Consider the following 72,089-nt stretch of genomic DNA (forward strand, 5'->3'; position numbering starts at 1 on the left):
CCTACCATACTACAGATCATCAGAGATCTGGGTGCATTCGCTAGGGTTTCTCATGAAATGCAAAGCACACGAAAGAAAAAGAATTCACCGATGATTACAATACTCCCCAACGCGAAATTTGAGTGCCTCTCTATACGTGTTTTCATTTCGCGATATATTGGCTGGCACGGACAATGTCTCGTGCCACACATTACAAACGGAGCCAAGTGTGGCACAACTGACTCGCTAATTGGGAGATTGTGAGAGGCAGCATGTGGGTAACGAGTGGGCGCAATTCACAGCAGCCGCTGGAGATAGACCTCCTCTCATGCAGCGCTTTTGTTTCGTTATATGGTATCGGTGGGCGCGCTTGCCGCATGCAATCTGTGAACAGACGGTGCGCTACTCTGGCACATCTCGTAGCGGTCGTCGCCACAGAGGCTGTCTTGCAAGGAACTAGGCTTTTTTTTTTCTCACGCTTTCGCCATACCCTACTTCTCTAGAGAGCCTCATGCTTCCGCTGCACCCTTCTCCTCGCACTCTCTTTGCTATCGCCGTCTTTTATTACCCCGCTGCAGCCCGCGTACGCTCTTTCATTTATTGCTACGTTCGTTTGCTCGGTTAGGCCGAGGGATGCCACTGACACTCGCAGGAACGGCCACCTAGGAGCTGCACTCTAAAAAAAAGCAGGGCTTGTGACGTAATTGTGAAGCAGGCTCTCTGGTCCGACGTGGAAGAAGATGGGACGAATGATTATTGTGGGTGCTGGTCAAGGCAGAGAGCTTTTGCTACAGAGAGGGTAGCTCGCTTCCTTGAACCATCACCTTGCAACACTTCACTTCTTTCCAACGCTGCTGCTATTAAACGTTTTTGAAAAATTCTTTCAGCAGAATGCAACCAAGATAAAGCAGTCACACAGCTTGGACAAGCGTCTGCAGCGACGGCCATTTAGACAACCACTGGAACAATGCCTAAATTGTACAGCAGCGCTGCTTTACAGCATATTTCTAATGGATGCGGTTGTCACTTGCAGTGATGCACCGAGTGAATGCACCTCTCTATAAGCAAAAACCGAGTCCAAAACTGACTGCAAGAATTGTGTTGTGTGACAGCACTGCAATGCAGTCTGGTTGCTGAAGTAGCTGGTTTTGAAAATTGAACAATGCATTCGTTTTGCAAATCGATACACTTCCTACACCATTCAACTGCTCCACTATAAATTATCAGCTATAGTCGATGACAAGGGTGATGGAAACGTACCTGCTCCTAGCCATAGGCGATGTCTTCAGCAAAGGTCTTCACCATCTCAGGCACAAATTCACAGAAAACATTGACAAGGCTGTCAAAGCAGAAGAGATCCACAGTCAGGAGTGGCTTGCAGAGGTTCAAATAGTCAGCAACTTCGGTGATGTCTCTTAACCACCTCCTGCAAGGTGCAATGTAGACGACTCTCCACTTGCTTTTGTTGCTCTGCTTCACAATGTGCCTGTGACAGAAAAAATTAATATATATTAATAGCCATGCCATCAAGACAGATGATGGCATAAGAGGCCATCTATAGCCCTAGCTTTTCCTAACCCCTTCAGGGATCCGGATGACCTCAGCTGATCACAAGCGACTGCCACTTTTTGGGTTACGACAAGCTCACCTTGTCATGGGTATTTCACTACTTGCTGAACGGCACTTCACGAAAAGAGGCTGTCGAAGGGTATTTTTCCTACTGCTGCTTTATCGAGCACTTTTACTGAAAAGGGTTTTTCACACTCAGTGGCAGCTATACTCCATCTCACAAGTTGTTTGCATAGCTTCTGAAGGTACGAGGCGCACACAGGCAATACCCTTGCACAGCAGAATATAGTTTGGGGCCCAACCGTCCGATTACTGGTGAGATTAGGGAGTTATGATTTAGCTTAGTGATTGATACGTTACAGCGATACGCCACATGTTAGGACCTTTGCACATGCACATCGCATGCCACAAATTCAGCAACCGCTGAGGAGACGGCGTCGCGCGAATGAAGACATCTCAGCTCGATAAGCATTCGGCCTTTTTATTGGCTAAGGAATGCTGCAGCTTCCACAGCGCTGCTAACGACTAATGAGATGGAGTACAGTGACCTAATTATTGTGTCTACTATGTATAAAAGGAAAAGAAATAGGAAGAACATTTGAAAGAAAATCAGAATATGCTGTAGGTGATGTGAGAAAGCCCCATGGAGAGTGGCCTGTTTTGAGAGCTCTAAAACAGCTGGTCATATAGCATCAGTGAACCAAAAACACTTATTCTTCTCCATACAAGGTTTCCAGAGATCTTTGCGCTTAAAAAACATGTTTTTGAAGCGTTTCGTACTATTAAAAATGAAAAAATGGCAATATCATTTTTCAAAAAAAATTATGGGCCCACGATATGTTCATGTCATTATTTGAGGAGCCAGTGCCACATCTGTCATGAGTAAGACGCCGGCGGCGCCATAAAAGAAGACAAGGACGATGTGAGCGGAGCGTTCTGAACGGCGCGAGCGCGCGAGGCGCGTGACCCGAGGCGTGATCGAAGGAGAAACGGCGTTGTCTGAGCATTATCGACGTGGTTCCGGGCCAGGAAGGTCGCATCGCCAGCACCGCACTGGCGACGGGAGACTTGGGGGTCTGGCCGAGTCCGTGACGTTGGCCGTCCATGGTGTGGCCGTCGACCTCGGCAAGTTCGGGCGAGGCTCCTGGACGAGCTGCAGCTTCTCACGGCAGGACCAGGCACCCCAGAGAGGCTCCCCCTTCTACGGCAGACCGGCACGCTCGATGATCCCCGGAACGCCACGTCGGCTCTCGGGAAAGGAGCGAGACGGAAGCAGCGGCCGAGGACGTCGCTAGGCCTTACCCGTCACCTCTCCCGGCCACGTCAGCAACAGCGACCGGGTTACCCAGGCTTCCGAGACGAGCCAGTTGAAGGACAGACTTCTATGCAGCAACGTTGATGCGAAGATCGGCGAAACGGCCACATGGAAAAGGATGCTACGAGATTCCGGCTGGAAAGATACGAGCAACCCCATCGACGAACTTTGTAAGAACGACTTTCTTGTATCGTCACTACAGTAGGCCAGTGATGCCAGACTTTGGTGTAAGAAAGGCCTAGGACTAACGTAGGCAAAGTTAAGGGCATGAACGTGGATAGACTTGGTCGGTTGTATATTTTTGTTAACATTTATTTATGTATTGTGTTCTAGTTCAGGGTGTGTTTGAATTTTTGGTTTGAGGTTTTTGGTTTTGTGTGAGATTAAAATATGCTTGCTGTGTGGCCATGCGTCTTCCCTCTCCATCTCTCATAACACCCGCACGCCCCCGAGATCAGCGACAACAAAAAACATCACAATTGGCGAGCTTGCCAGGATCCGTTCCCGGATTTTATCCAGCCCAGTCACTGATTCTCGGAAGTTGCAAAGATGGATTGGGAGGCGATATCGGCCACTATTCGCAAGCAGAAGCTCAGCAAGGAGCAGGGCCTCAAACTAATTGAGGATGAAAGGAAACGCGTAGAGGCCGCTCGATTATCAGAACTTGCCGCAGTTACTAAAGCTTACGAGGAAAGAAAGCAGCTCCAGGAGAGAGAGATCCAAGTGCTGCGAGACCAGTTACAGGCATTAAAAAGGAAAGAGAGTGACGCCGAGTTAAACATAGAGAGTAGGCCCACTAGCGTAGTTGAACAGCCTAACGTCAGAAAGATGCCAGAGGAAGTTGGCACAATAGAGCAGCCTGAAAGCAGAGGGACGTCAGAAGACGCAGAAAGAGTAGATAGCACCCGTGATGGCGTAGAGGAAAGGCTCTTGACTAGAGAACCCTTGAGTAAGAAGGACTATGACATGAGGATGGGCGACATCCCGACCGAGGTTTGTGTAACCAAGGAGCCGAGGGTTGTAGAGGAAGAAGTAGCTTCAACCCAGAACGACAGGGGGTTGGCAATGAAAAATGATTCCAAGGATAGCCAAGCATCAGAATCGATAAGTCAGCAAACCTCAGAGGGAAATGAGAAGGATGATAGACGCCCTAGCCACCTAAAAAACGCAATGCGTAAGGGTAGAGGGATTCCTAGGAGGTTGAAGACACGGCGGCGTAAGAAACCGCGTGTGCATGAGAAGAGGAGCGGGTCGAGGAGAAAGAAAAAGAGTAAAGCTGGTAGATACCCTAATCGTCCTAGACGTGTAACACGTACGGGTAGGAAGAAGAGTCAAAGGAGATGTAAAGGAAAGCAGCGTAAGAAAACGCGTGCGCTTGAGATATGTGCGTCAATGAGAAAGTTGATGAAGAAGCCACAGTTAAGGCAGAACCACTCCAAGCTGCACGAGAAATGTGCCAGAGCAAGAAAGCGAAGGAGACAGGTGGGACGTAGAGAAGCGTGGGAGTTCCGAAAAAGGCGGAAAAAATAGAGCAGTATAACCGGTAGGATACGAAAGGAATACCGTTTAGGAATGGCATACGGAAGATTTCAGTGTTCAGAAATGCGGATTGAGAGAAAGCATTGAAACAGTACCTATGCATATTGTGTTTGGAGTACTGTAAAATATGTGTAGATAGCAAGTTTATTCATGTAGAGTGTTTTGAAACAATGAACATTGCGAACAATTCAGTGCAATGTAGTGTGGAGTGAAATGTGAATGGTGCGCGTAAATGTGGTGGTGACAAGCGAGCCGCGAGCACACGTGAAGTCCGCAAGTCTCAGAAGAGTCCAGCAGGAAAATTAAGGACAAGAGAAAGCAGTTTTTTGGAAAAAAAACTCTTAAAAAGGGAGCCATGTCATGAGTAAGACGCCGGCGGCGCCATAAAAGAAGACAAGGACGATGTGAGCGGAGCGTTCTGAACGGCGCGAGCGCGCGAGGCGCGTGACCCGAGGCGTGATCGAAGGAGAAACGGCGTTGTCTGAGCATTATCGACGTGGTTCCGGGCCAGGAAGGTCGCATCGCCAGCACCGCACTGGCGACGGGAGACTTGGGGGTCTGGCCGAGTCCGTGACGTTGGCCGTCCATGGTGTGGCCGTCGACCTCGGCAAGTTCGGGCGAGGCTCCTGGACGAGCTGCAGCTTCTCACGGCAGGACCAGGCACCCCAGAGAGGCTCCCCCTTCTACGGCAGACCGGCACGCTCGATGATCCCCGGAACGCCACGTCGGCTCTCGGGAAAGGAGCGAGACGGAAGCAGCGGCCGAGGACGTCGCTAGGCCTTACCCGTCACCTCTCCCGGCCACGTCAGCAACAGCGACCGGGTTACCCAGGCTTCCGAGACGAGCCAGTTGAAGGACAGACTTCTATGCAGCAACGTTGATGCGAAGATCGGCGAAACGGCCACATGGAAAAGGATGCTACGAGATTCCGGCTGGAAAGATACGAGCAACCCCATCGACGAACTTTGTAAGAACGACTTTCTTGTATCGTCACTACAGTAGGCCAGTGATGCCAGACTTTGGTGTAAGAAAGGCCTAGGACTAACGTAGGCAAAGTTAAGGGCATGAACGTGGATAGACTTGGTCGGTTGTATATTTTTGTTAACATTTATTTATGTATTGTGTTCTAGTTCAGGGTGTGTTTGAATTTTTGGTTTGAGGTTTTTGGTTTTGTGTGAGATTAAAATATGCTTGCTGTGTGGCCATGCGTCTTCCCTCTCCATCTCTCATAACACCCGCACGCCCCCGAGATCAGCGACAACAAAAAACATCACATTTGAAATATCATTTTTCAAAAAAAATTATGGGCCCACGATATGTTCATGTCATTATTTGAGGAGCCAGTGCCACATCTCTCTAATGTAATCAGCCTAGGCTAAGTATAGTGGACAGGTTTTAATCATTTAGACACTTATTCGCTAGAACTGCCTCGGGCAAGTCCGGCTATATTCTGTTTCACACAAGGTAGGCATCGCTACGACCGCTAGAGAGGCTTTTTTCGCTGCTAGATTTGAGGCCAGAAAATATTGCAGCAGATACGAAAGATATGGGTATGCATCACATGATTCCGTGCAACATTAAGCCTCATACCTTTACGTCACAAAATATTAACTAATTACTACATGGAAGGTGCTGGAGATCTGAACGTGTCTACAACCAATTGAGCAGAGTGGCATGTTTCGGCCACTAGTAGCCACAGCATGCCACTTGCTCTCATGACAAAGACATAGTATACACGGTGTCCCAGCTAAAAATAGCCAACGTTTTAAAAACGACAGAGTGTGCTAGAAGGCTCAAACCAACTCAGTGGTGTTGAGGATCACGTGTCCTAGTCTGTAGTATTTTTTCCGTTTTGCAAGGTCAATTAATTAGCATAAACTAATTGCATCACTTTTTAAATATTGGCTTCACCGAGAAAGTGCCAATACGAAAGTTGTAGAACACATTTAAAAATGGCTGACTGAAGTGTTTGCAATTAAGTACCATTGATGGAACATCTTGTAATTGCCTTTAAAAAAATACCGCGATATGCAAAAACAAGGGGTTGATAGCACCACTATTTCAGCGCTCCCAGGCGACCAATCAAGAAACGAAATCCGCATATCTGTACAGCGGTTCCGGGACAGGCTTGGCGTATTCGGTGACCACAAGGTATGCACCAGCAACTGTCGCTAGTAAGATATGATAGCGAATGAATAGAAGAACATAACAGCATTTTTATTCTCGTTTAAACAGTTCCGCGGTCTACATTTACTCAAGCCCGAGCTTTTTTTTTTTTTCTTGCCTTTTGTGTTCGGGCTTCATTCCACAAGTGGAGCGAATGATATGTTTATGCCACGTCACGTCGAAGCGCAACAGACCGTCATCACTGCCGCTCGCTCGGTGCGCATAATCGCGATAGGGCACGCAAGCGAGTCTCAAAAAAAGGCTTACAAACAATGCCCTTTTCTGATCAGTCGTTTTCTGGTGCTGAAATAGTGGCGCTATCACACGGTTTTTGTATTTTACAGGCTTTCTTTAGAGGCAATTACAAGACACTCCATCAATGGTATTTAATTGCAAACACTTCAGTCAACCATTCTTAAATGTGATCGACAACTTTCGTATTGGCACTTTCTTGGTGAAGCCAATATTTATAAAGTTAGGCATTTAGTTTATGCTAATTAATTGACCTTGCAAAATGAAAAAAATACCGCAGACTACGACACGCGATCCTCTACCCCACTGAGTTGGTTTGAGCCTCCTAGCACACTCAGTCGTTTTAAAAACATTGGCTACTTTTAGCTGGGACACCCTGTATATGTCATATAATGGAAGCAGCAAGGTGAACAAATATGTCATTTGTTGCAACCTTACGTCCATACATTGTAGTTGTAATATATAAAGCAGTTATTCCACAAAAAGGATGACAGATCCAAAACAAGTGCAGTGTGAAACGCACGGAGCGAGATTTCTATGACTGCATTGCATCAGCATAACTTGTGCAGCAGTACCAGCTAAGTATGAGACAGAGTACAGTCTGCACACTCCGCTATTCAGTCAGCAATGAGGCAAACAGTTGTCCATTGTATTTGGCAAGATTACCACAACACTGAGCTCTGTGAAAGTTCTGTGCTAGATAGACCTATGGCTTTTGGCACGTAGTACCCAGATATCAATGGTGCGAGGTGCAAGGTTCTTGTTCGTTACTCTCACAATATTTGTGAACTTAGTAGCTGTACACCATGCATATTTGTATCTGCAATAAATTTCCTTTTGAGCGTGCAATAAAGGAGAATGGCATTTTCTGTTGTTTCCATGACAATACTTTCAACACTGTCACTGGCGTGTCTCCGCAGGCAAGGGCACTTTTGAAAAACGCTTCAAAGCACCCGTTCCGTTCTCTCGGTAACCTCCACTGGCGATGTCTATCAAAATGCCCGACATGGCGAGAAAGTCTCGCCCTAAAATAACAGGCACTGACAGACCGGGAAGATGTACGAGGCGTTGTCGCCTGACGCGTCTCTCCCAACGAATAACTAGCCTAGCTGCACCGCTTGATTGTGCTGTGCCGGAAGCAAGGCGGAAAGTGGTGTCACTATCTCTTAAGCGGATATTGTTCTCGCGGAGATGATGTAACACTTCGTCATCAAATAAAGAAGCACTTGCCCCAGTATCCAATAATGCGGCAAACTTCTTTCGGGCTATCGTTAGCTCGATAAACGGCGCCTGCGAGTCCGCGACATCTCCTACGCGACAAGCCAAAGGCGCAAGTAAATCGAAATCACCGGTTGTGTTTGAGATCGCCGCCCGGGAGCCAAGGTGGATCACCGGCAGCCTCGCCCGTTTCCCAAACCACGTGTTCGACCTTGGCCCGGCGTGCTTGCGCAGTCACTGGCAATATGCCCCATTCCGCCGCACTGGTAGCAACGGCCACCGAAGCCTCGGTGGCGTGGGCGCCGGTCGCTCCAGTCCGGCGGGCCGTAGCTTCCACGCTCGGCGGTCGGCATGTGGCGCTCCTTCGTTCTCGCGAGTTCCTGCCGCAGCGCACTGCGTGCCGCGTTATGCTGTGCTGTTTCCAGTGCGTAGGCGTATGGGTCCAAGGTGCGGTCTGATAATTCCCAACCACGCTGGACCTGCTCGTCGGCGAACGATGCCGACGCGTCGACCCTAGGGGAATGTGAAGCGATCCCGTCGACGTTCCACGCGCAGCGAGGCTCGAGTGACCGCGTGGCATGTGGAGGTGAACGGTATGCTCGTGCCGCGAGGATGTCCCCTTGGATGCGCTTTGCTTCGGCGGCGAGCTCGTCTAGGTCTTTGAACCTACATTACCTGAAGTAGGCCGCGAAAGTCGGGTGCGCTTGCCGTGTGACGCGCTCGACCTTCTCAGCGTCGGTGGCGAGAGGGCTCGCTCGCGAGACGATAAAGTTCGTCCATCGCTCGAACATACTCCAGCAGGGACTCGTCCGGATGCTGGGTACGCAACTCCAACTCTCTCCTCAAACGCCACTCGTAGTTGGCCGGAAGAAATTCCTCACGGAAGTTCACGCGGAACTCTTCTACCGTGCGGGCTCTGTGTCCAGCCAGTCGGAACCAACGAGCCGCCTGTTCAGTCAGTGAAGCAGGGACCACGCACGCGAGAAGTTCGGCGTCTGAAAGCCCTGTTGCTTGCTGATAATACTGCAGACGCTCGAGGTACTCGTTTGCACTAGTGCGATCGTGGTACCCACTATAGGTAGGCATGTCAACCTTAATTAGTGGTCGCTCGCTCTGAGGCGGGGCCTGCATTGTGTTCTGCAGGGCGCCGGCTAAGCTCTGCATGACTTGCAGCGCATTCTGCAGCATTATTTCGCTTGACGGAATACTACCACCCGAAGGTTCGGACGCATCCGCAGCTTGCGTCGAACTATTTAGAGGCATATGTGCCCCTGAGTCCGCGGTACAAAGCGGCGAGCTGTTCGGTGTGTTAGGCCCACTTTCAGGCCTAAACCCTGCCAACGTGGCATTTCCGCAATCCCAACTCTTCCGCGTGAAACACTCAAAATCAAAGCTACCGGTTTGTTCGGAAGCTGCCGCCGCATTAGCACTAGGCCTCTGATTATCTGCCGCGACATCCGACAACATGAACAAATCTGGAAAGTCAGACAAGCCCGTCGCCATTGTTTGCTGTAACTTCAGTAGTCCCAGCTCCAAAAACAGAAAAAGACTCGCCGTGTTGCCGAATTCGAACCACGTTGGTAGCGCCAAATGTGGGGGTCTTCCCCAACCCGTAGCGCGTATAATCGCAGCTACGTAGGGTTCGGGCGAATAAGGCAACAAGCGAGTCAATTCAACGTTAATTGGTGTGGGCAATAAAACACACTTGCAGAGGGAAATCCGCTCTGCTTAATAAGTAATAAATAGGCTTGCCTCGTCGCGTGTGGTAGTCACGCAAACGAGGTCACTCACGGGTTTCAGCGGGTAAATCCGTATGGGCAGGTAGGTCAAGCGAGGCCAGAGAGGCCCGGGGGTCTCTCGGTCGCGCTTTTTTATACCTTTTTACCTTTCCACGAGGGGAGTGTCCTCCTCACCCGCCGGATACTTTCCCTCTTCCCGCACGGGCACGCGCGTTGCGAGAGGCGAGCGAGAACCGGGAGAGGGCAAAGTGCATTTCTCCCATGTCCGCTCGGCTCCCGCTGCGCGCATTGTGCGCGCACTAGATTCCGCCCGGCTACCGCCACGTGCGCTCCGTGCGCAAGCGACGGGTGAGCGCCCGCGGGAGAAGGTGGCAGCGTGTGCTCCCCACAAGTTAGAAAGCGAATGTGTCCAAGTTTATGCAGCCGATAAAACTACTATCCCTACTCCGAATAGCTCTCTACCAATTTGCTATCGCAAGTGATGCTTCGCCTTTCGGGCGAAACTGCGACATTTTTTCTAATCATAGTAATTTATAAAAGCACATAAGAAATCTTCACGCGGTAGCAGCTTTGCAGAATTTGGTACAGGTGGAGGCAAATATACCCAGTAAGAAACGAACCCTCGCATGCGATTTGTGTCCCAACATTTTTGCAACGCTTCGTGACTTGCGGCAGGACCAAGAGAGTGAGCATAACTTCGAAGCGGAAGTGGAGACATTGACGTTTGACACGTAGGAAGGTAAGAAGCCTCGCTCAATTATAGTTGCCATAAGGCATAATGTTTGGCATGTGGTCCTTGCGCCTCTGCACTAACCTGTTTGACACAATGTGCTATTTCTGGAATGACTCGAGCAGGCGCGATTATTGGTTGTGCATGTAGTTCTGTGTAACTTGTCATAAATAAAAAAAGTGCGTACAGAATTTTACGTAGACGTAGCCAGACTGAAACAGTTAACCATCCTTAAAATGTGCGTGACTGAAATAAATTGGCATGTCCACGATGTGCACACAGCTTTTAGGAAAGCTCACACGTGTGGCAGCAATGCTTATTACAGTGTATTTTACGGCCTCGTGTTTTAAAGTCTGGTACCAGCGTACGTAATATGTCAACGTGCTATAAACATTCGATATGTATTCATTTATGCAAGTACCGTGTGAATGAATATGCGGTACTTGCGTATTAATTTCGATGGAGGCGAAATGCGCAAACACCCGTGTACTCATAATAGTTCAGCGGAAATCCGCTAGGTGGAGATAAGTAATTAAAGGGAAACTGAGACATCCACCCAAATGTAGCAATTGCTACAATGGAAACCCAACCGGGTTCCTCGAAAGAAAGCCTCGCAGTTGAAGAAAAATTCGTCCTGGTCTGGGACTCGAACCCAGACCAGGTCGACAAATTCAACTTCGCCCTGCCATCTGCTAGCCGCCTGGTTAGCTCAGATGGTAGAGCGGCTGCCCCGGAAAGGCGGTGGTCCCGGGTTCGAGTCCCGGACCAGGACAAATTTTTCTTCAACTGCGAGGCTTTCTTTCGAGGAACCCGGTTGGGTTTCCATTGTAGCAATTGCTACATTTGGGTGGATGTCTCAGTTTCCATTTAATTACCCGTGTACTCAGATTTAGATGCACGTTAAAGAACCCCACGTGGTCCAAATTATTCCGGAGTCTCCCTCTATGGTGCGCCTCATAATCGATGGTGGTTTTGGCACAAAAAAAAAACATAATTTATTTTTTTGAATCAGTAATGTGTCAGAGAAAAAAAAGTTTGCGGCAACAAATGTCACAACATTTATTTGTCTGCATTTGCTGCCACACACTGTAAGTGTACTAGAAAGGTACTAGCAAGAGTATTGTAACCACATGCTACTCTATATTTTACAAAGAAGTTTTTCATAGGAAAAAAAAAACGAGCTGTTGTGCGTACAACTTTAAGCAATGCAATCGACGCATACATGTTATACCATCAAAGTTTCTGCAATCACTGCAAGCTGCTTGTTTGATGCTTGGATCAGAGTCCTTGGAACGTAGGTTTAAATTTGTACCCTCTGTAACGAATCAGTGGAATGCAATTACAAGATACATGTGTTGATGTTTCTACTGCCTTTATTTCAAATTTCGTGTCCTGGAAAGATAGACAATGCAATGTAACTCTTGAAGTGGGCAGAAAGGCGCGCTCGTAAAGTTCACTGTTACAATACGGCCCCCACTCTCGTGTTGCTTTGATTGTCGACATTTTTCTGAATTTGGTGACGAGAACAGTTTCATTGTTTCTTAACCTGTTCAGTCAAAAATAGTGAGTTGCGACGGCCAGATAATTGCTTGTTTTCGTGGGACAGCGCTGGCCGACAGGCTTGGCGCCCGACGAAAGGACGAGCACTCTACGCTTAAAGCGTCCATCAACCTCCAAGGAAAGTATCTTCTGTGCAGCAATGCGATTTCGACACCCGTACAGCTGATCTTTTCCTGAATCGCTTTCTGCGCTGAAATCTCGAAACGCCTATCAAGTCGAATGGCGGGGCATTTGAATATACAGCTACAATGGCAGACCTATGAAAGCAAGTTTCGCGCCTTTGAGAACAAAATGACGTCACTTCTGTTTTTAAAGGATATGACGTCAAATTATTTTTTCTTCCGCCCGAAGTGTTGCCTCCTCACACAGATGGCGCTAAGCCCCATGAACCGCCGATGAACCGCCATGTTTTGAATGTATGGGCTTCTATGGAAGCTTCACTCCAGGTATATTTACCTTGGACCATATGCGATGCCATTTAGGCAACTAGCCAACACCTTCAACATGCTAGTGGACATAGTTTCTTTTTATTACTGTTATAAAATAAACACTTATTTGTTAGTCTGTCAGATATAAAAAAACTAATATACAAGCACTTCAGGTTGAAAACAGGGATCATTTTAATGTTAGCGAGATTGTTCAACGGACAAAAAATATTTCACAACATTGTGAAAGATACAATTATAATACAGTAGAACCCCGCTGTTACGTTCCCGGGTGCTGCGTTTTCCCGACTGTTACGTCGTTTTCGGCCGGTCCCGGCACAGCTCCCATAGAACCCAATGCATTGTTAACCCCGCTGTTGCGTCAAAACTGTGGGACCGTTCCCGCATCATACATTGCAAACTGCCACCCCGCGCGAGCCTGAGTGGCCATTTTGACTTTTCATGTCGCTTGACTTGGTGGCTTGACGATGGCATTGGCCACCCAAAGTGCCGGGGCGTGTCAACACCTATGCTGTATTTCCGGTTTCCGCCAGCAAATGTATGGCTTTTGAGATCCGTACTTGCTATCTAAAGATGGTGTCCATAACGTGTGGCGGCCCTAAAATTAGTTTTGGCACATAGATGTATAAAGTCCAAGGTTGATAACGCCGTTGCCGCGCGCCGTATGTGTGAGTGAAAGCGTGCGAGGGAAGCCGATGTCACCTTTACTTGGGAGTGCGGAGAGTTGCGAGCATGTGCTACTCTCGATGGAGGAGAGAGACGACTGGCGGCACGGCAAACGAAGATTTAACATATACAGGAGGTAGAAGCACGCAACACACAACACTGAAACTGAAACTCAAAACTAAGGGCACGCCAAACTAAGCACATAACTTCACAAAAATGCTTACTTAATAGAAAATATCAAGCTCTGACTACATGCAAAACTACCAGAAAATATTCGATTTCAGTTTCGGAGACTAGCTCAGCCTTAAAGTCTCTAGGTCAGTCCTAGCCTTTGTTCTTAAAAGTCTGACCACCCTGGCTCCGGCCTAGCTGCGTCGATATCAAAAACGTCTACTCTTACGGGCCGCCGACTTGACGTTCCTCACGTCGGGTCCAAGTGGTGTTCATTCGGGTGTTGTTGCTGCCGTAGATGCTGACGACTCGCATTGTCTCTTTTTCGGCGGTGAGCTCGTCGGTTCGTCGGTGATGAGCTCGTCAGCTCGTCAGCGATGACGCTCGGCGTTGCTTAGGCCCACCTGCCTAGGCCTAGCATCGGGATGCGTCGCAACTTCTTCAGGAGTGCCGACGTGTCATCCCGAGGAGATTAGAACGTGCCGGTCTGCCACAGAAGGGGGATCCTCTCTGGGGTGCCTGGTCCTGCCGTGAGAAGCTGCAGCCCGTCCAGGAGCCTCGCCTGAACTTGCCGAGGTCGACGGCCACACCTTGGACGGCCAGCGTCGCGGACTCAACCAGACCCCCAAGTCTCCCGTCGCGAGAACATAGCTGGAGATGCGACCTTCCTGACCCGGTGCCACGTCGAAACTCAACGGACAGCGCCGTTCATCCCTCGACTATGCCTCGGTTCGTGCGCCTCGCGCGCCGTTCCGAACACCGGGCATCGCGTGCTCCTCTTCTTTTTCGCGCCACAGGCGGCCTTACATGTGACAGCAGACGACCGGGTCTAAATCTCAAGCGCACATGAAAAACAGGGAGGGAGCGAGGGGGGCGGGAGGGATAGAAGGCGGCGTTGTACTCTGGCTAGCCACCCTACTCTGGCATCAACTGTGCACTGCGCGGCGGCGCGCGGGCCATATCTTGAAAGCGATCTGTGTTGGGGGCCGAGTCTAGGCGGTGTAGGTGCGTCGGCGGCTCGTAGCTTTGTGCTTGCTGCATGTTCTCGGCGCTCAGTTTGCGTTGAAGTGATAGACAACAGCACGAAGGTCACTTCGCTAGCTGCTGCAGCGGCACTTCATCACGCCAGCGTTGCACAGTGCGCATCCGCGCTTTTCGAGTGTGATGTGTTCACGTTTGCCTGTGGGCACTGACACCATGCTTGTTAATATAGTTAATAAGCGAATGTTTACAAGTTTATACGGACGATAAAACTACTATCCTTACATTGAAAAGCTGTCTGATGCTTCGACTTTCGGGCGAAACAAGAACTTTTTTTTCACATGTAAGACTTAAAATATTGTGTGCGGTTAAACACTACTCTCATTTCTCAATTTTTCCTATTTCTCGGCACTTGCCTTTAACGGCTCTTACGTTTTTTAAATTTTTTTTTACGGTCCCGTGAAAAACGTATCAGCAGGGTTCTACTGTATTTACAATGATCAGTCGTCAGAGGTCTGATGACCGAACATCATAGGTCTTAAAATCGTGTTTCATTCTTGAAATTTTTCATTGAACGGCTTGATTATTACTTGTCCTTCGCGTAACATTGTGGTGGAGGTGGAATGTTCCCTGTCCTCGCCACGGAGCTCCGAAGCAGCCGCATTGTCTTCTCAGCTATGGCTTTCGATGGAACCACCCATTCGACACTTACACCTACGGCCCTAACCACAACGTAGATTACAGTTCCCAGTCTCCGTGACTCTGGGACATTCTCCCCGCAAAATGGCACTGACGTCGACGACTGGTTCAGCATGTAGGAGCGTGTTAGCCAAAGCCACCACTGGGACCCTACTATTATGCTTGCCAATGTGATCTTTTATCTGGATGGGACACTGCGGTTCTGGTTTCACACTCATGAGGCCGAGCCGACCCATGAAGCCTCTCTTTGAATCGACATTTTCAAAGAGAGGCTTTGCAACCTATTTGGCAACCCGTCAGGCCGCCAACAGGCTGCGCGAAAAGAGCTTGCCACCCATCTCCAGTCGTCTCCTAGATACAGGAAGTGCTCGCGCTTTCCCAGAAAGTCAACGAGCACATGACCGAGGCTGACAAGGTGGGCCATATCCTAAAAGGAATCACAGACGATGCATTTAATTTGCTCGTCTATAACGACGTTTCTACTGTAGATGCCATCGTCAAAGAATGCCACCACTTCGAGGTAGCCAAAGTCGTCCCAGTTTTTCGGCTCCCAAACACACCTGCCATGTCTTCTTGCTCCACTCTTACCACCACACGGCCATTTCAAGAGAACGTCACACGTATCGTTCGCCGAGAGATTGAAGCGGCGAGTCCGGCCCCACTTTACCCACGACCCCTTGACGGTACCTTTGACCAAGTGGCCCCCACTATTTCCGTTATTCAAGCAATCGCACGGCAAGAAATTGCAAACCTTGGCATCCCTACCACCTGCTCGATCTCCCGACCTGATTCGGCACCCATTCCCATGGCCACAACCTGCAATGACCAGTATTTTGCTCTCAGACCACGCAATCCTGCTGAATGGCGAACACCAGACGACAAACCGATATGCTTCCTCTACCACCGAGCTTGTCATGTATCCTGCCACTGCCCCACCTCCTGGATGCTGCCATACTGGAGCTCATTCCCTGCTCCTTGCCCATACACCGACGCTCGCCGTTATTCACCTTGCCGTCTGTACCCTACTTCTGATGCCCCTGAGATCCACTCCTCTGTGCGATCGCCGTCGTCTCAACGCCGTCGGCCTTAGACTACAAGAATATCTCTTAAAAGCCCCTTTTGGGGTATTACATAAGGGGGGGGGGGGGCAAAAACAAATACAGAGCAGTCATGATATCGAAAATTCTATGAACGCTAAATATCAAATATATATATATATATTTGATATTTAGCATTCATACAATAAATGGAAGAGATTGTGAGAAAGAGAAGGACGCTTGAAACCCTGAAGTGTTTTATTATTTTTACAGCGAAGCTGTTAAGGACTCACCTTTCGATTGTTACGTCCGGCAATAGAAAAAAACTCATTGGCCGTATGCTGCATGTGCAAGTCACGTCCGGCAATAGAAAAAAACTCATTGGCCATATGCTGCATGTGCAAGTGAAAGCGTTCAAGGGCGAGGGACGCTCGCTTTCACAGGGAGCGAACGCACGTCGGAGAGCAAATGCGACTTCCCAGTGGAAGGGGAGTGGTGGGCGAGAAAGGCATCGAGGCACCCTAGACTGTGCGTGTACGTGCCCGCTCTCCTACTGCGGCACATGCGCGCGGCCCTGCCTACAAAGCCTAACGTATAGTGCGGAATATAGGTCGAAGAGTTTTTCAAAAAATATTACTAAAAAGTCACCCCTTGACTTACCATATACACTCGACTAAGGGCCGCGCTCGTGTAACGACCGCTCCCCCCAACTTGGCAGTCCAAATTTTGAAAAAAAATATATATATATATATCTCTCGTGGATATATATATATATATAAACCACTGGATGCATCTATTATTAGGCCGTTTAAGGCAGAATTCAGACGCCAGTACTCTGAGTGGATGGAAGCGGGCCCCCACGAGAAAACGCCGTACGGACTAAGGAGGGCATTACATCAGCTGGTCTGCTCTTGAATTTTAAATGCGTGGCAGGCCGTGTCCACAGACATTGTTGTAAAGAGTTTTAAGGTCACCGAGATTTTCAATGCCATGGACGGCACTGAGGACGATTGGATACATGAACGTGCGGATGACCCGAGCAGCGGCGACGAGCCGAGCCCTAGCAGCGATACCGATGAAGACATCTGGCGAGGATGTCCGTAGCTAGACGCCACATATCCCATCGTTAGGTATATATGGCACTATTAAATAGGTTTTTCCATACATGGATCAAAAATTGAACAAAAATTTCACACTTCCGTGGAAGGGCCGCACCGCATGAAAATCGCAGAAAAAATGTGTGGCCCTTACACAAGTGTATACGGTATATACCGGTCCTTGGCACAATGTCAATTGTCGCCTGGCAACATGTGGGAGCCGCGGACCTTTTGGCATCCGCATCATTATCGCCTCCATCTTGACCGATGCCCATGCCCGACGCTGTTCGATCGATGCCATCTTCTCTTTTTATGCAGCTATCGTTCTTGGAATTGATTTCGTGCCACTTGCAGAATGAGTACTCGTACTCGACGTCAGTTCGCCGCGGCGTTTAAGATGAAAGTGATTGAATACGCGGAAGTCAACGGGAACATGTATGCGCAGCGGCACTTCAGCTTTTCCGAAAAATGCGTCTGATGTTAGCGGTCGCAAAAAGGCAAGTTGTCTGCGTGCAACGCTCGGTAGACTTCCTTTTGCGGGCACCGCGCGGTGCACCCTGAACTTGGAATATAAGGTGGCGGATTTCATCCACACTCATTATGCCAGATCATCGCCGGTAACATCGGAACTGATCCGCATCAAATCGATCGAGCTTGCCCTTGAATCAGGCCTAACACGAGAGCAGTTCAAGGGCTCCATCTACTGGGTTCGCCGCTTCATGCGACGCAAAGGGTTCGCACTTCGCCGGCACACATCTATCTGTCAGAAGCTGCCGGAGGCATACGAGGAGAAGCTGGTCGAATTCCAGTGCTATGTCATCTGTCTCTGGCGGCAGCATGGACAGATAGGCAACGCCAATAAAACGCCAGTGTGGTTCGACATGCCGCTGTCCACCACAGTGTGTGAACGTGGCGCGAAGGAAGTGAAACTGCGTTCGATGGAGAACAAGCATTTGCGCTTCACAGTGATGCTTGCCTGCACTGCTGACAGAAAGCTGTCCCCATTTATAATCTTCAAGAGGAAGATGTTGCCGGAAGAGGCATTCCCGAGCGACGTCGTTCGTGTGAACGAAAAAGGATATATGGACGAGGCCCTCATGGCCAACTGGATACAGACAGTCTGGAATCGGCGGCCCGGCGCACTTCTGCGGTGTCGGTGCATGTTCATTTTGGATGCGTTTCCCGGGCACTTGACCGCAGGTGTGAAGCAGGCACTCCACGACGGGAAGACGGAGCTCGCCATCATTACGGGAGGCATGACCTCAACGCTTCAGCCACTCGACATCGTGCTCAACAAGCCCTTTAAGGACCGGGTTCGTGAACTGTATAATCAGTGGATGGCTGGCAACAACCCAAAGACCCCAACCGGCTGCATGCGCAGGCCGCCCCTTGCCACTGTGGCCACATGGGTGTCGCAGGCTTGGCGCTCGCAGCCCGATGATATGGTGGTGCGGCCATTCAAGAAATGCTGCATCAGCAACTCTTTGGACGGCACCGAGGACGACATGTGGGACGCAGCTTGTGAAAGCAGCCATCTTCGGACGAGAGTGCAGACAACTCGAACGAATGAGTAGTGGCGGTACACGTTGACGGTACCATGAATAAAACGGAAGTTTTGTGCCTAATAATCTTTATGTCAACTTTTTTGCTTCAAGGTAAGGGGGTTCGACCTATATTCCGCATTGTACGGTACATGCAACGCTGTTTTAAAACAGCGTTGCATGTAGGCTCTCTAGCCCTGCTGGCCTCTGCCGCCGACTCTCTGAGCCCTCGCCCGCCTCTCCCCAAATAATGTCGACAACTGCGTTTAGCCGTTCGTCATGTAGCCAGCGCTTTGACAGCGGTTGTGTGCGGTTATACAAACCACGTGCACAACTGTTGTCGACGGCGTTTTGCCCGCGTCACGCGCGCGGCGTTGGTGACGTGTTTATGAAGAACGTGCCAACCTTTACCGTACAACATATATGGTGCTGTACCGTAGCGACCATAAGGCCTTGGTCCCTGTGTTCACTAAACAAACGAAAACCACCGGATCATATTTATTTCTCATTCTTTAATAGTTTGAATAACCAATTACACCATCACATCTCAATAGTAATAATTGGAAATACATAATTCCCACCATAGTACAGCTTCGCTGGTCTTCACTCTCCACCCAAGTGGAAGGGCGACTTTTTTTTTAAATTTCCTAACTAAAAGTGCCTGGTTTTTTTATTGCTGGTGTCGAATCATATTGTACTAAAAAGGAACTACTTGATGTTGAAAAAACATTTACACCCCATACTAAGTCATTAAGAGGAACCAGTTACAGGGCATCACTTCTCCAAAAATACGTGTGAGCAACTTGTTCTTGGACCAATACCACTGCTGCTGGGGCTTGTGAACTATTCCCTGCAATAGCAGGAGTGCAAGGAACATGCACATCTCTTCCTTCGTCACTTGTACCCATTTTTTGAAGCGGGAGTGTTCACTGGGACTAGAGCATTTGAGCTTTTCAGCCGTTTTGAGACTTTTTTCATTGACCACTGGAGTAATCACTTCGTCGAGAAACTGCTGCATGTACTCCAGACGGTCATCTGGCAATATCAAATTGAAATTCTTGCCTGGAATGGCCAAAAATGGAAACCGAGGAGGCTTTGAATCAGGATTGTCGACATCAAGCTGGACCCACTGAAGAGCATTTGCAATGTTCGCTTCATAGATGTTATCATCACAAGAAGAACTGCTCAATTCGGCGTCATTGCTGTCTACTTCACTTCTGGACACAATGGACACAAGATAAACATCAGTGTCCGAATCATCTTCATTACAAGATGACAAAGATGAAACGCTTCTTTTTCAGGTTGACGGACCAGCTATGCATGTGTTGCTGCCACCAGACGCCACGTATTCAAAAAAAAAAAAGGCGCTCCTGTCGAAAGAGAAACCGCAATCGTCAAGTAAGTGCTTCCATCTGGTGGGCAACACGCAATCTAACCCGCAGACGAGCGTTTCTCAGCCTGAACAGTCAAGAGGAGAGCCTATTCTGGTCGGACGAGAAAACAGTTGGAGGACGCTTTGGCTAGGACGAGTCGTGCTCGTCCGAAACACCCAAGGGGTTAAAGAGCAAGGGTTCGGGAATTGCAGACAAGCAAGCACTGTGCATAGATCATGCACTGACTATTGTGACTTCAAAACATTACACCTACGCACACTGTAAAGACAGCTGAAAATCTAAATTAAAGCCTGCACATCCTTTTTCTTAGAGCAGCTAATCTCTTTGCTTACTTGGACAGTGTCGCAGGTCTCACCTACCATGCTACAGATCATCAGAGATCTGGGTGCATTCGCTAGGGTTTCTCATGAAATGCAAAGCACACGAAAGAAAAAGAATTCACCGATTACACTACTCCCCAACGCAAAATTTGAGTGCCGCTCTATACGTGTTTTCATTTCGCGATAATTGGCTGGCGCGGACAATGTCTCGTGCCGCACATTGCAAACGGAGCCAAGTGTGGCACGACTGCCTCGCTAATTGGGAGATTGCAAGAGGCAGCATGTGGGTAACGCGTGGGCGCAATTCACAGCAGCCGCTGGAGATAGACCTCCTCTCATGCAGCGATTTTGCTTCTTTATATGGTATCGGTGGAGGCGCTTGCCGCATGCAATCAGTAAACAGACGGTGTGCTACTCTGGCACATCTCGTAGCGGTCGTCGCCACAGAGGCTGTCTTGCAAGGAACTAGGCTTTTTTTTCTCACGCTTTCGCCATACCATACTTCTCTGCCTCATGCTTCCGCTGCACCCTTCTCCTCGCGCTCTCTGTGCTATCGCCGTCTTTTATTACCCCGCTGCAGCCCGCGTACGCTCTTTCATTTATTGCTACGTTCGTTTGCTTGGTTAGGCCGAGGGATGCCACTGACACTCGCAGGAACGGCCACCTAGGAGCTGCACTCTAAAATAAAGCAGGGCTTGTGACGTAATTGTGAAGCGGGCTGTCTGGTCTGACGTGGAAGAAGAAGGGACAAATTATTATCGTGGGTGCTGGTCAAGGCAGAGAGCTTTTGCTACAGAGAGGGTAGCTCGCTTCCTTGAACCATCCCCTTGCAACACTTCACTTGTTTCCAACTCTGCTATTATTAAATGTTTTTGAAAAATTTTTTCAGCAGAATGCAACCAAGATAAAGCAGTCACACAGCTTGGACAAGCGTCTGCAGCGACTGACCATTTAGACAACCACTGGAACAATGCCTAAATTGTACAGCAGCGCTGCTTTACAGCATATTTCTAATGGATGCGGTTGTCACTTGCAGTGATGCACCGAGTGAATGCACCTCTCTATAAGCAAAAACCGAGTCCAAAACTGACTGCAAGAATTGTGTTGTGTGACAGCACTGCAATGCAGTCTGGTTGCTGAAGTAGCTGGTTTTGAAAATTGAACAATGCATCCGTTTTGCAAATCGATACACTTCCTACACCATTCAACTGCTTCACTAAATTATCAGCTATAGTCGATGACAAGGGTGATGGAAACGTACCTGCTCCTAGCCATAGGCGATGTCTTCAACAAAGGTCTTCACCGTCTCAGGCACAAATTCACAGAAAACATTGACAAGGCTGTCAAAGCGGAAGAGATCAACAGTCAGGAGTGGCTTGCAGAGGTTCAAATAGTCAGCAACTTCGGTGATGTCTCTTAACCACCTCCTGCAAGGTGCAATGTAGACGACTCTCCACTTGCTTTTCTTGCTCTGCTTCACAATGTGCCTGTGACAGAAAAAATTTATACATATTAATAGCCATGCCATCAAGACAGAGATGATGGCATAAGTGGCCATAAAGTGGGGAGGGGATACAATTCTTAAGTAGTCCGCTTTTAACCTTCCTTAGCCCATCTCCCAAAGCGGGTTGCTCAATTACACAAAGGAACAGCCAGCCTTGCTTCTTGAAACTTGTTTCACTGCCTACTCTGTCCGCGCCTTTATTACGGCAGTGGATGAGGAGACCTTCAAGAACCTTCCTGGCGTGTATCATGTCATGGCCATCTATAGCCCTAGCTTTTCCTAACCCCTTCAGGGATCCGGACGACCTCAGCTGATCACAAGCGACTGCCACTTTTTGGGTTACGACAAGCTCACCTTGTCATGGGTATTTCACTACTTGCTGAACGGCACTTGACGAAAAGAGGCTGTCAAAGGGTATTTTTCCTACTTCAACATAGATGGCAGTAGCTGCTTTATCGAGCATTTTTACTAAAAAGGGTTTTTCACACTCAGTGGCAGCTATACTCCATCTCACAAGTTGTTTGCATCGCTTCTGAAGGTACGAGGCGCACACAGGCGTATAGGTCTTCAATGAAAGTGTTTGATGCCAACTTGGGTAACTATAGGTATCTGCCAGTGGGAATGTGCCACTTTAAAATGACGAAAAATATTCAAAGAGAACGGACGGGCACGGCAATGGTTGTGAAGCGCCGGCGGGAAGAGAGGTCGAACGTTTTTGATGAATACCCTTGCACAGCAGAATATAGTTCGGGGTCTCGACATCTCGACTCGATAAGCATTCGGCCTTTTTATTGGCTAAGGCATGCTGCAGCTTCCACAGCGCTGCCAACGACTAATGAGATGGAGTACAGTGACCTAATTATTGTGTCTACTATGTATAAAAGGAAAAGAAACAGGAAGAACATTTGCAAGAAAATCAGAATATGCTGTAGGTGATGTGAGAAAGCCCCATGGAGAGTGGCGTGTTTTGAGAGCTCTAAAACAGCTGGTCATATAGCATCAGTGAACAAAAACACTTATTCTTTTCCATACAAGGTTTCCAGAGATCTTTGCGCTTAAAAAACATGTTTTTGAAGCATTTCGTACTATTAAAAATGAAAAAATAGCAATACCATTTTTCAAAAAAAATTATGGGCCCACGATAGGTTCATGTCATTATTTGAGCAGCCAGTGCCACATCTGTCTAATGTAATCAGCCTAGGTTAAGTATAGTGGACAGGTTTTAATCATTTAGACACTTATTCGCTAGAACTGCCTCGGACAAGTCCGGCTATATTCTGTTTCACACAAGGTAGGCATCGCTACGACCGCTAGAGAGGCTTTTTTCGCTGCTAGATTTGAGGCCAGAAAATAATGCAGCACATACGAAAGATATGGGTATGCATCACATGATTCCGTGCAACATTAAGCCTCATACCTTTACGTCACAAAATATTAACTAATTACTACATGGAAGGTGCTGGAGATCTGAACGTGTCTACAACCAATTGAGCAGAGTGGCATGTTTCGGCCACTAGTAGCCACAGCATGCCACTTGCTCTCATGACAAAGACATAGTATACACGGTGTCCCAGCTAAAAGTAGCCAATGTTTTAAAAACGACCGAGTGTGCTAGGAGGCTCAAACCAACTCAGTGGTGTTGAGGATCACGTGTCCTAGTCTGTAGTATTTTTTCCGTTTTGCAAGGTCAATTAATTAGCATAAACTAATTGCATCACTTTTTAAATATTGGCTTCACCGAGAAAGTGCCAATACGAAAGTTGTAGAACACATTTAAAAATGGCTGACTGAAGTGTTTGCAATTAAGTACCATTGATGGAGCGTCTTGTAATTGCCTTTAAAGAAAGCCTGCGAAATACAAAAACAAGGGGTTGATAGCACCACTATTTCAGCACTCCCAGGCGACCAATCAAGAAACGAAATCCGCATATCTGTACGGCGGTTCCGGGACAGGCTTGGCGTATTCGGTGGCCGCAAGGTAAGCGCCAGCAACTGTCGCTAATAAGATATGATAGCGAATGAATAGAAGAACATGACAACAGCATTTTTATTCTTGTTTAAACAGTTCTGCGGTCTACATTTACTCAAGCCCGAGCTTTTTTTTTTTCTCCTTGCCTTGTGTGTTCGGGCTTCATTCCACAAGTGCAGCGAATGATATGTTTATGCCACGTCACGTCGAAGCGCAACAGACTGTCATCACCGCCACTCGCTCGGTGCGCCCGATCGCGATAGGGCACGCAAGCGAGTCTCAAAAAAAGGCTTACAAACAATGTCCTTTTCTGATCAGTCGTTTGGTGGCACTGAAATAATGGCGCTATCACACGGTTTTTGTATTTCGCGGGCTTTCTTTAAAGGCAATTACAAGACGCTCCATCAATGGTATTTAATTGCAAACACTTCAGTCAGCCATTCTTAAATGTGATCGACAACTTTCGTATTGGCACTTTCTTGGTGAAGTCAATATTTATAAAGTTAGGCAATTAGTTTATGCTAATTAATGACCTTGCAAAATGAAAAAATACCGCAGACTACGACACGCGATCCTCTACCCCACTGAGTTGGTTTGAGCCTCCTAGCACACTCAGTCGTTTTAAAAACATTGGCTACTTTTAGCTGGGACACCCTGTATATGTCATATACTGGAAGCAGCAAGGTGAACAAATATGTCATTTGTGGCAACCTTACGTCCATACATTGTAGTTGTAATATATAAAGCAGTTATTCCTACAGAAAGCATGACAGATCCAAAACAAGTGCAGTGTGAAACGCACGGAGCGAGATTTCTATGACTGCATTGCTTCAGCATAACTTTCGCAGCAGTACCAGCTAAGTATGAGACAGAGTACAGTCTGCACACTCCGCTATTCAGTCAGCAATGAGGCAAACAGTTGTCCATTGTATTTGGCAAGATTACCACAACACTGAGCTCTAGCTGTGAAAGTTCTGTGCTAGATAGACCTACGGCTTTTGGCACGTAGTACCCAGATATCAATGGTGCAAGGTGCAAGGTTCTTGTTCGTTACTCTCACAATATTTATGAACTTAGTAGCTGTACATCGTGCATATTTGTTTCTGCAATAAATTTCCTTTTGAGCGTGCAATAAAGGAGAATGGGATTTTCTGTTGTTTCCATGACAATACTGTCAACACTGTCACTGGCGTGTCTCCGCAGGCAAGGGCACTTTTGCAAAACGCTTCAAAGCACCCGTTCCGTTCTGTCGGTAACCTCCACTGGCGATGTCTATCAAAATGCTCGACATGGCGAGAAAGTCTCGCCCTAAAATAACAGGCACTGACAGACCGGGAAGATGTACGAGGCGTTGTCGCCCGACTCGTCTCTCCCAACGAATAACTAGCCTAGCTGCACCTCTTGATTGTGCTGTGCCGGAAGCAAGGCAGAAAGTGGTGTCACTATCTCTTAAGCGGATATTGTTCTCGCGGAGATGATGTAACACTTCGTCACCAAATAAAGAAGCACTTGCCCCAGTACCCAATAATGCGGCAAACTTCTTTCGGGCTATCGTTAGCTCGATAAACGGCGCCTGCGAGTCCGCGACATCTCCTACGCGACAAGCCAAAGGCGCAAGTAAATCAAAATCACCGGTTGTGTTCGAGATCGCCGCCCGGGACCAAAGGTGGATCACCGGCAGCCTCGCCCGTTTCCCGAATCACATGCTCGACCTTGGCCCGGCGTGCTTGCGCAGTCACTGGCAATGTGCCCCAGTCCGCCGCACTGGTAGCAACGGCTACCGAAGCCTCGGTGGCGTGGGCGCCGGTCGCTCCAGTCCGGCAGGGCCGTAGCTTCCACGCTCGGCGGTCGGCATGTGCCGCTCCTACGTTCTCGCGAGTTCCTGCCGCGGCGCACTGCGTGCCGCGTTATGCTGTGCTGTTTTCAGCGCGTAGGCGTACGAGTCCAAGGTGCGGTCTGATCATTCCCAACCACGCTGGCCCTGCTCGTCGGCGAACGATGCCGACGCGTCGACCGTAGGGGAATGTGAAGCGATCCCGTCGACGTTCCACGCGCAGCGAGGCTCGAGTGACAGCGTGGCGTGTGGAGGCGGACGGTATGCTCGTGCCGCGAGGATGTCCCCTTGGATGCGCTTTGCTTCGGCAGCGAGCTCGTTTAGGTCTTTGAACCTACATTACCTGAAGTAGGCCGCGAAAGTCGGGTGCGCTTGCTGTGTGACACGCTCGACCTTCTCAGTGTCGGTGGCAAGAGGGCTCGCTCGCGAGACGATAAAGTTCGTCCATCGCTTGAACATACTCCAGCAGGGACTCGTCCGGATGCTGGGTACACAACTCCAACTCTCTCCTCAAACGCCACTCATAGTTGGGCGGAAGAAATTCCTCACGGAAGTTCACGCAGAACTCTTCTACCGTGCGGGCTCTGTGTCCGGCCAGTCGGAACCAACGAGCCGCCTGTTCAGTCAGTGAAGCAGGGACCAAGCACGCGAGAAGTTCGGCGTCTGAAAGCCCTGTTGCTTGCCGATAATACTGCAGACGCTCAAGGTACTCGTTTGCACTAGTGCAATCGTGGTACCCACTATAGGTAGGCATGTCAACCTTAATTCGTGGTCGCTCGCTCTGCGGCGGGGCCTGCATTGTGTTCTGCAGGGCGCCGGCTAAGCTCTGCATGACTTGCAGCGCATTCTGCAGCATTATTTCGCTTGACGGAATACTACCGCCCGAAGGTTCGGACGCATCCGCAGCTTGCGTCGAACTATTTAGAGGCATATGTGCCCCTGAGTCCGCGGGACAAAGCGGCGAGCTGTTCGGCGTGTTAGGCCCACTTTCAGGCCTAAACCCTGCCAATGTGGCATTTCCGCGATCCCAACTGTTCCGCGTGAAACACTCAAAATCAAAGCTACCGGTTTGTTCGGAAGCTGCCGCCGCATTAGCACTAGGCCTCTGATTATCTGCCGCGACATCCGACAACATGAACAAATCTGAAAAGTCAGACAAGCCCGTCGCCATTGTTTGCTTTAACTTCAGTAGTCCCAGCCCTAAAAACAGAAAAAGACTTGCCGTGTTGCCGAATTCGAACCACGTTGGTAGCGCCAAATGTGGGGGTCTTCCCCAACCCGTAGTGCGTATAATCGCAGCTACGTAGGGTTCGGGCGAATAAGGCAACAAGCGAGTCAACTCAACGTTTATTGCTGTGGGCAATAAAACACACTTGCAGAGGGAAATCTGCTCTGCTTAATAGGTAATACAGTAAAAGCTCGATGATACGAATCTCACGGGGTCACGAAAAATATTCGTATTAGCCGAAATTCGTATCATCGAAACACAATTAAAACTACTGTCGAATCTCGATAATTCGAACTCGAAGGGGCCCAAAAATTTGTTCGAATTAAAATGACGTATTTTTGAAGTATTCGTGCACCATAGCACGATGCACGAACGGTGCGAGTCGTGAAATATTGCGGCGCGCAAGCCCATAGCAAGCGCGGGCCACGAAACTGCCCGCGCCGGCTAATGGTCGCTTCCCGATAACAACAGAAAACGAAGCTTCAGGGCGCGAGCGGGCGGCGCCGGCACACGGGTGCGCGCGGAGACCGTCGAAGGTGAGGGAGGAGGGCGGCAGGGAAGCGGATTTGGCCGCGTCAACTCCGCCGCTTCGGTGGCTCCCCTCGCCCTCCCTCTCTCAACTCCCTCGTAGCTCTCTCACCTTCGACTCCGTGCGCACATCTCAGTGCGCGCCCGCCGCCGTGCCGGCGCCAGCTTATTTTAGCCGCCCCCTGAAGTTTCGTTTTCTGCCGTTATCGGGAAGCGAGCGTTTGCGGGCGTGGTAGTTTCGTTGGCCCGACTGTGCCTCCACCGCTGCTTCCCTCTGCGCTGCTGCCGCAGTGTGCAAGGTCAACATGTGACTAGAAAATAGAGGAGAAGGGTTCACTGCCATTTTATCGGCGTGGCTGAGACGTCGTGGCTGAGACGTCGGCACTCGTGTGTGCTAGAATACGGTTGTCTAGAACACTCTAGTCGGCACGTACACGCTTGTTCCGGCGCGATGCAGAAACGGCGACCTTGTCATTTGAGAGAGGGGGAAATTTCCGCCGCGACATTGAGGGGTCTCTCATGAGCTTTTGCTCTATGGCAGTGTCGGAGCAATGCCGTTCGGAGGCGCCGCCGCATTATTTGGCGCGATGCAAAGAGCATTGTCGGTGCGCGGTATGTTCGAAATAAGCGTGTTCTAATTAACGAGATTCGACTGTAGCTAAATTAAAGAGCCAGAGGTGAACTCACTCAGGCACATGTACGTAAAAAGCATTTATTTCTTGAAGCGCCACCGCTTCAAACTCTTCGCGGCCAGTCGCGGAGTCCGCGCTGTCCGGCGCCGCGCCTCCGCACCAAAAGAGAAGGAGAGAAAGCGCGTGACTGCGTGCTGTTCTCTTTCGCGGCCGTCGGTGGGGCGGCGTTTATTCGTATCAACCGACGCAGGCTGAAAATCGATTCGTAACAACCGTTCTCTAGCACGTTGCAAAGTAATGGGGCTCGGCCGGGACCACAGAAAAATTCGTATCATCCGGAAATTCGTATTAGCCGTGATCGTATCATCGAGCTTTTACTGTAAATAGGCTTGCCTCGTCGCGTGTGGTAGTCACGCAAACGAGGTCACTCACGGGTTTCAGCGGGTAAATCCGTATGGGCAGGTAGGTCAAGCGAGGCCATAGAGGCCCGGGGGTCTCTCGGTCGCGCTCTTTTATACCTTTTTACCTTTCCGCGAGGGGAGTGTCCTCCTCGCCCGCCGGATACTTTCCCTCTTCCCGCACGGGCACGCGCGTCGCGAGAGGCGAGCGAGAACCGCGAGAGGGCAAAGTGCATTACTCCCATGTCCGCTTGGCTCCCGCTGCGCGCATTGTGCGCGCATGAGATTCCGCCCGGCTACCACCGCATGCGCTCCGTGCGCAAGCGACGAGCGAGCGCCCGCGGGAGAAGGTGGCAGCGTGTGCTCCCCACAAGTTAGAAAGCGAATGTGTCCAAGTTAATGCAGCCGATAAAACTACTATCCCTACTCAGAATAGCTCTCTACCAATTTGCTATCGCAAGTGATGCTTCGCCTTTCGGGCGAAACTGCGACATTTTTTCTAATCGTAGTAATTTATAAAAGCACATAAGAAATCTTCACACAGTAGCAGCTTTGCAGAATTTGGTACAGGTGGAGGCAAAAATACCCAGTAAGAAACGAACCCTCGCATGCGATTTGTGTCCCAACATTTTTGCAACGCTTCGTGACTTGCGGCAGGACCAAGACAGTGAGCATAACTTCGAAGCGGAAGTGGAGACATTGACGTTTGACACGTAGGAAGGTAAGAAACCTCGCTCAATTATAGTTGCCATAAGGCATAATGTTTGGCATGTAGTCCTTGCGCCATCTGCACTAACCTGTTAGACACAATGTGCTATTTCTGGAATGACTCGAGCAGGCGCGAGTATTGGGTGTGCATGTAGTTCTGTGTAACTTGTCATAAATAAAAAAAGTGCGTACAGAATTTTACGTAGACGTCGCCAGACTTAAACAGTTAACCATCCTTAAAATGTGAGTGACTGAAATAAATTGGCATGTCCACGATGTGCACACAGCTTTTAGGAAAGCTCACACGTGAGGGAGCAATGCTTATTACAGTGTATTTTATGGCCTCGTGTTTTAAAGTCTGGTACCAGCGTACGTAATAAGTCAACGTGCTATAAACATTCTATATGTATTCATTTATGCAAGAACCGTGTAAATGAATATGCGGTACTTGCGTATTAATTTCGATGAAGGCGAAATAAGCAAACACCCGTGTACTCATAATAGTTCAGCGGAAATCCGCTAGGTGGAGAAAGTAATTAAAGGGAAACTGAGACATCCACCCAAATGTAGCAATTGCTACAATGGAAACCCAACCGGGTTCCTCGAAAGAAAGCCTCGCAGTTGAAGAAAAATTCGTCGTGGTCTGGGACTCGAACCCGGACCAGGTCGACAAATTCAACTTCGCCCTGCCATCTGCTAGCCGCCTGGTTAGCTCAGACGGTAGAGCGGCTGCCCCGGAAAGGCGGTGGTCCCGGGTTCGAGTCCCGGACCAGGATGAATTTTTCTTCAACTGCGAGGCTTTCTTTCGAGGAGCCCGGTTGGGTTTCCATTGTAGCAATTGCTACATTTGGGTGGATGTCTCAGTTTCCCTTTATTTACTTAATTCCACCTAGCGGATTTCCACTGAACTATTACGTCATGCACTTGCCTTTGCTTCGAGTTGTCGACAAATTCGACTTCGCCCTGCCATCTGCTAGCCGCCTGGTTAGCTCAGATGGTAGAGCGGATGCCCTGGAAAGGCGGTGGTCCCAGGTTCGAGTCCAGGACCAGGATGAATTTTTCTTCAACTGAGAGGCTTTCTTTCGAGGAACCCGGTTGGGTTTCCATTGTAGCAATTGCTACATTTGGGTGGATGTCTCAGTTTCCCTTTAATTACTTATCTCCACCTAGCGGATTTCCGCTGAACTATTACGTCATACACTTGCCTTTGCTTCGAGTTGTCGACAAATTCGACTTCACCCTGCCATCTGCTAGCCGCCTGGTTAGCTCAGATTGTAGAGCGGCTGCCCCGGAAAGGCGGTGGTCCCGGGTTCGAGTCCCGGACCAGGACAAATTTTTCTTCAACTGCGAGGCTTTCTTTCGAGGAACCCGGTTGGGTTTCCATTGTAGCAATTGCTACATTTGGGTGGATGTCTCAGTTTCCCTTTAATTACCCGTGTACTCAGATTTAGATGCACGTTAAAGAACCCCAGGTGGTCCAAATTATTCCGGAGTCCCCCTCTATGGTGCGCCTCATAATCGATGGTGGTTTTGGCACAAAAAAAAAACTATTTATTTTTTGAATGAGTATTGTGTCAGAGAAAAAAAAAGTTTGCGGCAACAAATGTCACAACATTTATTTGTCTGCATTTGCTGCCACACACTGTAAATGTACTAGAAAGGTACTAGCAAGAGGATTGTAACCACAACATGCTACTCTATATTTTACAAAGAAGTTTTTCATAGGAAAAAAAACGAGCTGTTGTGCGTACAACTTTAAGCAATGCAATCGACCCATACATGTTATACCATCAAAGTTTCTGCAATCACTGCAAGCTGCTTGTTTGATGCTTGGATCAGAGTCCTTGGAACGTAGGTTTAAATTTGTACCCTCTGTAACGAATCAGTGGAATGCAATTACAAGATACATGTGTTGATGTTTCTACTGCCTTTATTTCAAATTTCCTGTCCTGGAAAGACAGACAATGCAATGTAACTCTTGAAGTGGGCAGAAAGGCGCGCTCGTAAAGTTCACTGTTACAATACGGCCCCCACTCTCGTGTTGCTTTGATTGTCGACGTTTTTCTGAATTTGGTGACGAGAACAGTTTCATTGTTTCTTAACCTGTTCAGTCAAAAATAGTGAGTTGCGACTGGCCAGATAATTGTTTGTTTTCGTGGGACAGCGCTGGCCGACAGGCTTGGCGCCCGACGAAAGGACGAGCACTTTACGCTCAAAGCGTCCATCAACCTCCAAGGAAAGTATCTTCTGTGCAGCGATGCGATTGCGACACCCGTACAGCTGATCTTTTCCTGAATCGCTTTCCGCGCTGAAATCTCGAAATGCCTATCAAGTCGAATGGCGGGGCATTTGAATATACAGCTACAATGGCAGACCTATGAAAGCAAATTTCGCGCCTTTGAGAACAAAATGACGTCACTTCTGTTTTTAAAGGATATGACGTCAAATTATTTTTTCTTCCGCCCAAAGTGTTCCCTCACACAGATGGCGCTAAGCCCCATGAACCGCCGATGAACTGCCATGTTTTGAACGTATGGGCTTCTATGGAAGCTTCACTCCAGGTATATTTACCTTGGACCATGTGCGATGCCATTTAGGCAACTAGCCAACACCTTCAACATGCTAGTGGACATATTTTCTTTTTATTACTGTTATAAAATAAACACTTATTTGTTAGTCTGTCAGATATAAAAAAACTGTGATATGCAAGCACTTCAGGTTGAAAACAGGGATCATTTTAATGTTAGCCAGACTTGTTCAACGGACAAAAAATATTTCAGAACATTGTGAAAGATACAATTATAATACAGTAGAACCCCGCTGTTACGTTCCCGGGTGCTGCGTTTTCCCGACTGTTACGTCGTTTTCGGCCGGTCCCGGCACAGCTCCCATAGAACCCAATGCATTGTTAACCCCGCTGTTGCGTCACAACTGTGGGACCGTTCCCGCATCATACATTGCAAAGTGCCACCCCGCGCGGGCCTGAGTGGCCATTTTGACTTTTCATGTCGCTTGACTTGGTGGCTTGACGATGGCATTGGCCACCCAAAGTGCCGGGGGCGTGTCAACACCTATGCCGTATTTCCGGTTTCCGCCAGCAAAAGTATGGCTTTGAGATGCGTATTTGCTATCTAAAGATGGTGTCCATAACGTGTGGCGGCCCTAAAATTAGTTTTGGCACATAGATGTATAAAGTCCAAGGGTGATAACGCCGTTGCCGCGCGCCGTATGTGCGAGTGAAAGCGTGCGAGGGGAGCCGACGACCGGGTCTAAATCTCAAGCGCGCATGAAAAACAGTTAGGGAGCGAGGGGGGAGGGAGGGATAGAAGGCGGCGTTGTACTCTGGCTAGCCACCCTACTCTGGCATCAACTGTGCACTGCGCGGCGGCGCGCGGGCCATATCTTGAAAGCGATCTGTGTTGGGGGCCGAGTCTAGGCGGTGTAGGTGCGTCGGCGGCTCGTAGCTTTGTGCTTGCTGCATGTTCTCGGCGCTCAGTTTGCGTTGAAGCGATAGACAACAGCACGAAGGTCACTTCGCTAGCTGCTGCAGCGGCACTTCATCACGCCAGCGTTGGACAGTGCGCATCTGCGCTTTTCGAGTGTGATGTGTTCACGTTTGCCTGTGGGCACTGACACCATGCTTGTTAATATAGTTAATAAGCGAATGTTTACAAGTTTATACGGACGATAAAACTACTATCCTTACATTGAGAAGCTGTCTGATGCTTCGGCTTTCGGGCGAAACTAGAACTTTTTTTTCACATGTAAGAATTACAATATTGTGTGCGGTTGAACACTACTCTCATTTCTCAATTTTTCCTATTTCTCGGCTCTTGCCTTTAACGGCTCTTACGTTTTTTAATTTTTTTTTACGGTCCCGTGAAAAACGTATCAGCGGGGTTCTACTGTATTTACAATGTTCAGTCGTCAGAGGTCTGATGACCGAACATCGTAGGTCTTAAAATCGTGTTTTATTCTTGAAATTTTTCATTGAACGGCTTGATTATTGTTAGCTGGGACACAGTATATGCACGTTTAGATTATGACACTAATTAACAAGCCTTCTGTCTGTTCCCTTATGACACGGAATTCGTCTAAATAGCACCGTGTTTAAGGCATGTGCTGATACTATCCTTTGGTTTTTGTAAAGACAGCCCTGTTCAAGCTACATCAAACCTAGCACGCAAAGGCATTTTAGCAACAAAGTACATGTTCATAGCTCATATTCAATAGGTCAGCAGCCTGCATTACTAAGTGATTAGTAAAAAAAAAGTATTGATGAAATTCTGCTGCATAGCAACAAAAAATACAGTAGAGAATAGAGAACGAGAGAAACTGCTTTTTAATGATAGCAAGTCCCCGCTGTTAAGAGTCTACCCGAGTCCCCGGTATTAGTGATGAGTATATCTGTCTGGACCTATTGATCTGTCTGATGTGGGCAAAGCAGTAGGTGCATACCAGTAGGTGCAGCTCACACTATGCCCACCACCAGTGGGCATATATGTAAGGTGCAGCTCCTGCCGTGGGGCAGTCCAGACCTCCCAGGTGTAGTAAAAAGAGAGTAGGATGTCTGTGTAAATTAAAAACAGAGATGTGAAACCTCCTTAGTTGCTGATGAGCTGCTTTTTACAATTTTCAGGTAGACTAGCAGAACGAGTGCCACCGAAGACCATTTTGCAAAAAATCAAGGCAGGCACAAGTGCAGCTAGCAGTCGGATGAAACTTGTCACAAGAGATGACCTTTGGAACATCCGCGATAAGTATAATATTGCTACACGCGTAATGTATTTGGTTGTTTGTACACGGCGCGCGGGCGCCATCACTCAAGAAAAGAGGAGGAAGAATGAACTGGGCTCACGCTGCAACTGCTGTTGTAAATATAATCTGTACATAGTTGCTCGTTTAATTGACTCGTCCTTCGCGTAACATTGTGGTGGAGGTGGAATGTTCCCTGTCCTCGCTACGGAGCTCCGAAGCAGCCGCATTGTCTTCTCAGCCATGGCTTTCGATGGAACCACCCATTCGCCACCTACACCTACGGCCCTAACCACAACGTAGATTACAGTTCCCAGTCTCCGTGACCCTGGGACATTCTCCGCCCAAAATGGCATTGACGTCGACGACTGGTTCAGCATGTAGGAGCGTGTTAGCCAAAGCCACTACTGGGACCCTACTATTATGCTTGCCAATGTGATCTCTTATCTGGATGGGACACCGCGTGTCTGGTTTCACACCCATGAGGCCGAGCCGACCCATGAAGCCTCTCTTTGAATCGACATTTTCAAAGAGATGCTTTGCAACCTATTTGGCAACCCGTCAGGTCGCCAACAGGCTGCGTGAAAAGAGCTTGCCACCCATCTCCAGTCGTCGACTGAATCGTACGTCTCCTACATACAGGAAGTGCTCGCGCTTTGCCAGAAAGTCAACGAGCACATGACCGAGGCTGACAAGGTGGGCCATATCCTAAAAGGAATCACAGACGATGCATTTGATTTGCTTGTCTATAACGACGTTTCTACTGTAGACGCCATCGTCAAAGAATGCCGCCACTTCGAGGTAGCCAAAGTCGTCCCAGTTTTTCGGCTCCCAAACACACCTGCCATGTCCTCTTGCTCCACTCTTCCACCACGCGGCCATTTCAAGAGAACGTCACACGTATCGTTCGCCGAGAGATTGAAGCGGCGAGTCCGGCCCCACTTTACCCACGACCCCTTGACGGTACCTTTGACCAAGTGGCCCCCACTATTTCCGTTATTCAAGCAATTGCACGGCAAGAAATTGCAAACCTTGGCATCCCTACCACCTGCTCCATCTCCCGACCTGATTCGGCACCCATTCCCATGGCCAGAACCTGCAATGACCAGTATTTTGCTCTCAGACCACGCAATCCTGCTGAATGGTGAACACCAGACGACAAACCGATATGCTTCCTCTACCACCGAGTTTGTCATGTATCCCGCCACTGCCCCGCCTCCTGGATGCTGCCATACTGGAGCTCATTCCCTGCTCTTTGCCCATACACCGACGCTCGCCGTTATTCACCTTGCGGTCTGTACCCTACTTCCGATGCCCCTGAGATCCACTCCTCTGTGCGATCGCCGTCGTCTCAACGCCGTCGGCCTTAGACTACAAGAATATCTCTTAAAAGCCCCTTTTGGTGTATTACATAACGGGGGGGGGGGGGGCAAAAACAAATACAGAGCAGTCATGATATCGAAAATTGGATGAACGCTCAATATAAAAAATAAGGTTCGTCTTGCAGAAATTTGTACGCATCTGGCGGTCATCCCTGGCGGTTTAACAAGCATGGTGTAACCACTGGATGCATCTATTAATAGGCCGTTTAAGGCAAAATTCAGACGCCAGTACTCTGAATGGATGGAAGCGGGCCCCCACGAGAAAACGCCGTCCGGACGACTAAGGAGGGCATTACATCAGCTGGTCTGCTCTTGGATTTTAAATGTGTGGCGGGCCGTGTCCACAGACATTCTTGTAAAGAGTTTTAAGGTCACTGGGATTTCCAATGCCATGGACGGCACTGAGGACGATTGGATACATGAACGTGCGGATGACCCGAGCAGCGATACCGATGAAGACATCTGGCGAGGATGTCCGTAGCTAGACGCCAGATATCCCATCGTTAGGTATATATGGCACTATTAAATAGGTTTTTCCATACATGGACCGAAAATTGAACAAAAGTTTCACACTTCCGTGGAAGGGCCGCACCGCATCAAAATCGCAGAAAAAATGTGCGGCCCTTACACGAGTGTATACGGTATATATCGGTCCTTGGCACAATCTCAATTGTCGCCTGGCAACATGTGGGAGCCGCGGACCTTTTGGCATCCGCATCATTATCGCCTCCATCTTGACCGATGCCCATGCCCGACGCTGTTCGACCGATGCCATCTTCTCTTTTTATGCAGCTATCGTTCTTGGAATTGATTTCGCGCCACTTGCAGAATGAGTACTCGTACTCGACGTCAGTTCGCCGCGGCGTTTAAGATGAAAGTGATTGAATACGCAGAAGTCAACGGGAACATGTATGCGCAGCGGCACTTCAGCTTTTCCGAAAAATGCGTCCGATGTTAGCGGTCGCAAAAAGACAAGTTGTCTGCGTGCAACGCTCGGTAGCCTTCCCTTCGCGGGCACCGCGCGGTGCATCCTGAACTTGGAATATAAGGTGGTGGACTTCGTCCGCGCTCATTGCGCCAGATCATCGCCAGTAACATTGGAATTGATCCGCATCAAAGCGATCGAGCTTGCCCTTGAATCAGGCCTAACACGAGAGCAGTTCAAGGGCTCCATCTACTGGGTTCGCCGCTTCATGCGACGCAAAGGGTTCGCACTTCGCCGGCACACATCTACCTGTCAGAAGCTGCCGGAGGCATACGAGGACAAGCTGGTCGAATTCCAGCGCTATGTCATCCGTCTCCGGCAGCAGCATGGCTACCTGCTTGGACAGATAGGCAACGCCAATAAAACGCCAGTGTGGTTCGACATGCCGTCGTCCACCACAGTGTGTGAACGTGGCGCGAAGGAAATGAAAATGCGTTCGATGGGGAACAAGCATTCGCGCTTCACAGTGATGCTTGCCTGCACTGCTGACGACAGAAACCTGTCCCCATTTATAATCTAAGAGGAAGTTGTTGCCGGAAGAGGCATTCCCGCGCGACGTCGTTCGTGTGAACAAAAAAGGGATATATGGATGATGCCCTCATGGCCAACTGAATACAGACGGTATGGAATCGGCGGCCCGGCGCACTTGTGCGGCGTCGGAGCATGCTCGTTTTGGATGCGTTTCCCGGGCACTTGACCGCAGGTGTGAAGCAGGCACTCCACGACGGGAGGGCAGAGCTCGCCATCATTACGGGAGGCATGACCTCAACTGTTCAGCCACTCGACGTCGTGCTCAACAAGCCCTTTAAGGACCGGGTTTGTGAACTGTATTATCAGTGGATGGCCGGCAACAACCCAAAGACCCCAACCAGGCTGGCTGCGCAGGCCGCCCCTTGCCACTGTGGCCACATGGGTGTCGCAGGCTTGGCGCTCGCTGCCTGACGATATGGTGGTGCGGCCATTCAAGAAATGCTGCATCAGCAACTCTTTGGACGGCACCGAGGACGACATGTGGGACGCATCTAGTGAAAGCAGTCGTCTTCGGACGAGAGTGCGGACAACTCGAACGAATGAGTAGTGGCGGTACACGTTGACGGTACCATGAATAAAACGGAAGTTTTGTGCCTAATAATCTTTGTCAACTTTTTTGCTTCAAGGTAAGGGGGTTCGACCTATATTCCGCATTGTACAGTACATGCAATGCTGTTTTAAAACAGCGTTGCATGTAAGCTCTCTAGCCCTGCTGGCCTCTGCCGCCAACTCTCTGAGCTCTCGCCCGCCGCTCCCCAAACAGTGTCGACAACAGCGTTTAGCCATTCGTCATGTAGCCAGCGCTTTGACAGTGGTTGTGTGCGGTTACACAAACAACGTGCACAACTGTTGTCGGCGGCGGCGGCGTTTTGCCCGCATCACGCGCGTGGCGTTGGTGACGTGTTTATGAAGAAAGTGCCAACCTTTACCGTACAACATATATGGCGGTGTGCCGTAGCGACCATAAGGCCTTGGTCCCTGTGGTCCCTAAACAAATGAAAACCACCGGATCATATTTATTTCTCATTCTTTAATAGTTCGAATAACCAATTACACCATCACATCACAACTAGTTATAATTGGAAATACATAATTCCCACCATAGTACAGCTACGCTGGTCTTCCATCTCCACCACAGTGGAATGGCTGACAGTTTTTTTTTTTTAAGTTTCCTAACCAAAAGTGCCCGGTTTTTTTATTGCTGGTGTCGAATCATATTGTACTAAAAAGCAACTACTTGATGTTGAAAAAAAAATGTCACAGTTTCGCCCTAAGGGCGAAGCAATGAATGCGATAGCAACACAGCAATGTCATACGATGTAAGGTGAGCGGCTTTGGTAGCAATATAAATTGTAGTAAACATGAGCTGATTAAGTAAGCAGGTGTGCTGCGCCGTAAGTAGACCGACATGAAGAGAGCCTGGATGACCACGAGAAGGCGCCTGTGAAACAGTGGTGTTGATGAGAAGCGCTTCCCGTGGCAGCGCGTGCGAAGGGACACACCTGTAGCGCTGCACTGCCGATCCGGGCAGCATTGCATGTGTAGCGTGCGTTGGAAAATGTGGCCCGACTATTACTAACTGAATGAACAAGCGTGGTGTGAGCGCGCACAAACGAACATGAATAGATCACACTGAATGACTGCAGACGACTGTCAAAACGCTGGCAGCAAGCCCATACGCTGCAGTGGGCGAAGGTACGTGCGGTCTATCGCTTCAACAGAAACTGAGCGGCGAATGCACAGTGCATAAAGGTCAGAGCCGTGTGGAGAGACGGTGCGGACGAGCGTGGTTGTTGGCAGAGTAGAAGTAAAACATTACACCTACGCGCACTGTAAAGACAGCTGAAAATCTAAATTAAAGCCTGCACATCCTTTTTCTTAGAGCAGCTAATCTCTTTGCTTACTTGGACAGTGTCGCAGGTCTCACCTACCATGCTACAGATCATCAGAGATCTGGGTGCATTCGCTAGGGTTTCTCATGAAATGCAAAGCACACGAAAGAAAAAGAATTCACCGATTACACTACTCCCCAACGCAAAATTTGAGTGCCGCTCTATACGTGTTTTCATTTCGCGATATATTGGCTGGCGCGGACAATGTCTCGTGCCGCACATTGCAAACGGAGCCAAGTGTGGCACGACTGCCTCGCTAATTGGGAGATTACAAGAGGCAGCATGTGGGTAACTCGTGGGCGCAATTCACAGCAGCCACTGGAGATAGACCTCCTCTCATGCAGCGCTTTTCTTTCTTTATATGGTATCGGTGGGCGCACTTGCCGCATGCAATCAGTGAACAGACGGTGCGCTACTCTGGCACATCTCGTAGCGGTCGTCGCCACAGAGGCTGTCTTGCAAGGAACTAGGCTTTTTTTTCTCACGCTTTCGCCATACCCTACTTCTCTGCCTCATGCTTCTGCTGCACCCTTCTCCTCGCGCTCTCTTTGCTATCGCCGTCTTTTATTACCCCGCTGCAGCCCGCGTACGCTCTTTCATTTATTGCTACGTTCGTTTGCTCGGTTAGGCCGAGGGATGCCACTGACACTCGCAGGAACGGCCACCTAGGAGCTGCACTCTAAAATAAAGCAGGGCTTGTGACGTAATTGTGAAGCGGGCTCTCTGGTCTGACGTGGAAGAAGAAGGGACGAATTATTATCGTGGGTGCTGGTCAAGGCAGAGAGCTTTTGCTACAGAGAGGGTAGCTCGCTTCCTTGAACCATCACCTTGCAACACTTCACTTGTTTCCAACTCTGCTATTATGAAATGTTTTTGAAAAATTTTTTCAGCAGAATGCAACCAGGATAAAGCAGTCAAATAGCTTGGACAAGCGTCTGCCGCGACAGCCATTTAGACAACCACTGAAACAACTCCTAAATTGTACAGCAGCGCTGCTTTACAGCATATTTCTAATGGATGCGGTTGTCACTTGCAGTGATGCACCGAGTGAATGCACCTCACTATAAGCAAAAACCGAGTCCAAAACTGACTGCAAGAATTGTGTTGTGTGACAGCACTGCAATGCAGTCTGGTTGCTGAAGTAGCTGGTTTTGAAAATTGAACAATGCATCTGTTTTGCAAATCGATACACTTCCTACACCATTCAACTTCTTCACTATAAATTATCAGCTATAGTCGATGACAAGGGTGATGGAAACGTACCTGCTCCTAGCCATAGGCGATGTCTTTAACAAAGGTCTTCACCGTCTCAGGCACAAATTCACAGAAAACATTGACAAGGCTGTCAAAGCAGAAGAGATCAACAGTCAGGAGTGGCTTGCAGAGGTTCAAATAGTCAGCAACTTCGGTGATGTCTCTCAACTGCCTCGTGCAAGGTGCAATGTAGACAACTCTCCACTTGCTTTTCTTGCTCTGCTTCACAATGTGCCTGTGACAGAAAAAATTTATATATTATAATAGCCATGCCATCAAGACAGAGATGATGGCATAAGTGGCCATCTATAGCCCTAGCTTTTCCTAACCCCTTCAGGGATCCGATCGGACGACCTCAGCTGATCACAAGCGACTGCCACTTTTTGGGTTACGACAAGCTCACCTTGTCATGGGTATTTCACTACTTGCTGAATGGCACTTGACGAAAAGAGGCTGTCAAAGGGTATTTTTCCTACTGCTGCTTTATCGAGCACTTTTACTGAAAAGGGTTTTTCACACTCAGTGGCAGCTATACTCCATCTCACAAGTTGTTTGCATCGCTTCTGAAGGTACGAGGCGCACACAGGCAATACCCTTGCACAGCGGAATATAGTTCGGGGCGCAACCGTCCGATTACTGGTGAGATTAGGGAGTTATGATTTAGCTTAGTGATTGATACGTTACAGCGATACGTCACATGTTAGGACCTTTGCACATGCACATCGCATACCACAAATTCAACAACCGCTGAGGTAACGACGCCGCGCGAATGAAGACATCTCGACTCGATAAGCATTCGGCCTTTTTATTGGCTAAGGAATGCTGCAGCTTCCACAGCGCTGCTAACGACTAATGAGATGGAGTACAGTGACCTAATTATTGTGTCTACTATGTATAAAAGAAAAACAAACAGGAAGAACATTTGCAGAGAATCAGAATATGCTGTAGGTGATGTGAGAAAGCCCCATGGAGAGTGGCGTGTTTTGAGAGCTCTAAAACAGCTGGTCATATAGCATCAGTGAACAAAAACACTTATTCTTTTCCATACAAGGTTTCCAGAGATCTTTGCGCTTAAAAACAGTTTTTGAAGCATTTCGTACTATTAAAAAGGAAAAAATAGCAATATAATTTTTCAAAAAAAATTATGCGCCCCCGATAGGTTCACGTCATTATTTGAGGAGCCAGTGCCACATCTCTCTAATGTAATCAGCCTAGCTTAAGTATAGTGGACAGGTTTTAATCATTTAGACACTTATTCACTAGAACTGCCTCGGACATGTCCGGCTGTGTTCTGTTTCACACAAGGTAGGCATCGCTACGACCGCTACAGAGGCTTTTTTTCGCTGCTAGATTTGAGGCGAGAAAATAATGCAGCACATATGAAAGATATGGGTATGCATCACATGATTCCGTGCAACATTAAGCCTCATACCTTTAAGTCACAAAATATTAACTAATTACTACATGGAAGGTGCTGGAGATCTGAACGTGTCTACAACCAGTTGAGCAGAGTGGCATGTTTTGGCCACTAGTAGCCACAGCATGTCACTTGCTCTCATGACAAAGACATAGTATACATGGTGTCCCAGCTAAAGGTAGCCAATGTTTTAAAAACGACCGAGTGTGCTAGGAGGCTCAAACCAACTCAGTGGTGTTGAGGATCACGTGTCCTAGTCTGTAGTTTTTCTGTTTTGCAAGGTCAATTAATTAGCATAAACTATTTGCATCACTTTTTAAATATTGGCTTCACCAAGAAAGTGCCAATACGAAAGTTGTAGAACACATTTAAAAATGGCTGACTGAAGTGTTTGCAATTAAGTACCATTGATGGAGCGTCTTGTAATTGCCTTTAAAGAAAGCCTGCGAAATACAATGTTTGAGTAGACATTTTGTTCAGGAGCTGGTGGCATGTGCACCAGCGGCCTCATTTCAATTATTTTTTTTCTTCTCTAAGTCTCTAATGTGTGCTATCCCTTAAATATTTTAAAGAAACAAACATAAGACAATTTCGAATAGTGAATTGTCAAATCAAATAGAAATTGAATAGCAAATATTATTTGATTCGTATTCAAAATATTGGAACATTTGGACACCTCTAGTTTAAAGGTGTGGATATTCAATTACATGTGCAGTGTACAAGCAGTGATAAAATTGCAAGACGTGACTGTTTTATCGATGTAACTTGAAATTTCATGGCATGCGAAAACTGTTTTACTTATATGAATAAGACCACAAATATAAAGCAAAGCCGAGTTCTTAGCCTACAAAAATTGGAAATGAAATATTATTAGAATCATAATGCAATCTGCCATTTGCACACAGGTTCAACCATGAGCTCAGAAAAACTAAGAGAAAGACTCAAGTGTCATGCAACATTTTTCAATTAAATTCTGGGGTTATGTATGCTAAAACCACGATATGATTACGAGGCATGCCCAAGTGGGGAGCTCTCGAATGATTTGGCCACCTGGGGTTCTTTGGCATGCACTCAATGCATGGTATGTTGGCATTTTCCCATTTCACCCCCAACGAAAAGCGGCTGCCGTGGCAGGGATCTCATCCCACGCCCTCGGGCTTACCAGCACAAGCCAAAGCCACTAGGCCACCACAGCGGGTAGTTTTTCAAATCAGTGCCTACGTGCTTTGAATTAAAACTCTACATCATCTCCGCTCAGCTCCTCTTGGTTGCCAGTGACTATTGCCACTACGGCACCATGCTGCACCACATTGCACCCAAGGTATGTGGGGAAGTAAACTTGTGAAAACACTGTTGAAGTCCTAAAGTTGGCTACCTCCCGTACGTTATCAGCTTGGCAGCCCAAGATCCAGTGCATAAAAAGTTTGTGTGCATGTGTGCAATGAGGTTTCCATCTTGCTGGAGTCTATTTTTCGGCGCTGACTGCCTGCTCAACCTGCACCACAGCATATCATTTGCCGGTTTTGCAGTTCTTTATAAATTGGGGCATTATTGACCCTTTTCGCGGAGCAGTTTGTTTTAGAGAAACAAGATGGCGCTCACGGCGGCGCGCCATACGTCTCCTCAGCGACCGCGCACGATAACGAAACCATTACCGCTTCTACCTTGCTTCTGTGCGATTAGCTGTCAGAAATGCAACCGAGTTTTCGCTAACACACTGTGCTTCAATTATGCTAGATTAAATCATGTGGATTGAAGACGTGTGCAGTAGTTGGCTGCAAAAATAGTGACTGGCATGTTAAGGAATGGAATCAATCTGTGTGACCAAGTTCGCAGACTGCTGCTGCAACTGTCAGAACGTGTTACTGGCACTTTGACATGTACAGCTTTCCTTGAGGATACAAAAATTTGCTCATCCGCCCGCCTTGTATCGCTAACCTTCAAAGAAAGGGCTTCATCCCCAGAACGTCGGCAAGAGTGAGTACCACACGTTAAACAATGACAAAGAGAGTAGTGCCTCTCGCAGATGTTATCTATACACATCTGTCCCAAATGGCAGGAAAACTTAAGCCCACTCTATCGCCGACGTATCAAGAATAAGTGAATGGGCGCACACTTGAATATATGCGCACTGTATATGCACAATAAATGACGGACTACACCGATGGCGCATGAATGGTCGAAGCTGAATGTTTCGTGTCGGTCCACAAGAATAAGCGAGTTACTAGCTGTAATATATATTTGCTACAAGGTATTACAATGTACAAAACAGCTACATTTCAAGCTTTGTGCGCAGCAAGAACAAATCTATCAGAACTGAGCACACCCGCGAGCGATTAGGCAGAAAATATTCAGATAGTGGCCGCACCGAGGAACTTCACTGAGTCAGAAACTGACTGCTTCGAAATATTTGCCAAAGAACAAAGAGGAAAACACACTAATCCTGACTGAATTCATGAGCGGAATGTTTGGATAGTTTGGAATACATATATAGACCTGCTTTTAAAACAAGCACCATATGCGCTGCTTGCGCCGTTTGGGCATAGCTTAATCAGCTCTGAAATCTCTTTTGCATGTTCTCTGAAGCTGTCTGTGATCAAAGCTTTGTGTCGTCCACCTAGTCACCGTCTACGATATCTCCGAAAACAGAGGTTTTCTAAGCCGCGCCGGCGTCATACACTTCCATTGTAAACAAGGAGGCAACGGAGGCAGTTGAGGCAAGCAGTGGACGCGTGACAATGTGATTAAACATGGCAGCGCCCACGGCTGCGTCGCGAAAAAGGTCAACAGGCTCCATCGCAAACACTCTCTCGGGCATTCATACAAACCAGAGCACTGATATGTTGCCCCCCCCCCCTCCACACACACTTTGGTGTCACTTTCTCTTTTTTGCTTGGCCAAGGTGGCAAACCTACCAAGCTTGCATATGTGTATATCCACTGTGCCTGAGTGCGATCCCCAATAATAACGTAAGGCTCATGTTTTACATGAGAAATTATGAAGAAAAAGGAACTTGCAATATAATCATGCAAATACGGCAACTAAAGAGCACTCGCTCAGATATTAGGGACACGCACCTTTTCCAGCCAAGCAAGCACGGAATGGAGAGGAGATTCTTTCCGAAGTAGGCATCTGGATCACCTTTCATAAGGCAGTCCTGGTGCACACTGGTGTGCCTTGTACACACTGCCGTCCTTAGATGCAACTCTCGGGTGCCAGCCTGAGAGTTGCATACCAAGTGCATTCCGTGGCATCGTCCTCCTCACCGACCTTGTGGTCATGGGTGGTCGACTTGCACGCTGACACCTTAGCAGAGTCCTCTCTGCTATTAATGCCATCACTGCCCTTGGCTGGCTCGTCCTCTACATGCTGCTCGTCTGTGACTGGCACCAGATTGTGGCGGGGCATGCAGCCCCCTGCGGCAGCCGTGTTCTGCACTTCGAGGTTGAGCGGCGCAAACCTCGTCGAGCCACGGTAGATCCACTTGGTGTGGTTGTCTGCCTTGCACAATACCTCAACCAAAATAGAATCAACCGTGAGCACTCGCGCTTTCCACCAGCTGCCATTCCACTCGGTCAAGACTTTGTTGCGGTTGTACATCCAGAGCATCGGTGTCTCCAAGTACTTCTCAAGGCAGCTACGCACAGTCACGCATATCCCAGTGCATGTCCTCCCACATGTCCCGAGAGGAACCACACATCACAGACACCTTGGTGATATCCCCGTACTGTGCGTAGCCACCATCAAAGAACACAAGGTACCGGTACCGGTTCAAGGATTTCGGCTGCTCTGGGATGACTCCCGCATATAATGACTGCCGAATGTACATTGACTCGTCTGAGAAAGTTGCCACTACTCGTGTTCCCACAGGCAGAATGGCAGTGGCTCGCTCGGCGTACTCCATTTCATTCCTGTGGTACCACCTGAGGTTGCGAACCCTCGCCTTGGGAGTATTGAACTTGACCCGATACATCGGCTCGGAGGCAGCGTCGTCGGTGTCCTTAACCTCGATGATGTGTGCCTTGTAAAAGACACCCAGTGGAAAACGCGCTTGGCCAGGACCTTAGATGAGGTATCCAGTTCCCTGGAAGTAATCAAATGATAAGACCCATAAGCAAGTCTTCAGCTTGTTTTTCGCAAACCATTCTTTACAGTATTGCTCTCTCCAAGGAAGGCACAAACTCGCAATAACTCGCAGCACAAAAAGCCGCACGCATATACATTTGCAGATCACGTAGGGCTCAGCGCCACCTGCACGGTCAAGCAGTAATGTCCTACTATGGCCTCCTCAGTTGTCACAAGTTCGGTCATCAGCCAACAAAACAAAGCCACTGTTCAAAAGACTCAGAAAAATCACCACTATATGAACCGAATATTATGGTGTTATAAGAAGCTGAGATAATCAAAACAGAACGTTGGACATTCTGAAATGGTTCTTCTTACAGGCTGGTCAACTGAGTGTGCCTCGCCACCCTCAACATGCATGTATGAGCACAGTCCTAATTTCCTGCATTTTCACAATCCACGCCTGTCACAAAACTGTGAAGTCACTTAGAGGACACCACTTTCCCAGATGTCAATCAGTTTGCAGAGCCACCATAGCATGATGCCACCTTCACTTCAACATGTCACCGCTTCTCATATTGCTACATGTGCAAGTGAAGAGTGGCAGCAGTGTGCAGCCAATGTTTACACACTCTAGTCACAACAGGCACAAAACGCTTGTGAAGCTGGGACTGCCATATGGACCCTTGATTCCCACACACTCCAAAGCAACTGAACAGGCATACTAAATGATACAGAAGGCTATGGTACAGCACATGCAGGTCATGCCACAAAAAAAGCCTCCATACACATAAATTAAAAATCAAGGACATACGTGCGAACAATTGGACCCTCCGGAGGAAGGTTGTGGGATGCTGGTGTGTTCTTGCCAACAGGACCAACAGGAATTACCTCAGAATTCCTTGGCTAAAATGAAATATAGAATGAGGGCACGTTAGATGATGCTAGATGGTAAAGTCCACATTACACATGAGAACAAGTTAAAAGACACAACCCAATGAGACGCTCCATTAAGCTGGACTTGCCTCGTATACCACGACTATGCTAGCTTACACAATGGCTGAAAAGACTCTCGAGACCAAAGAATTTTAAAAAATTGGCCGCCATCTCGCTCTGCGAACGTGAATGTCCAGCGAAGCTGTATCAAACACTACACATGGTTGAGCATTGTATTCACGCTGTTGTTCTGGTGTCTTTAATTTCCGTGGTCTACTTATTGTGCTCTGCGCCTGCTACCTTTCAGCGCATGATGGACACAGTACTATCAGGTCTCAAGTGGCAGTCATGCCTTGTCTATTTAGATGATATCGTTGTGTTTTCAGACACTTTTGAGCAGCACCTACAGCGCTTACAAGCAGTTCTTGATGCAATTCGTGCTGCTGGCCTGTCTTTAAAGCCTGAAAAATGCCATTTCAGGTATGACGAACTCAAATTTTTAGGCCATGTCGTCAGCTACGCAGGCATTCGACCAGACCCCGACAAAACTATTGCTGTTGCTTTGTTTCCTACACCTGCGAACAAACACGAACTCCGCCGTTTTCTAGGGCTTTGCGCATATTATAGACGTTTCGTGGCTAACTTTTCACAGATAGCCGAACCTTTCCAGCGGTTAACAAAAGATAATGTTCCGTTTGTCTGGGAGCAGGACCAACAAGAGGCCTTCTGTGAACTCCAGAAACGTCTGCAAACACCTCCAGTTCTAGGACACTTTGACGAAGACAGTGGCACCGAGTTGCACACGGATGCCAGCAACGTTGGCCTTGGTGCCATCCTCGTACAGTGGCAAGATGGAGCCGAGCGCGTCATTGCATACACAAGCCGCACTTTATCTCCAGCTGAAAGGAACTATTCCACTACGGAGAAGGAATGCTTGGCTGTTGAGTTGGCAATTGCCAAGTTCCGCCCATATTTGTATGGCCGATCGTTTCGAGTTGTGACAGATCACCATTCATTGTGCTGGCTCGCCAATCTGAAGGATCCCTCTGGCCATCTCGCACGCTGGAGTCTTCGCTTGCAAGAATACGACATGACGATCGTGTTCAAATCCTTGCGTAAACACACCGACGCCGACTGCCTGTCGCGTGTTCCACTTCAACCGTCGCCATTCGATGTTGATGAAGAGGACGCATTTCTTTCCATTGTCACAGTGTGAGACATCAGCAAGCAACAGCGCGATGTTCAGAACTCCGGCCTCTCATCGACTACCTTGAGAAGCGTCTACCAGAGCCGCCTCGTATGTTCGTCCGAACGTTGTCTTCGTATTTTCTCCACAATGGCGTCCTCTAGAAATTGGGTTTTCACTCGACTGCAACCGCCTGCCTCCTTGTAGTGCCATCCGCACTACGTGAAGACATCCTGCAGGCCTCTCATGACGAGCCATCTTCGGGCCACTTGGGATTCGCACGGACATTCTCACGCATACGCCAAAAGTACTTCTGGCCTAACCTTCGCCGTGACGTCAAGCAATATTTGAAGACATGCCGCGACTGCCACAGACGCAAAACACCACCCGTGTGTCCCGCTGGACTTCTCCATCCCGTTGATCCTCCACGGATCCCTTTTCAGCAAGTCGGCATAGATTTGCTTGGACCGTTCCCCACATCAAGGGCTGGTAACCGTTGGATTGCTGTAGCCACAGACTACCTTACACGTTACATGGAGACCCGAGCTCTCCCACGAGGCACTGCTAATGATATTGCGACCTTCCTTGTACATGGCATCGTACTCCGCCACGGTGCTCCGACCGTGGTTATAACCGACCGGGACACAGCATTTACAGCGAGCTCACAGAAGATATCATGCATCTCAGTCGTACAGTTCACCGCAGAGCCACTGCTTACCATCCCCTTACGAATGGGCTCACAGAAAAGTTAAACAAAACGATCGCTGATATGATTTCCATGTATGTTGACCGCCAGCGCGGTCGGTCGGAGAAACTTTTGCGCCGCTACTTTGGACCCTATAGGATTGTTCGACTCGGCGACGTCACATACGAAGTGATTCCTGAAGTAGAAAGCACCACTCGCCGTCCCCGACTCCCACGCCTGTCCGATGTCGTTCACGTCTCTCGGTTGAAGCTTTACTACTCCCGCTGACCACAAAGCTCTACACCTCTCTCACCATCTACGTATACCTTAACAGTATCACTGTGAAACCTCCCCAGTGCATAAATGTTCCGCATCGAGACGACGCTTCTAGGGAGGGGGGTAATGCCACGACCTTGACATGACTGAAAGCCACTCGGTGCAATTCCATGCTAGGCATGTTGGGTTGCTCATCGAAGAAGACAACGACGAAGGTGCCAGAATAGCTCCATAAAATATCTATAGCGTCGACCGAAGTCTTTTGTTGTTTTCTCTGTGACAATATATATAGTAACTTGATTTTTCAATAGGCCAAGCGTATTTAGAAAAATGAGAAGCACAACTTCGCAGTTATCTTAGGTTTATTTACCCAACAGTTTCGGTCGGTGGACCGACCTTTTTCAAGGGATATATATGTATACATAAATATATATATGCCGGCATATCATTTTTTCCAATCAGGCATACAGCATGTTATATATATATATATATAATGTGCGGTATGCTCAATTGCAAGGAACGACATGCCGTTTCCCTTCGACTGTTAACCTGGAGTTTTGTGTTTACGCCACAAAATTTTCTGACTAACGAGAGGTACACAGCTTCACTGTAAAATTGGCCTATAGGCTCATTTGCATGCCCCTCCCCATGGTGATCTTTAGTAAAAGGTGAAAGATTGGTGCGTCTATATGAGGAGAGACCTGAGCAATGGTCTCAATAACCGCACGCCCACAAACTAGATATATGAAGACCATACCTAAAAAGCCAGTATATACACCTGTGAGCAAAAGTGTACGGACCAGGGGTTGCGCGATAAAACCGATTTTTTCCTCTGCCTGTGAACGCAACTTGAAATTGAGGACTGCAGTCCAAACTTGGCATAGGGAACTTTTCAGTGTATTCGTCAATTCCAGTTTATGCTTGTTAATTACGAAGAAATTCGGTTTTTTCGGCAACCCTGTGGTCCGTATACTTTTGCTCACGGGTGTACACCCTTTCATACAATATACCGTAATGCATAAATAACTTAAGGCTTTAAATCTTAATTTTTCTGAGGTAAAGTTATTACTAGATACTTTCTTTTAATTATATAGCAATTATAATTTATGCTGTATGCCTGATTGCAAAGAAAGATATGCCGTTTGCCTTCAATTGCTAACCTGGAGTTTTGTGTTTACGGCACGAAATTTTCCAACAAACGAGAGGTATACAGCTTCGCTGTAAAAAAAAAGGTATTTTGAGACAGTGCAGGAGAGGCTACAACAGGCAGTAAGACATTAAATGAAGTTAGCCTGACACATGCACTAAAGTTTTGACTGCATTTCCTTGCTTCAGGATACTCAATATGCAGCCACAAATTGAAAATCGCACCAAGGAATCCACCAACGCAGAATGATAAAACGACAGGGCTGAACAGTTAGCAGTCGACGTCACTAACAGCGCACTCGAATGCACAGGGAAGACAAACAAGACATGTGCACAGTATGTCTCTCTATCATTATACCGTCTGCACTGTTCGCTATTTTGGACACCAGCCAACTAGACCAATTACATTACATGGCTGCAATAATGTCAGAACACTTAACATGCTGCAATATTGCAAACGTTACGTCAATAACCAACAGAATGATGGTGGAACATACACTTCAAAACAGCCACCGTTTGCATAAATATAGCAGGAGATGGAAGTTCTGGCATTCCTACATAATATGACATAAAGGGTATATCTACCATTGCAAAGTTAACTTAAGACCATGCCTCAGAGCACACATGCACAAAACGTGACCTCTGATTTAATCATTTACAGCCTTGGTTAAATAAAGTATACTGTGCCAGCTGACCCTAAACATAAGTTGCCCCGAGGCAAAAGTGCTTACCAGCGTCCAACATGTCACAAAAGTGAACTGTGAAAAGTGAAAATGCTTTTTCTTCAAGACTGAAAAAGAAAAAAAAAAGAGCATGAGAACACCAACACGTTTTTTTAAAGATAAAATTTTTATCTCAAGCTCGATCCTTGTAAGAAGGATCACGCACAGCTCTTTCATGGGTTACAGCTTATTGCAACGGCGCTGTCCCTAAATGCTATCTGAATATTAGATTACCATTTTGGTCTTGGTGCAAGCACCAAATCTGATTGTCCCCTTTTCTTGTTCTCTGTTGCAGTTTGCCACAGAGAGCCATGATGATGAACAAGCATACGCAATAATCAAAGCTTGCAGCTTGAATCTTCTTCAGCGCTGTTATCCGGGTAAGCATTTTCATTGTAGCTGTTTAAGGTGAACAAACCTCAGTGAGCTCAAAAGAAACTGCAGCAAGAATGCCATTACATTTGTATGTAATGGCACATCACTGTCAATCTGAACTTAGGCTTTATGTCGAGCATTTTGCTGTTTGGGAGCAGAGATCCTAAAAAGCTTTCGGTAATGCCCACAGAAATAGCCCACTAAATTTAACAAGTAAGACAATGATGAGTCAGTGTAGTGTGCCAGAAAAGAAGCTAGGTCAATTTAACACTTTCCTTTAACAGCTAATCACAACTTCACAAAAACATCTTGTTGCAAGTTACAAAAAAAAAAAAAAAACTACATACACGTATTTGCTCTCGAGGCATGTGGCACCATCACTTTAATTTGAATAAGTAGAACGAAATGCCTCGTACATTGAACTAATTTAAAGATATGCTCGTTTTTGATAGACACTTATCACAGCACAGAAAACTGCCCAGCCAACAAGACTGCCTGCTCATTTGTAATGTTGTCGTCGTTGGTATCGGGTCTATGCCACGACAGGGCTGCAGTGTGCTAGAATTGGGCAGTGGAACGACCGCACTCCTTGGGCGACTATCGCGGCGGCGAAAGTAGCGGCGGCGCTGTGATCGGCGACTACAGGGAGGCGCGCATCGAAGCCTACGCGGCATGTGGACTCTAAAGGCTACTTCCGCAACTTCTTTTATTCAGTCGCACCCAGGACGCGCCCGTTAAGTGAAATGAAATTTTCTAGCGTTTGAAATTTACTCTCTCTATTTTAGCCAAAACCGCGATGCAAAGATGCTTTCTTGCACCGATTGGAAGTGACGGTGCATGCCGTGCGCAGTGTTTACTGGTATGAATAGATGAGACAAAATAAATAAAAAAGCTGCAACAGATAATGATTACCTTCAAAGCTTTATTGCGCACTGCCGTGGTATGAGGATGCCAAGAATTCACATACTATTAGAATGCACAACACAAATATACAAGATGTTCCAGGTCAAGAAAATGCAGAAGTTAACATACACAAATGTACAATGATTTAGAAACACATTAAAAGGTTTTCCATGGTATGACAAAATTGAGAACCTAATACAAAAATGCTAAATAGAAATAAACATGTTTAGCAATGCCATGGTTAAATAACGCAAAAATGTCTTCACACGAATAGCACCAGAGCTATCCTCTGTGCAAAATACGGCCCTTTCGACTCTTCACCTGTGACGGCGTCAAAGGTGCACGAAGTGAAACAAATTCCTTCCGCATCTTGCATCTCATACAGAACCCAGCGCTTATAGGCGGGGTTACATTCTTAAGCGCGGCGACAGTCCCGACAGAATTCACATCACCACTTTCGTGCTCGTACACACAAACTGTCCCACAAATATCAGTAGGCTCATCTACAGTCTGACGCTCTTCAGCACTCGAGAACAGTACCTCTTTAGCTGGTCTCTTGATCTCTTCAGCCTTGCGTTTTCTCACGTTCCTTCTCAGCACCACGCGCTAGCTTAAGTACGCTGGGGCGTTCAGTAAGATTGTTGGCACGGCGTCTGACGAAAGCGTAGGCTTCCCTCGCGGTAGACGAACTTCTTTGCCGTTGATTACGTGCACATAGTCCCTCACAACACAGTGCGGCTCAAAGTGTAGTTCGCAAACTGCACAATCCTCCGCAAGTGGTTTATCCGCTCTGTGCAAGTTCCGCTGCCACAGGCTCTGTCATTTAGGGTCCTGCGTGCCTTGAAAAGCGAGGGCTTCTTTGTAGCGTCCGCTCAAGCGTATCCAGTGCTACATCGAGGGGCGTAGCAATGGTTCAAGCGTTGCTTACCCATTGCTGAAGTAAGGAGTCACTGTTCATACACGAACTGTGTCGAAAAACACGCACTAAATAAAGGAGCACGTAGCCGAAACAGCGTGCCTACGCCAAATCTCGCGCACGTGTTGTCAACGGGAACAGCGTAGTTGGCGACTGCCGCGCCACCGCTACGTTCGCCACCTACTGTGACAGCTCTGTCAAGGCGCAGCCCCCGACGGTCGCTTCACTGCCCTATTCTATTACACTGTAACGCGACTGTACCAGCATGAGTTGGGCGTGCAAATAGAAAAGTGTAAGCAGTTTTGCTCAAAGTGCAACGCATTGATGGCTATACTGCAACTCCAGAGAACCAGCACTCGTGGTTCTTCATCTTGAATCTTTTTGTTTCACTTTCTTCCTCTTGAGACACCGTTGAAACAGTGCACCATGCCAGGGTTTTGTTCACTTACTCTTCATGCTTTTGATTACAGCAGCCTTCCGATTCTTTTTTTTAACAGACATTTTACACACAACCCAATGAAAATGCAAGTGGCAATCCTTTTTTTCAGAGAGGCACTGGCCAGCCTTAATTGTGAGATTTGACAAGGTACCACTTCTAGTTTTGTAACATGGCATACGAAGGCAGTTTTTGTAGCACAACTTGAATCGGTGGTGGTGATGCCTGCGCCTACATCACTTCGAAGGAGACCAACGCGCAATGCAGAACGGCCAAAAAGTAAATCAAGAAAAAAAGAAAGCAATTAAAAAGAGTTGAAATTCTTTTAATGTACTTCCCTGTAGGGAAACACAGAGGCGGCTAGAACATTGGTGGAGAGAACAAGCCCTGCGGTGGTCACTGTCTGGGAAAAAACTGTGTAAGTCTACAGCAGACATTTAGTGCCCGTGGTCAAATCTTGAGGCACAGTGGGATTTTTTGTTTTCTTCTTTCTTTTCAACCTGCAGCATATACGGATTATGTGCACAGTCTGTACATCAGTTTGAGTCGGGTGAGAGCTCATTGAAGCTAAAGCTGTATAAACGCAATGCTTCTTAATTAAGTGTCGGTGCATTTTCTGGTGTTGCTCCAGTAACATGATGGCTACTTATGCTCTTGGCAATCTAAAGAAAAATTGGTCACAAGTGAACAGAGATGGCAGTCACTTCGTCAGCGCTGAAGGGGCGCATTTATTCGCGTTATCTTTTTTTTCTGCTAAATAGACGGCAGCACTTTCGTCAGCACTTGGAGACCGCGATCTTTGAATCGTGCGATTTTCACCCCTTTTGGCAGATTTGGAATGAGTGTCTGCCACTGAAAGCTCGCACATGCAAAAGAAAGCCGCTGCAAAGTGAAAGTGAAACCATTTTACTAGAGTCTTGTTCTTCGAACGAATAAGATGGTAGCCTTCTAATTGCTTCTACCGAAAGTGATGTTTTGGAAAGTGAAGACAATGATTTGACAGGACAGTGGTGCAGCGTTTTCATGCTTCAAACATGAAGCAAATAGGTTGAAGAAAATTTAGAAGGGTTTTCGATGGAGTGAAGTTTGAAAATATGCCGTGACAACAAAAGAAAAAGCAAAATAAGTTCACTTTTGGTCAAAATAAATCAAATACTAGGGGGTTAATGCACCGCCACACACCACCGAGCGACAGAATAGCATGATCACACTTAGGCATTACACCTTTATTTTTTTTTAACTTGTGCAGGTTGAGCTCCATCTCGTCAAATCCAATGTCTACTTGAATGAATTCACCTACATGGAAAAAACAAAACTAGTGCACATTACTGGCAATAACAGAATGTGGATTCAAGCAAGGGCATTAGACAGACTGCTGCAGTAAAGAAATACAGAATGTAGTTAAGGGCAACGGTGGTAAATTGCTTCATTATTACAGTGGAATCTTATTGAAATGATCTTCACGGGAACCAGAAAATAAAGCGTATCATCCGAAAATCGTATCATCCCACGTATTATCCAACCAAATCATATTATTGGGAACCAGAAAAAGAAACATATTATCCCCAGAAACATAATATGAAGAATCGTATTGAGATACCACTATATGCTCGCCAGTCGACTGTAGGTATAGTGTGGCCTGACATTTAAATGTAACCTCCTATGTATTTCTTGACAGAAGTACAGCTTTGTTCAGCATACACAAAAGTGATATATTATATGCAAATGTCCTACCTGCCAACCTACGAACATTAGGCAAAAGGAGGGAAAGATAGTGCACATTTGGCAGCCGTAATTTTTGGTTCGTATGAAGAAACTATCAAAAAAATAAACGAAAATAACTTTCTTGCGAAGCGGGATACGAACCCGTGTACCTACGGTCCCAAGGTGAGCATCGTAACCAAAGGGTATTTCTTTTAACGTGGTATTTATTACAATGAATGAAATGGTGTATGTACAGGAACTATTTACAATAATATAAGCACCAGATGGACATAAGTAATCACACGTCAACGAGCAGTTCATATAAAGAAAACGTCACACACAGCAACACCGTCTATCACAACAAAAACTTGAAAGGTGAAGCTAAACACCTAATAAAAAGTGGATACCAATCTGGCTGACATTCTTCTTGGTCGTAAATGTGCTTTAAGTGCATGATCATCAGAGCGAAATGGGATCTTGAGGAAATTGTTCATTCTGCATTTCGGTCTTGCACACGAGATTTCCATAGGCTATGTAGCCCTATCAGTACAAACATATCGAATGGAGCATCATCACACGGAGTGACAAGATATCGGATACTGCGAGAATTTAGATCAAAATATTTTAGCATATTTCTATGGATAACATCTCAAAATAAAATGGCACTTTTACAAACAATAAAACAGTGCTCAATGGTTTCAGGCACATCACAAAGGCTACAGTTAACAAAATGAAAATATTCTTTTTCTGAAGCCATGTATTTAAAAGGCAAGGTTTCAGTGTGTAATTTGTAAAAAAAAAGCTTTTGTGGAAGCGGGGAACTGGCATTTTGCACACTCTTGCAAGCACATCATGCCCTTGTAATGTGATGTATACGGATGGATGAAACGCTTGCAGAACATGCATTTATGCAAACCATATGATTGCGTTGAGCGTCGTCGTCCTCGTCCACAGCTGTCGCGTTCGCACACTCGTGCTCTGCGAGGTGAAGAGGTTTTGCGCGCTATGAGAGCGAGAGAGACAGAGCCGCATTCACGGAGCGGGTCTGCTGGAACGCGTTGTCGACATTGCAACGCGGTCTCGGCATTGGAACGCGGTGTCAGTGTTGCAAGCTGCGCTATGCAACGTGCAGTGACGGCCATAAGTCTGAGATGCATGAAAAGAAATTATCATCCTCATGAGTATTAGTATGAAAAGTTTGCATGCACTTCCGGAAAATGCTGGGCTACGATCGCCCAGCTTCACTGTTTCAAGCGTTGCACAGCCGAGTGCAAGGTTAGGCGTTTTTTTTTTTTTTTCTTAACGTGCCCTCAGCACACACCTTTTCTGGGACGCACACAAACTTCTTTATAGATTATTTAACTTTAGATACATCACACAAGTAGCAACAAACTCATCAAATAGCAACAAGCAACACAATGCTTTAGATCACAGTGACTTAATCAGCGACTGCTTCAGGAACTTGTCTGTATAAGCTCGCTCGAGGCTAATACCCTTCCTGCATTCTTTCACCATCGGAACTTCCAATAGAAAAGTTGGGGACTGACGAGTGAAACCTTTTTGCAAAGAAAATTTATTTTTTGCAAAACTTGATGCGACATCCATAAAATCATAAAATGAGCCTAAATTTGTGTACAACAAATTTGGGAGAGTTTGCAAATATGTTGTGTGTGTGTGTGCTTCTTTCTTCTTTTTTTTGCAAGGCTATCAAGTCGGGGTTCATAAAGGTTTCAAAACGGCATCCAAAGTACGATTTCTTTAATCTAACATTTCCAAAAATAACTAGTTTTATTGCACTTACAATAAATAAATGTATATAACAATTATAATAAAAATGTCTAGCCTTAATAACTTCCCAAGATCACAACACAAAATGAACGCTTACCAGCACCTGACATTGCTCCAGTATAGACTGGGTAAAGTTCACCAAAAATATTCAAAACATTCAGTATAGGGTTATTGCACTAAAGTTAAAAGAAATAAATGTATATCCCATTGATGTTAATAATGTCTAGCCTTGATCACTTTGCAAGTTCACAACAATACCAAAAAAAGTTCACAAAACACAATGAATGCTCTGAACAGCTACACTGACTTCTCCAGTATTAACTGGGCAAGTTTACCAAACATTTCCATACCATTCAGTGTAGCCTTGCTACACATCCATTGTATTATAACAAATAGATGTATATTGCAATTTTGTAAAACATGTCTTGATCATTTCTCAAGTCCGCAATATTAAAAGTTAACGCGACGAACACTCGCAACAGCTGCTCAGGCTTCTGCAGTATTAGCTGGGTTGGTTCATCAAACATTTCCAGAACATTCAGCATGTTATTTCACTTATACTATATTATCATAAATAATATTATAACAAACCTCCACCCACTGAGCATCAGCTGTAAAGTTGCTCCGCTGTAGCTCTCTTTAGCTTCACTAGCTTCATCTCGCGTGTAAGAGGAAAAGTGGGACAAGGCAGACCGATAGGCGAGGAGTGAAACGAACGATAGGGTGAGGAAAGCAGCGCAAACACTACCAGCCGAGCCAGCATTGAAGCGCGGCACGGGTCTCTCGCTCCGTTCGCGGTTTGACGATTTTTTCCGCGCAGTTCTGCAAAACAGAACCATATGTGCTCGGGCCGGCGTATTGTTTCTTAAATGGGCAGTTTCTCAGATTGACTCCGATCTACCACAGAAAGGAGGTCACAATGTCGATATCAAAGTGCATTGCTCTTGAAATTCAAGGATTTTCAAGGAAATAAAAAAATTCCAGGACTTTCAAGGGTCTTTAAAACGCACTTTTCAATTTCAAGGGTTTTCAAAGATTTCAAGAACCTGTACGCACTCTACAAGTACAGAAAATAGGAACTGTACATGGTAATACACTGAATTATGTCAGTGTTCAAGCTTGACACGAAACAAATGTCTGGCTATTGATCAAGTGAAATGAAACGTGATGAAATTTATCCATACTTTTTCAAATTGACCACATGGTCAGTGGCAGTGGGATAGACATTTAATGGTGCAGGACATTCATGGCACTAGGTTACATGTACAGTGTTTAAGGATGTGCAAGCACATGCAAGATTGACGATAAATATTGTCTAGAAAAATTACACCCTCAAGAGTGCACAATTTTTAAGAGTGCACAGTAAGGTTTGCTACACAGCCACCAGGTGCTAGGTAGGTTCTAAACAAAATGGGCGCCGAAAAACATACGATAAGAGTACTCTATGATAGAAAAAGCGCTACTAAAATGGAGACTTGGTAACAACACAGGACAAAGCGCTTTGTCTTGTGCTTTTGCTAGGTCTCTGTTTTAGTAGTGCTTTTCCCATCATGACCATTTACCAACACGCCCAACTGACAGCTATTCTAAAAGAGTTCCCTACTTTGTAATGTACTGTTGGCTACAAACAACACCAGACCCACAGCCAGCTTTGCATATGAACCTTGCACATCCGTGTATCGGGCCACCCCAGAAGGCAGCACAGTGTCACTCCGTGTCTCAAAATGCTAGCTGCAACAGGGAAAGGACTGGGGAAAGCAGGCCGATCCTGATGGTGGCGCGATGTCACTGTGTCCCAAAGTGCCAGCTGCCACAAAGATGACAGAAATTGCCACATAGGCATTTTTATAAGCAACTTGGTGCTATGCAATGTACAACACATGCCAGGGCCAGCATGATGATAGACGTGTTCCATTTCTGCATCTGTGGCCTAATGAAAACTGGCACATTTTTTGAGTCAATCGTTGCTATGCAACATGACATGTACCAATCGTCTCAAAGCGCTAGTTAGCACATGAGCAAAGTATGCATGCATCTCTGGCCTCATAGGTAAAGCATAAGGATAATGTGCTGGATCCAAGTCCCTCATTCATATTTTACCGTGGGATAGAGAATTTTTTTTTATTAGTGTTAGTTGAAGAGGTCTGGCACAGCCAGGACCTGCCTACTGTAAAGTGCCTGGTATGAAGCAAAAAATGCTCCACATTAATAATGCCATCTACTATAGCACAGAATGCTAAATTAGATGCACCATCTGGTGTGTACAAGAGAACACATGACATCGGTGTGAAATGCATATCGTAACACAACTGGCTACAGCACGATGCAGCTGCAGTGCGGAGGTTTCTCTGATGACCGACAACGATGCAAGAAACTCTCCCCACCCCCCCACGAAATTTCTGTGTTAGTATGCGGCCTGCCCAGTACCCCCCCCCCCCCCCTCGGGCTCGTGCGCCAAGCCCGTATGCATTTGCGCCCCAACAATGCAAAAGCCGCCTGCGGCAGCGCTGAAAGCAGCCCGACGGTAGAGCCGCCTTGTGGAGCGCAAGGTCCTACTATTTAGATTTAGCATGCACCGACGGCCTACGCACAATTGAAGCAGGTAATCTATGCTTAATACCGCATTGTCATTGTAAGAGGCCACCTGCGGCGCGAGCCCTCGAGGCGCATGACCCGAGCTGTAATCAAGGGAAGAACGGCGCTGTCCGGGAATTATCGACATGGCTCTGGGCCAGGAAGGTCGCTTTGTCAGCTACATTCTGGCGACGGGAGACTTGGGGGTCCGGCTGAGTCCGTGACGTTGGCCGTCCAAGGTGTGGCCGTCGAACTCGGCGAAGTTTGAGCGAGGCTCCTGGGACTGGCTGCAGCCTCTCACGACAGGACCGGGCACCCCAGAAAGGATCCCTCTTCTGTGGCAGACCTGCACGTTTGGTAGTCCTCGGGATGCTACATCGGCACTCACAAAGAAGTTGAGATGCATCCCGACATTAGGCCTATCCAGGTGGGCCTAGTAAATGCCGCGCCACGTGACCGACGAAGTTCGAGACACCGGAATCTAAGACAAGCGAGTTGACAGGCCGACGGCAAGACAGCTACCACTACAGAATCAACAAGGGTACTGACTTCTTGAAGGAAGATCCGACAAACTTCGGAGCGAAAAAATGTGCCACGAGCGCAGTAAGACGTAGCATCGCAGACGTAGGGCAGGGTTGCCCGACTTTCTTGTAGTAAACGCCAAGAACTTAACGTAGGCGGAAATAAGGACATGTTTAGTGTTTACTAAGTAGGTTGTATTAGTGGCGACTTTCTTGTAGTAAACGCCAAGAACTTAACGTAGGCGGAAATAAGGACATGTTTAGTGTTTACTAAGTAGGTTGTATTAGTGTTAGTGTCATGTAGTAGGTGAGAGAGTTTTTCTTTTAAGTTTTGGGGTTTGTTTGTGATCAAAAAAATCTGTTTGCTGTGTCGACATGAGTCTTCCATCTCCATCTCTTATACACCCGCACATCCCTGAGATTGGTGACACGTCAAAATTCATACCTGCCAACTTCGCAACATGAAAATTCGGGAGACCGCCGCGTGCGGAGGGAGGGGATACAAAAAGTTTTCACCCCCCCCCCCCAAAAAAGGTTGCTGCCGTGCGAAACGGCGCACGTGGTACAGAGTCCATGCTTGTCACGACTCCGCGATGTGACAAACCACAGAAACTCAGTCGTGTACGATCTCAAAAATATTTGCAAGTATAGTATTTTCCAGTGTATAAGACGCATTTTTTTTCTGAATTTTTCGTCAGTGCGTCTTATAGAACGGTGCAACTTATGTACGTTTTTTTTTTCCGGAAAAGCTGCCGTCAAAATCTGATTCGATGATAATTATGGACACGCGAAGCGCACTGGTTGACTTAAATGCTCCAGGTTCTGTGCGCAATGTCGCGGTGCCAGGTTCTTCTCGTGATCGAGTTGCCGAGCGCCGTGCGAGAACGATAGAGCAGCAACACAAGCGCCGGCAGGACGACCGCGAGTCGACCGACTCCGAAGTCGTCGCTTCTGCAGATCGCTATCAAGATACAGCACGTGCCGCTGTGCAAACTACGCAGTTGCTACCCGAGTACAAGTCGCGACCCTCCCCCCGCTGTCTTCCGCGCTAGCGCACCTTCCCTCTTTCCTCCTTTGTGCGCGATTCGGCTGACCGTCGCATGCTTTCACTCGCACATACAGCAAACGGCGTGCGGGGAAGATGTTAATGCCCTTGGACTTTATACGGAACAGCGCGGCGGCCACGACAGCAGAAATGCGAAACCCGCATTCACGGAGTGAAACGTCACTGTAATTTTTTTAAATCACTTACCGAACGAACAGCTGCGTCTTACTTATATACGTCTTTTTCCGGAAAAACTGCCGTTTCGAGGGGGGTGCGTCTTACAAAAAGGTGCGAGTTATAGACTGGAAAATACGGTACTTATTCTTGGCTTTTGAAGGTGTCGTCATTCGTTCCAACTAAACTCAGGGAAACAGAGTAGTTCGACATTCACACTTCACTCGATAACCTGACAAAGCCAACTGAAGCCTAGCGCACTCACGGTCATATAACGACTGGATTGCTAAAAACGCTCGACCCAGCCGAGACAAGCCAATCCGGAAAATCCAATATGGCAGCGTCTGTCACTGCTCGCGTTCGTGGTGGTGCCGGCGGCCGCTACCACGATTCACGGTGCATGCTGGTGACGAACTGCTCCCGTGCCACTTTTTCGCATGGTTATATTACAGGCCGGAAAAAAAAACAGTGGCGGCCACTTTTCGGGAGATTTGAGGTCGCGTCCGTACAATCGGGAGATGTGAGAAAAATTCAGGAGGCTCCCAGACAATTCGGGAGAGTTAGCAGGTATGAAAATTGGTGAGCCTGCCAGGATTCGTTCCAGGAATTTATTTCAGCCCAGTCACCGATACTCGGGAGTTGGAAAGATGGAGTGGGAACATTTGGCGACGACAGCGAAAGATTTGAATATGTCGAAGGATGAGGCGATGGCAGTTTTTGAGTACACGCCACAAGAGAAGGAAAAACAGCAAAGCAAAAAGGAAATTTTGGAGCTAAAGATAAAACTAGCTGAGATGGGCGCGGGCTCGTGACGGCACGAGTTCACCCGGATCGGCGTCATTCGACTCGGCTTCTTCCAGGCCAAAACGGATTTGCCCTAGAAAACTAATGGCACCTTTCGATGAGCGAAGAGATGACTTTGACGCATATTTGCATCGGTTTGAACAAATAGCAGTCGGGCAAGACTGGGAGAGGAGCGAGTGGGCTAGCGCCTTAAGCCCGTGTTTAGTGGGTGAAGCTTTGAGTGTCTATGGGCGCATGACAGCAGAAGAATCGTTAGATTATGACAAGGTGAAGAAGACTTTATTACAGAAATTTAGGTTCACTGCAGAAGGGTTTCGGGAGAAGTTTCGGTCGTGTAAGCCTGAAGACTCCGAAACAGGCAAGCAGTTCGCGTGTCGACTAACTAATTACTTTGAGCGGTGGAGAGTTGTCCAAGACAGACAAAACGTACGAAGCAGTTCGTGACAAAGCCATAGGTGAACAATTTCTTGCCAGGTGTAGTAACAGTTTGGCATTCCTCAAAGAAACAAAGCTACAAACGGTAAAGCAAATGGCTGAACAGGCAGAATAGTTCGTAAAGGCACAAGGATTGAAGAATTTTGGCAAGAGTGACAAGGATACGCACACGGCAGCGGTAGGAGAGATGAGGAACCAGGGTCAAATTAACAGACCAAGGGGACCACAAAGGTGTTTCCTATGTAACCGGTTGGGTCATTTAGCGATGAGCTGTCGAGTGAGAGGTAATCGTCACGGAGCACCGGTTGTTTGTCAGTTGTGCCAAAAGAAAGGTCACAGAACAGACGAATGCAGGACTAGATCTATGGATAAGACTGCATGTGTTATGAGGTCAAGAGAGGATGGACAGAGAGCAGGACATGCCTGTAGTGGAATTGTGAGGTAGAAGGGCACCAGGCTACAGTGTTTAGTAAGGAAAAGTAAGGAAACACATTTAGTAAGAAACACATTTTAGTAAGGAAAAGTTTAGTGCCACCAGAAAGCATGACCGGGTAATTTAAACCGGTAATCTTGGTAGATAAATCCGTCAAGTATCTGCCAGAGGCACAGATCCAAATATTGACACCCTTTTATACAGGACTAGTCACAGCGAGATGCGTGAAGGATCCCCTCTATGATTTGATTGGGGGAAATGTACCTGGAGTGATCAGGGAAACAGATGATCCCGACCCAAGTTGGAAGAGGACAGAGAAGGACATGGAAGAGAAGGAACGCTCAGAAGTGCAAAAAGAGGAGATGCAAGAGTCAGACGTAGCAGTTGCAGTACGAACACGAGCAAATAGTAAGGGTACCAAGCCTTTGCCAGCATTGCAGGTTACGGCCGTTAAGGGGTCCAATATAACTGCAGCAGAAGTTAAAGAATTACAGAACAAGGATGAGTCAATAAGAAAGTGTGAACAGAAGATAGGGGAGCGAGTGCATAGGAAAAGGAGTCGGACAGTAGTGCAGTTTATAAAGAAGAATAATCTATTGTACCGGAGGTGTATATTCAGTTCCGGTAGGGAAGTATTACAGTTGATGGTCCCGAAGGAACTGAGGGATAAAGTACTGAAGTTAGGGCATGATAGCGGAATGGCAGGTCACCAGGGAATAAAAGACACGTTAGAAAGAATAACAGAAGAGTTCTTTGGATCGGGGTGCAGAGTGATGTGAGACGGTATGTAAAATCATGTGATGTATGCCAAAAGACAATGGCTAAGGGGAAAAATGAGAAGAGGACTCAGGTTTGCATGGTGATTGTGGAAGAAAAGGACCACGGGGAGCTACACACTTTCATTGATAAGAAGACCATGGGAGTAGAGAATGTTAGGTTGAGCCCATCTCTAACGGATACACAAGCAGAGGAGTTGAGAGGGATGATTCACGAGTTTGAGGAAGTGTTTTCAGATCGACCAAGGCGGACGGAAGTAGTGCGGTGTGAGCTACAGTGTTCAAGAGAGGAACCAGTGCATGTAAAACAATATCCATTACCTCTTGTAATGCAAGAAGTGATCGAGAGTGAGATAGACGAGATGTTGAGGCAAGGAATCATAGAAAGGGCCAATTCTCCTAATAACGCGCCATTAGTGGTGGTTAAGAAAGCAGACGGTTCTAATAGAGTATGTGTTGATTTCAGACGTCTGAACAACCTATTGCAAACAGACACAGAACCAATCCCCAGGATAGACGTCGTGGTAGCAAGAGTGGCCAATAAGAAATATGTCTCAAAACTCGACTTGTCTAAAAGTTATTGGCAGATCCCTATGAGAGATGCATCTAAAGAAAAGAGGGCTTTCTCATGTTCGAAAGGACTGTTCCAATTTAAGTATATGCCATTCAGTTTAAATACAGCAGCAGCAGTGTTCACAAGGCTGATGAGACGGGTTCTACATGGTGTGCCACACGTCAAACACTGTATCGATGACACACTGATCGCCACAGATACATGGAAGGAACATTTGCAGGCCCTAGGAAAGCTACTAAAAAAAAGTAAAGGAGCCAGGATTGACAATAAAGCCAACCAAATCTGAACAAGGGTAAAACACCGTGGAATTTTTAGGGCACAAATTAGGAATGGGACGAGTTGAGCACAAGGAGGATGCTCTAGACAAGATACAAGCAGTGGACAGGCCTAAGACCAAAAAAACAAGTACAGTCATTTTTGGGACTTACAGGATTTTATAGAGACTTCATCCTTACGTATGCCGTAGTAGCTGGACCACTGATAGAACTGACGAAGGGGGCAAAGAACGTGGTAGACTGGGGTGAACAGCAACAAGAAGCTTTCGAAATGCTAAAGAAAAGCTTAACACATCTACCGGTGTTGTTAGCAAGAGACATACAAAAGCAGTTTGTGCTACGCACTGATGCCTCAGATAAGGCACTAGGAGCAGTATTCTTGCAAGAGAATGATAAACTCCATCCCGTATTTTTTGCTAGCAGACGACTTAACAATGCAGAACAGAATTATTCAACAGTGGAGAAGGAATGTCTCGCCCTTGTGTGGGCAATAAAGAAATTCCATATTTATTTGGAAAACAATTTGGGGTGCAAACGGACCACCAACCACTCTAGTTTTTGAGCAAAGCTAACTAATGGCAGATTAATGAGATGAAGCATCACCTTGCAAGAATATTGTTTCCACATAGAATACATAAAGGATGACAGAATGTGGGGGCGGATTACATGAGTAGGGCGAAGGAGTGATCAAGTATGGAGAGCATAACACGGACAACACAAATGTACATATGTAAAGTGGTGTGAACAATAAACTCGCGAGTGTTGTGAACAGTGTAAGTGGTGAAATGTGCGCGACAGTGCAGTGAAGTGTGGTGATGTGTGGGAAGACACGCCGACGCACAGAAAAACACCCAAGTCACAACAAGTCAAGTTCGTCACCTAGAAGACCGACTGAAGGCAGCTTTTTGAGAAAAAACTCTAAAAGCGGACCCATGTCATATGTAAAAGGCCACCTACGGCGCAAAAATGAAGAGCACAAGAAGCACGGCGCAGTCTGAACGGCACGAGCCCTCAAGGCGCATCACCCGAGCTGTAATCAAGGGAACAACGGCGCTGTCCGGGGATTATCCACGTGGCTCTGGGCCAGGAAGGTCACTTTGTCAGCTACGCTCTGGCGATGGGAGACTTGGGGGTCCGGCTGAGTCCGTGACGTTGGCCGTCCAAGGTGTGGCGTCGACCTCGGCAAAGTTCGAGCGAGGCTCCTGGGACTGACTGCAGCCTCTCAGGGCGGGACCGGGCACCCCAGAGAGGATCCCTCTTCTGCGGCAGACCAGCACGTTCGGTAGTCCTCAGGATGCTATGTCGGCAGTCACGAGGAAGTTGCAACGCATCCCGACATTAAGCCTACCCAGGTGGGCCTAGGCAATGCCGTGCCACATCACTGACGAAGTTTGAGACACCGGCATCTAAGACAAGCGAGTTGATGGGCCGACGGCAAGAAAGCTACGATTACAGAATCAATAAGGGTACTAACTTCTTGGAGGAAGATCCGACGAACTTCGGAATGGAAAGATATGTGCGACGAGCGCATTAAGACAACTCTCTTTTGTAGCATCGCAGACGAAAGCCAGGGTTGCCCGACTTTCATGTAGTAAACGCCAAGAACTTAACGTAGGCGGACATAAGGACATGTTTAGTGTTTACTAAGTAGGTTGTATTAGTGTTATGTATTAGGTTGAGTGAGTTTTCCTATTAAGCTTTGGGGTTTGGTTGTGATTGAAAAATCTGTTTGCTGTGTCGAAATGAGTCTTCCATCTCCATCTCTTATAACACCCGCACACCCCCGAGATCGGCGACACGCGACACGCATATAAATTTTCCCTGTAAATAATAGCACACACAAACGCAATGTACAAGGAAACACGTTGCGTATCACTGCACTGTGAAAAGCAATTCGCAGGAACGCGATCACACCGCAGAGCAGCATATAATGAACAAAATGTCGGTAGAACATCACAAAAATTCCAGTCACAGCGCTGAACACCATCAAGGATTTTAGTAGAACACAGGGGAGGGCAGATAACAATTAACACCTTGCACAGAGAGGCAGATGGCCCAACTTCACCGTGGCAGTGACCTCAGCAGGTAACTAATACAATTATTAGCAATATCTCGGAAATTTATTTTAATCTATGGCCTTATGGGTGGTGTGGAGCAGAGGTAGAACACCTGGCTTCAAATCTGAAGGTCGTAAGTTCGAATCCTCCTCCAGTCCACCACATTTTCAGGCACAGAGTGGCGCCTGACACCGGCAAAAAAACCCAAAAAAGTCGCCGAGAGCTAGTGGGGCTATACTAGTCCAGGTGCAACCAAATTAGGAAGGCCCACTAAGCCTCAACAAAGTCACTCCCTCACCAGAACAGGAATTGGCCTCCCTGGTGCAGTATTCAGCCACTACTTCCCTCATGACTCCTACAGTTAACCCATCGCCCTCATTCCCCAGTGGCTGCGGAGCACCTGACCAAGGTGGCAGTCAGACCTATGACACGGCAAAATGCTAAGAATAACTGCGGGCAGCCCAGGCACGAGTGTTTTCCCAGCGCTGGCTAAGATTCTGGTGATCGCTGTTACAGGAAGCTGACCGAGCCGTGACGTCTACGCAAGCTGCGATTGTGCAGCTTGTAAGAATCAGCTGCGTCACCTCAAGGAAGCTGACCAGGGCCGGCGTCTGCACAGGTTGCTGCGATGGTAGAGCGACAAGAGCGACAAGAGCGACACCTCCTGGCCAACGCCTGGTTATAAGAGCGCTCCATTCCTGGAACTCGACATAACTGCGGGCAGCCCAGGCACGAGTGTTTCCCCAGCGCTGGCTAATATTCTGGTGATCGCTGTTACAGGAAGCTGACCGAGCCGTGACGTCTACGCAAGCTGCGATTGTGCGGCTTGTAAGAATCAGCTGCGTCACCTCAAGGAAGCTGACCGGGCCGGCGTCTGCGCAGGCTGCTGCGATAGTAGAGCGACAAGAGCAACGCCTCCTGGCCAACGCCTGGTTATAAGAGCGCTCCATTCCTGGAACTCGACATAACTACGGGCAGCCCAGGCATGAGTGTTTCCCCAGCGCTGGCTAAGATTCTGGTGATCGCTGTTACAGGTACGTGTCTCGTATTTTGAGGCCATATCATTTCAGCGTCTGGGCTGCCCTGCAGTGTGCGTATTGTACGTAAATGGCTACAGTGAAGGAAGTTGCAAAGATGTTGGCGGAACTAAGTTTAAAATTTGATACATTCAGCTCCAAAGTGTGCGAAGAAATGAAAGAAATTCATAGTTCTGTGTCATTTATGAACGCACAATTCGAGGAATTTAAGGTCACACTTGAAGGCTTAAAGCAAGGCCAAGTTGTACTTCAGAATGAAAATGCACATCTAAAAAGATCAACTAAGGAAAACCCAGAGCGAGCTTATTGAAATTAAGCAACATAGTCGACAACAAAACCTTGAGATCAAGGGCCTTCTAAAGAGGCCTAATGAAACGCTAGTTGATGCCATAATAGAAGTGGGTAAAAAACTAAATGTCCCACTGACATGCGCAGACGTGGATGTAATTCATCGCGTCATGAGCAAGGACAAGGAAAGACCCAACGTGGTCGTGAAGTTTGTATCACGCTCAGTCCGTGATAACATTTTGAAAGCGGCTAAAAAGACAAGGCTTGTTCCGCCAGACTTTGGGTATGAAGGCAGTTGCCCAGTTTATATCAATGAGCATCTATGCATTGAAAATAAAATACTTCTTGGCAAGGCTACCGCACGCAAAAAGGAGAAAAAATGGAGGTACACCTGGGTTGCAAATGGCAAAATTCTTGCTAGGAAAGCAGATAATTCTAGCGTTCTACATATTCAAACTGAGGAAGATCTACTAAAGATCTGCTAACCCTCACAGTCATGGCTATGCTTCCATCGCAAGAAGATGTCTGCACCTCTGTTTGTTCTCTGACACAATGCAATGTGCGCAGCTTGCACAAAAATATCGACGCTCTTTCCTGTTTTCTAGCCGTCAACTCTTTCCAATTCGATTTCATAGCTGTTTCTGAGACTTGGCTTAAACCGGGAGAAGTTTTGAATATCCCAGGCTACTCATTCGTTTCTATGCCTAGGCAGTCTTGTGCACGAGGCGGAGGTGTTGGTTTATTTACAAAAAGCAGTATCAAATGTGACCTCGTTCCTGAATTCTCCTACTCTTATCAACTTGAATTAGATTTTCTCCTAGTAAAATCAACCACCGTGACCATCGCAGTTATTTATCGTGCCCCGAACCATAGTATGCAAACTTTTATGCACCATTTTGAAGCGTTAATAGCATACTTGAATAGCTTCAACTCAAAAATAATCATATGCGGGGAGTTCAATATGGACTCCTTAAAAAACGAAAGTAATGAATATTTTCACCTTATCGATTCCTATGGGTTTCATAACGTGATCACAAGTCCCACTAGGGTCACTGCTACTTCATCAACATCAATTGACCATATATTGTGCAATTTTGACACAACCAGTGAGTGTAACGTCTATGACACTGCAATTTCAGATCACTATCCGACTACCATATCCTTTCCCCACACTGAACACAGTGTTAAACAAACAGCATCCTATTACAACACTATTGATTTCCACAGTTTAAAACAGTGCTTGTTAGCAATCGATCACTTAGTACCAAACTTCACGGATGCCCATAAACAATATGACATTTTTAGTAGTAACCTAACTGAAGCCATAACACAATCAAAAATCACGCGCAAAAAGTATTACCATGAGCCTATATGTCCTTGGATGACCAACGCTATCTTAGAAATGGTAAAGAAAAAAGACTATTGGCACACAAAAGTTAAACAAAATAAGGGCATATCGTAGTAGATAGAAAAATTCCGGTTTTCTCGAAACATGGTTACCCAAGCAACCCGTACCCGTAAGAAACAATATTATTCGCAACTCATTTCCAAAAACTCTAGGAACTCAAAGCTAACGTGGAAACTTATAAACTCTGTAATAAAGCCCACCGCAAGGCAATATATTATGACTGATATAGAAATGATGGGGATATCGGCCGAAATTATAGTTATATCTTTCAACCATTACTTTTGTCGGCAGAGAAATTGCGGACTCCTGCCATGACGTCTCACTTGGTACTGTTCCAGATAGAGTTGTTCATTCTTTTGGATACATCGACATAACTCCAGCGGAGATTGTCTCAGTCGTGAAAGCTATGCCATGCAAACATAGCACAGGGTTTGATGAATTATCACCATTTATAGTAAAAAACTGCATAGAAATTCTTTGCACACCTTTGGCTAAAATCTTTAATTATGCATTTCACACGGCAACATACCCTGATCTATTAAAACTAGCCAGGGTGGTTCCAATTCACAAAAATGGCGACCCTACCCTTCCGCAAAACTACCGTCCAATATCTATACTAAGTGCCATTAACATAGTATTTGAAAAACTTATCGCGAAACGAGTACTAAATTTCCTCGATCGAGAATCTGTGTTGACACCTAGCCAACATGGATTTCGGACCAAAAGATCAACTTCCACTGCAGTATTATTTGTTTCAGATAAGGTAAACTCCTACCTAAATAACAATATGATAGTAATTGGCCTTTTATTGATGTTAAAAAAGCTTTTGACTCCATTCATCATATCATTCTACTTAACAAATTAGAACGTTATGGCTTCTGTGGGGGGTGCCTCGAATTTTTTCGCAGCTATCTTACGAATAGACAACAAGCGGTTCAGTTTTGCAATACTAATTCAGAATTTTTACCAATAACATCAGGAGTTCCCCAAGGGTCAGTATTGGGACCAATTTTATTTTCATTATATATGAATGATCTGCCATTAATATTACATAACTTCACTCCTGTCATGTATGCTGATGACACTGCTCTCATTTGCGCACATGAGTCCATAGCTGAAGCTTTTCGTGCTGCTAACGAAGAAATGAAGCTAATCTGTAATTGGTTTAATTCCAATAAACTGCTCTCAAACGTTAACAAGACCAAATATATGGTGATTCACTCTTCTTACAAAGCTGTAGCACTGGACTCGTGTGTACTTTTGGCTGAGGGACAGCCCATAGAAAGAGTCAGTAACTTGACATATCTAGGCGTTGTACTAGATCATCAGTTCAACTGGAAAATGCACACTGACTATCTCTGCAAAAAGCTAGGACCTGTCTGCTTCACGCTTCTCAAATGTCGCCATTTCTTTGATGAAGCGACATTGAGAACAATTTATTTTACCTTATTCCATAGTCAACTATCATATTGTATTGAATCTTGGGGGCACACATACGATTCTTACATAAAACCACTTGTAGTTCTGCAGAAACGCGCAATCCGATTCTCGTCAAACTCAAATTATGCAACTTCCACTAAGCCCCTCTTCTCTCAATACCAAATCATGCCTATACACCTACTCATAAATTACAAAACAACAATAATGGTTTACAGCTCTTTAAATAATAATGTTCCTCTTCACTGCTCAAATTTTTTGCCTTCACAATTCAAAACAAGAGGCCATGAATGTGGTAACTTTCTCAAACCATTGGTAAAAAATGCGTACGGAAAAAGACGGCTTTCTAGTATTGGCACGTCTTTATAGAACAATCTCCCAGTGCACGTAAAACAACACAGAGCTTTTCTTACAATGCTTAAACGTTATTACAAAGAACTGTATTAGAGGTTTTTATTTTGTTTTGTACGCTAACCTGACATGCTGCGAACTGATGGGAAATGTATTACATTTGCAATTTCCTCGTTTCTAATGTTACCTTGACATGCTATTGTATTATAAGCATTAGATTTGTAAATGATTTGTTTTTGAATGCTAACTTGATATGTTGTTAAACTAATGTATATACGTGTTTCCTGCCTGCAAACGTTTGCATGCTATTGTTGCATGGATCCATACTAGCATAATGCTACGGATCCAGATGTCCATAAACATGTTTTTCTGTAGCACCAGAATTTGTGAAATAAAGTTCAAAAGTTCAAAAAAGTTCAATCTCTGGGTCTTCCCAAGCCGCCACTGGAAACTGAACATGGCAACGTTGGAACATGCGCACCCTATCGAGTGAGGCTAGCTTAGCACGGCTATTTGAAGGATTATCAGATATTGCCTGGGATATTATTGGCCTTGGTGAGGTTAGAAGAACTGGTGAGGCTTATACAATGCTTACGGCCACGTCCTCTGCTACAGAGGTCTTCCAGATAGGAGAGAATTTCGAGTAAACCTTCTAGTCCATAAGGACATAGCAGGCAAGATTGATGAATTCTAAAGCATTAATGAGAGGGTAGCAGTCGTAATAAAGCTGAATAGGAGGTATAGAATGAAGAAAGTACAAGCCTACACCCCAACCTCCAGTCACGACGATGAAGAAATAGAACAGTTTTATGAAGATATTGAATTAGCAATGAGAAAGGTGCAAACGCAGTATACTGTAGTCATGGGAGACTTAAATGCACAAGTGGGGAAAAAGCAGGCGGGCGAGCAAGCAATTGGCAACTACGGCATTGGTTCTAGGCACACTAGAGGAGATTATAGAATTTGCGGAAAGGAATAGGCTCCGAATAATGAATACCTTCTTCAGGAAGCGCAGCAACAGAGAGTGGACCTCGAAAAGCCCTAATGGAGAAACAAGGAATGAAATAGATTTCCTACTCTGCCGATCCCAGCATAGTGCAGGATATAGAAGTGTTAGGTAAGGTAAAGTGCAGTGACCATAGGTTAGTAAGGTCTCGGATTTCTCTCAATTAAAAGCGAGAAAGAATAAAATTAGTCAAGAAGATACAGGCCAACCTAGACGTAGTAAGGGTAAAAGCAGACCAATTCAGGCTGGTGCTAGCAAACAAATATGCAGCTTTAGAACAGGAAGATGAAGACAACATAGAGGTAATGAATGAAACCGTA

At 47.0% G+C, this 72,089-nt stretch overlaps 1 protein-coding gene and 2 non-coding genes across 3 annotated transcripts; 1 reads left to right on the forward strand and 2 right to left on the reverse strand.

Annotated features, from left to right (window-relative positions):
* Positions 1 to 11,205: 11,205 nt before the first annotated feature.
* On the forward strand, positions 11,206 to 11,280 carry Trnas-gga (transfer RNA serine (anticodon GGA)). Its single transcript has one exon. It is a non-coding gene; the product is annotated as a tRNA-Ser (tRNA).
* Positions 11,281 to 21,663: 10,383 nt separating this feature from the next.
* Positions 21,664 to 44,844, reverse strand: LOC125941078 (histone-lysine N-methyltransferase met-2-like). The gene is made up of 3 exons (XM_049658006.1): positions 44,707 to 44,844; positions 44,514 to 44,656; positions 21,664 to 21,906 (listed from the first exon to the last, which is right to left on the reverse strand). Exons 1-3 carry the CDS (start codon positions 44,842 to 44,844, stop codon positions 21,687 to 21,689), a joined length of 501 nt encoding a protein of 166 aa, XP_049513963.1. The 3' UTR covers positions 21,664 to 21,686.
* A 4,328-nt stretch (positions 44,845 to 49,172) lies between these two features.
* On the reverse strand, positions 49,173 to 49,293 carry LOC119432038 (U5 spliceosomal RNA). Its single transcript, XR_005188113.1, has one exon. It is a non-coding gene; the product is annotated as a U5 spliceosomal RNA (small nuclear RNA).
* Between the last annotated feature and the right edge of the window lie 22,796 nt (positions 49,294 to 72,089).

Source organism: Dermacentor silvarum, chromosome 10 (genome assembly GCF_013339745.2).
Source record: "Dermacentor silvarum isolate Dsil-2018 chromosome 10, BIME_Dsil_1.4, whole genome shotgun sequence".
NCBI classification, from domain to species: Eukaryota; Metazoa; Arthropoda; class Arachnida; order Ixodida; family Ixodidae; genus Dermacentor; species Dermacentor silvarum.

Coding starts and splice junctions, on each gene's coding strand:
- LOC125941078 (XM_049658006.1), bottom strand. CDS start 44,844: ATGCCCCGCCACAATCTGGTGCCAGTCACAGACGAGCAGCATGTAGAG. Junction 44,657..44,706: donor CGACCACCCATGACCACAAG/GTCGGTGAGGAG, acceptor TGCAACTCTCAG/GCTGGCACCCGAGAGTTGCA. Junction 21,907..44,513: donor TGCTTGCTTGGCTGGAAAAG/GTGCGTGTCCCT, acceptor TTTCTGTCACAG/GCACATTGTGAAGCAGAGCA.